Source organism: Physella acuta, unplaced genomic scaffold (genome assembly GCF_028476545.2).
Source record: "Physella acuta isolate Inbredline_101_S28 unplaced genomic scaffold, ASM2847654v3 ptg000709l, whole genome shotgun sequence".
NCBI classification, from domain to species: Eukaryota; Metazoa; Mollusca; class Gastropoda; family Physidae; genus Physella; species Physella acuta.
The window spans coordinates 199,386-271,474 of NW_026732228.1; the positions used below are offsets into that span (position 1 = coordinate 199,386).

General features: G+C 40.3%; 3 protein-coding genes and 1 long non-coding RNA gene across 4 annotated transcripts; all 4 read right to left on the reverse strand.

The window, feature by feature from the left end:
- Positions 1 to 9,647: 9,647 nt before the first annotated feature.
- On the reverse strand, positions 9,648 to 12,016 carry LOC131949652 (uncharacterized). The gene is made up of 2 exons (XR_009388186.1): positions 11,612 to 12,016; positions 9,648 to 11,559 (listed from the first exon to the last, which is right to left on the reverse strand). It is a non-coding gene; the product is annotated as an uncharacterized LOC131949652 (long non-coding RNA).
- A 93-nt stretch (positions 12,017 to 12,109) lies between these two features.
- On the reverse strand, positions 12,110 to 28,086 carry LOC131949651 (guanine nucleotide-binding protein G(o) subunit alpha). The gene is made up of 9 exons (XM_059311498.1): positions 27,738 to 28,086; positions 18,778 to 18,869; positions 17,904 to 17,996; positions 14,619 to 14,779; positions 14,188 to 14,316; positions 13,813 to 13,942; positions 13,246 to 13,317; positions 12,703 to 12,790; positions 12,110 to 12,436 (listed from the first exon to the last, which is right to left on the reverse strand). The coding sequence occupies exons 1-9, from the start codon at positions 27,859 to 27,861 to the stop codon at positions 12,246 to 12,248; spliced, it is 1,080 nt and encodes a 359-aa protein (XP_059167481.1). The 5' UTR covers positions 27,862 to 28,086; the 3' UTR covers positions 12,110 to 12,245.
- A 7,594-nt stretch (positions 28,087 to 35,680) lies between these two features.
- LOC131949661 (protein lin-54 homolog) lies at positions 35,681 to 42,663 on the reverse strand. The gene is made up of 12 exons (XM_059311512.1): positions 42,398 to 42,663; positions 39,360 to 40,259; positions 38,591 to 38,840; positions 38,305 to 38,432; positions 37,903 to 38,175; positions 37,655 to 37,803; positions 37,338 to 37,409; positions 37,101 to 37,246; positions 36,776 to 36,870; positions 36,486 to 36,685; positions 36,229 to 36,404; positions 35,681 to 36,064 (listed from the first exon to the last, which is right to left on the reverse strand). The coding sequence occupies exons 2-12, from the start codon at positions 40,227 to 40,229 to the stop codon at positions 36,045 to 36,047; spliced, it is 2,379 nt and encodes a 792-aa protein (XP_059167495.1). The 5' UTR covers positions 40,230 to 40,259; positions 42,398 to 42,663; the 3' UTR covers positions 35,681 to 36,044.
- A 3,144-nt stretch (positions 42,664 to 45,807) lies between these two features.
- On the reverse strand, positions 45,808 to 50,611 carry LOC131949692 (COP9 signalosome complex subunit 4). Its single transcript, XM_059311550.1, has 11 exons — positions 50,519 to 50,611; positions 49,836 to 49,915; positions 49,273 to 49,424; positions 49,019 to 49,122; positions 48,338 to 48,491; positions 47,869 to 48,019; positions 47,540 to 47,624; positions 47,157 to 47,242; positions 46,853 to 46,968; positions 46,656 to 46,740; positions 45,808 to 46,464 (listed from the first exon to the last, which is right to left on the reverse strand). The coding sequence occupies exons 1-11, from the start codon at positions 50,599 to 50,601 to the stop codon at positions 46,334 to 46,336; spliced, it is 1,227 nt and encodes a 408-aa protein (XP_059167533.1). The 5' UTR covers positions 50,602 to 50,611; the 3' UTR covers positions 45,808 to 46,333.
- Positions 50,612 to 72,089: the final 21,478 nt, after the last annotated feature.

A 72,089-nucleotide genomic window follows, 5' to 3' on the forward strand; every position in this document is an offset into this window, starting at 1 on the left:
TTAGCGTTCTTTTAACAAAACGTACATTTTAGTGTGTATGTTAGTTCCGTGTGTCGGTTCTCTTTTTCCGTTTGTGGGTTATCCTTTTCCATGTGTCGGTTCTCTGTTTCCATATATCAGATCCCTTTTGCGTCAACTGCAAATTACTCAGCACCAATAGGCTCGCGATTTTGTGCTGATTGATTTTAGATCGATCTCTACAACATCTTATGTGTCCCACAACGATTGCAGATAGCGTGTAGATTTATCTGACATTGAAAGAACTTTGCGTTAAAAATTGGCTGTGGTTGAATGTTGAAATGTAAAAGTAAGGTAAAACTATTGAGTTGGTGTTCTTGGTTTAGGCTAGGTTCTGTCAAAAGTTCGTGTTGTGTTTAAACGGTCTGTAGTTAACCGATCCTTCAACTTGACCACACGGAAGAATCGTTGAAAAGATTTTCATGTCCGTGTAAATATTTATTATGCGGCAAGAATTTTCTAGCCACGCGATCCGACTTTCTATACCTTTCAATTCAGTGAATGTTTAATACAGAGGATACCTGTTTTTTTTTATCTATTCAGGCAGTGTTTGGGAGTTTAATTGCAGAAGGGGGAATAGATCTTTAGAAAATATATTACATTCTAAAGCAGAAAGCCGTCACCGCTAAACATAATAAGTCCGGTGCTTCGTCAATACAAGTCTATCATGCTACTCGGTGCGGCACTGTTGTCAGTCTGACGTACGGTGTTTGTTTGGCCGACATGACGCATGGCATGCAGCATTGATATCCGTCATGGACATTTATTTATTTGTATATGCGACCTCTCTATATTCTCAGCTGATTTTAAGCATGAAAATCGCGTAATTTGGTTCAACGCGCGATTTTCTGCGCTAAATATTTCCATTTACTTTTTGCTTACTGAAGTTTTGTTCAACACAAATCTTCAGTTTTTGTTTGCGGCTAAATGGGTGTACATTCTGCATAGTATGCTATGTAACTGCGCTGTCTATTTAGCACTGTAGAAATAATTAATGTAGAGATAGTACTGTACAATATAATTCTGCCACAGCGATATGTGTCTGATGTGAAAACTTGCAGTGAGAATAGTTCTAGGTTAGACAATTTTTCGCCGCATACGAAGGCAAAGTGCCTATACCAGGGGTCGGCAACCTGCGGCTCGCGAGCCGCATGCGGCTCTTTTGATATCAAGATGCGGCTCTCCAGCTCCTTGCACACATACTAATAATCTTAATAAAAAAATAAAATATTTGAATTAAAAGTTTTAAGTGGCTCTTTAAAACCAGGGAAATTTTGAAAATTGTAACTTTTGGCTCTTCCGCTTCAAAAGGTTGCCGACCCCTGGCCTATACCGATGACCGACAGTACGACACATATATATATATATATATATATATATATATATATATATATATATATATATATATATATATATATATATATATATATATATAAATTTGTTTATTGATTAATTAAGTGATTATTTTTTGTTTTATTTGCTCATTTCTATTTATGCATTTTTTTTTATTTATTCGTAAGTGAGATCTATTTATAAATTGCGTGTACTTTATGCTAAACTAATTAACGACGCTTATTGATCCCTCTTTTATTCCATATTTATAATATTCTTAACATACATTACATATCTGCCCATCCCTATCTATCTAATTAGCAAACATTCCCCAGATATCTATCTGACATCGTTTGAAATAAAACTAAAATCTCCAGCTAATGGTGACCGCCCTTTGACAGATCACATTCTCCATTCATGTAGCGCTATCTTTAATTAATATCTAGGCGTTACCTAATAAGGACGGTGTCTAACAAATTTCTTATTGTAATATATCATTTAAAATTAAAGATTGCAACGGAGATTCGGCTCTCTATGCATTCAATGAACATATTCATAAATTCGGTTCTCTTGGTGCTTACCCCTATTCCATGTATTTAACAAAGGCGTCTTCATCAGTAAAGCATGGGTTTAACACAAGTCTTTAATCTTAACCCTACAGCATGGGTTTAACACAAGTCTTTACCAAGCCTTAACATTACAGCATGGGTTTAACCCTACATTATGGGTTTAACTCAAGTCTTTAACCTTAACCCTACATTATTGGTTTAACACAAGTCTTTAACCTTAACCCTACAGCATGACTTGAACACGTCTAGCCTTAACCCTCAACCAGCCTTATTAAAAAAAATTAAATTCTCTGTCCAACCATTGTGTAGGCGTAGAGCCCAACAAAACAAAGCTTCGGTTACCTAATACACTATTTGTCTAGCTAAGCCAACATAAGTAGAAGGGGTTCATCCTAACATGGGCGGTAACTCTAGACGGATGGGATTAGAGACCATGTACTGGGATTAAGGGAAAGAATAACGTCATTTAAGTCTTGAAAGGTAGATTGCTTTTGGAATGAGATTGGGCGTGGCTAACTAGCAACCAGCCAATCAGAAGAGGTGTGTTTTTTTCTCAGCTTGAGTAGAGTGAATATGGCGGAGTACTGAGTACAGAGGTAGATGGGGGTCGTGGGTGGAGTACTGAGTACAGAGGTAGATGGGGGTTGTGGGTGGAGTACTGAGTACAGAGGTAGATGGGGGTCGTGGGTGGAGTACTGAGTACAGAGGTAGATGGGGGTCGTGGGTGGAGTACTGAGTACAGAGGTAGATGGGGGTTGTGGGTGGAGTACTGAGTACAGAGGTAGATGGGGGTTGTGGGTGGAGTACTGAGTACAGAGGTAGATGGGGGTCGTGGGTGGAGTACTGAGTACAGAGGTAGATGGGGGTCGTGGGTGGAGTACTGAGTACAGAGGTAGATGGAGGTCGTGGGTGGAGTACTGAGTACAGAGGTAGATAGAGTTAGAGTATAACGAAAGTGTTTGTCTCGGAGACCTGGAGTGTTACAAAATCAATCAACCCCAGACCTTCAGGCTCCTTTAGAAACCAGAACCTACGACACATACTAGAGATAAACCAGAACCTACGACACACCCTCGAGATAAGAAGGTCCGAACAAATCCCCAGCCCCCCCCCCCCCCCCCCCACCTGTGACACCAGACAGCATAGATAAAGGCATCAAAAGGTGGAGCTGGTAGGACATGCCCCGGGGAAGAACAGATGAAACCATCAGCATGCTGGCACTGAACCTACAAGGAAAACCAAATTGGGTAGACCAAGATAACACTGGAGAACTATTGAAAGAGAAGCAAGGACTGCGTGACTAACATGGAGCTAACTAAAGAGATGCTCTACATTTGAAACCGGTTTTACTTTTTGTCGTCACGATCGTAGTGTCATGGGACATGTCACCCCACCTCTGTGTGAGGTGTCTTCAAATATCAGCATAGGGTATAAGTCGGTGCTATCAGCTATTCCTCGATACCTAACTTATTATTTTTTACTTGACTTATTAAAATGTGAAGAACGTAGGTACCACATTTTCTTGGATGATGTTGTTGGGGCGTGGGATTTTCCGATACATCACCAATATTTATATCACTCAAAAGTTTAAATATATAATAATTCACAACTATTAACATAACTCTTAAGAAAAGCGTGGCAGTATATAATACACGGTTTTCTCATTTTTAGTGAATATTCAAAAGAATATTATTTTAAAATGCTAATTTTTAAGAATTTTTTTTTACTGTTCTATATACGAGGTATAGGGAAACCAATATTTTGACAGATCATGACGTTTTACACCTTCATGAGTAGGAAAAACTTAGTTTTAAAATTTTGTCTGTAGGTCTGTGTTTCATTTATGTTGACGAAATTTCATAAATAAGTATTATATCAAATTTATAATTCTGTATACATTTTTGAGCGATTTTCGATAAGCGGAGGTGGTACTTTTATCTACATCCGGTTACTCAAAAGCCAATATTTTATGTACTGTTTATTTCACGTGAACAAAATTTCACGCAGAAGTATCACATTGTAATCGCATTTTAAAATCAAATTTGAATGATTTTTGGAAACCGGAAGTGGCCTTTTACTCTATTCCCTTGTGAACACTATAACTTGTTTACTCTCTCGGTTATACAGACGAAATTTAATATATAAGTATGAGATGTTGTATTTCAATAACTTTTTACTTTTGAGTAACCCCCGATAACCGGAAGTTGTTCTTTACTCTATTTCTGTGATCTAAAATACTGATATCTTGAGTACCATTTCAGGTAGGTGGACGAAATATCCAATTTTTCAACTTTTTACGTAGGCCTAGACTCGATGATAATTCAAGGTGACATACACTTTTAATCAATTAGACATTCAATTTGCTATTTTTTAATTAACCTATATTTCCATTATAAAGCAATAATTGTCAGCTCTATTATACATTTATTGTTTATGTTCATTTGGTGCGCAATTATTTATTTAATTTTAAAATGTAATATAGGAGAAAGTTCACGGGAGATCACCCCCGCTTTATTTTATGCAATATAAAATAGGCATTGTCAAGAAGGGGATATTGCCAATAAGGGGAGGGGGTGATTTAACAGTTGGGTAATGGCAGAGCGGTGTGAGGGGAGGGGGGAACGACAAGGGGTACTGTCCCAGACAATCAGAGTTTCTTTCAGGCATCTCTTCGTGGGGGATGAGTCCCCCACCCCCGAAAGTATTAAGTGCCCCCCCCCACCCCTGGAGAAAAAAGTCTGAAAGAAACGCTGCAGACAATCCTCTTCACCCCAAATCGGTGATTTACCCTCCCCCCTGTACCCTTGTTTAGTCGCCCCCACCCCCCCCCCCATACCACCCCAGCCCCTCCCCTAACTGCACCATCTGAAACAACACCAGATCTTCAAGTATCTGAACAACACGGCGGTGATACCCTGGGTTCGCTCCACTCAGACCTAACGTGTCACCAAGGGGACTAGCCCGAGTGATATCAGCGACCCGAGATCATTCATTAAATCCAAGATTTTATCGGCCAAGCTTTAGGTCGCCTTTTGCTCGCTGGGCTAACAAGTGACGCGTGACTTGCGCGACATATTCTTATCAGCAGAATGACGGCAGCTTAATTAGGTTGGGTGCCACGGTCCTTGTGAGGAATGGAAACTATCGAACCGTCAAGTCCTAGCTTCAATTTTGTGACACTATTTTAAAAGGTTTTTTTTTTTCAACCTGGACCTAAATACAGCTTTCCTAAACCTAAATACTCATACCCTTCACCTATATACTTCTATCCTGCACCTAAATACTCCTATCCTGCACCTAAATACTCCTATCCTGCACCTAAATACTTCTATCCTGCACCTAAATACTTCTATCCTGCACCTAAATACTTCTATCCTGCACCTAAATACTTCTATCCTGCACCTAAATACTTCTATCCTGCACCTAAATACTTCTATCCTGCACCTAAATACTTCTATCCTGCACCTAAATACTTCTATCCTGCACCTAAATACTCCTATCCTGCACCTAAATACTTCTATCCTGCACCTAAATACTTCTATCCTGCACCTAAATACTTCTATCCTGCACCTAAATACTTCTATCCTGCACCTAAATACTTCTATCCTGCACCTAAATACTTCTATCCTGCACCTAAATACTTCTATCCTGCACCTAAATACTTCTATCCTGCACCTAAATACTTCTATCCTGCACCTAAATACTTCTATCCTGCACCTAAATACTTCTATCCTGCACCTAAATACTTCTATCCTGCACCTAAATACTTCTATCCTGCACCTAAATGCTTCTATCCTGCACCTAAATACTTCTATCCTGCACCTATATACTCCTATCCTGCACCTAAATAAACACCTCAATACTTCTAACATAAAGCCAAAATCGACGGGCAATTTTAAGCCACACTATTGTGTAGAAGAGAAAGTTGGTCAATGACAACTCTCTCTGTCCAAAGCCCCATTGAATCCAAACGTTGTAAGGAAGACGTCATGTTGCAAGAGTACCCACTCCAAAAGTCAGGTAAAAGACAGGCAAAAGTCAGGTAATTGAACGAATACCAAGATAGGCTGGCGCGTCCCGGGCGGATCTCTGCGGATATTGGACACGTGTATTGACTGATTGGCCCGAGTGAAAGGGTTTCAGGTGACACGGAGCCGTCTGCCGGCGAAACTCTCCGATTGTCTGGAGCCGTCTGTGTCGAGTCTGTGACGTAACAGAGGAATGGGGACGGCACGTGCTGCAAGATCAGGCTCGTGCGACACATTTGAAAACACCTGGAGGGTCGGGGGGGGGGGGGTAGTGGAGGTTAGAGGGGGCTGCGTCAATGACGTATCAGATCTTTTTTTCCGACAGGTTTTTAATTAATTCTTTGGTGGCGGCGCTAGCCACGCGTGGGCAACATAGAAGTACAAAAACCGGATCGAACCAGTTCGGTCGCACTCCTAGCCTGTAGGATTTATTTTTAGTTCTTTGAAAAAATAACCGTGCCTGGTGACATAACATGGCGGTGGTCCCGAGTCACACTCCACTGGTCAGGGGCGGATTATGCTTGGGCGGGGCCTCGGGTTGAAGGTTTTGATTTCTGGCTCCTACATGGGTGGCTGTCCCCAGCTGACTAGCATCATCTGCCCGAGGGTTCGGGTATTAGTAGGAGTAGCCAGCAAAACGTACTTTGAGTAGAATAAAGGTTTCGTTGTACGAACGCCACCTCGACTGTAAAATGCTCGTAATGTTCACCGTATGAACTGAATGCCGGATACTGCAGACACCCTCCCCGCTGTGGTAACCACACAACCTCCCCGCTGTGGTAACCACACACATTCACCGCTGTAGTAACCACACACGCTCCCTGCTGTGGTAACCACACACCCTCTCCGCTGTGGTAACCACACACCCTCCCTGTTGTCGTAACCACACACCCTCCCTACTGTGGTAACCACACACCCTCCCTACTCTGGTAACCACACACCCTCCATGCTGTGGTAACCACACACCCTCCCCGCTGTAGTAACCACACACCCTCCCTGTGGTAACCACACACCCTCCCTGTGGTAATCACACACCCTCCCTACTGTGGTAACCACACACCCTCCCTACTGTGGTAACCACACTGACCCCTACTGTGGTAACCACACACCCTCCCTGCTGTGGTAACCAGACCAGACACCCTCCCTACTGTGGTAACCACACACCCTCCCTGCTGTGGTAACCAGACCAGACACCCTCCCTACTGTGGTAACCACACACCCTCCCTACTGTGGTAACCACACACCCTCACTGCTGTGGTAACCACACACCCTCCCTACTGTGGTAACCACACACCCTCCCCGCTGTGATAACCACACACCCTCCCTGCTGTGGTAACCACACACTCTCCCCGCTGTGGTAACCACACACCCTCCCTGATGTGGTAACCACACACCCTCCCCGTGGTAACCACACACCCTCCCTGTGGTAACCACAAACCCTCCCTGCTGTGGTAACCAGACACCCTCCCTACTGTGGTAACCACACACCCTCCCTACTGTGGTAACCACACACCCTCCCTACTGTGGTAACCACACACCCTCTCCGCTGTGGTAACCACACACTCTCCCCGCTGTGGTAACCACACACCCTCCCTGCTGTGGTAACCACACACCCTCCCCGTGGTAACCACACACCCTCCCTGTGGTAACCACAAACCCTCCCTGCTGTGGTAACCAGACACCCTCCCTACTGTGGTAACCACACACCCTCCCTGCTGTGGTAACCACACACCCTCCCTACTGTGGTAACCACACACCCTCCCTACTGTGGTAACCACACACCCTCCCTACTGTGGTAACCACACACCCTCTCCGCTGTGGTAACCACACACTCTCCCCGCTGTGGTAACCACACACCCTCCCTGCTGTGGTAACCACACACCCTCCCTGTGGTAACCACACACCCTCCCTACTGTGGTAACCACACACCCTCCCTACTGTGGTAACCAGACACCCTCCCTGTGGTAACCACACACCCTCCCTGCTGTGGTAACCACACACCCTCCCTGCTGTGGTAACCACACACCCTCCCTACTGTGGTAACCACACACCCTCCCTACTGTGGTAACCACACACTCTCCCCGCTGTGGTAACCACACACCCTCCCTGCTGTGGTAACCACACACCCTCCCTGTGGTAACCACACACCCTCCCTACTGTGGTAACCACACACCCTCCCTGTGGTAACCACACTCACCCTTACTGTAGTAACCACACACCCTCCCTGTGGTAACCACACACTCTCCCCGCTGTGGTAACCACACACCCTCCCTGCTGTGGTAACCACACACCCTCCCTGTGGTAACCACACACCCTCCCTGTGGTAACCACACACCCTCCCTACTGTGGTAACCACACACCCTCCCTGTGGTAACCACACACCCTCCCTGCTGTGGTAACCACACACCCTCCCCACAGGGTAGCGTTGAGAAGCGACAGTCGAACCGTGGGGCTCCTTATACCGGCACGGTAACAGGTCGTGTAAGCTCCGCTTAGAAATATTTGTGTTTATGATGTAAACAGTTGGGACTGTTCACTGGTGCTTGTATGTTAATGTATCTTATTAGTGCCGCCCCCCCCCCCCCACCCCCGAACGAAAAAGAAAAATGTGTATCACACAAAAATCTCTCACCACCACATACATTTTTACATATCTATTTTATAGACCTCCATCCGCTATAATATTTAACAAAGCTACCTATCCACCACTTAATATAAAGTAGTTTTGAGCATTTAATTACAATTCTAATTTCTAATGTAGGTACTGGTCAAAAATATATTTTACTAATTAATTAAAACAAATTCAATAATAATCAATATATTTTCTGCCAAGTCTTCGAGAAATTGATTCATTAAACAAGATAGAGTAGCGAAATTTTTCTTATATAAACTTAAAAAAAAAACATCTCGATCACCACAACTCCATTTACCATTATATAGAGCTAAATGATAGCCCATATCCCAACACCCGCGTGATATTTATCATGAGTTCGATCCGTATTTAAATAGTTTGATTTTAAATTAAGCCCCTTAGTTATATGATGGGAAAATGAGTAAAATCATTTGACTTGTATTCCTTGAAATCATTTCAACTTTATAGTATTTTTTTTTTATTTTATTCTCAACAGTTAAAAAGTGAATTATGTTTTCACTATCTTAAAAACTAAGGGTAGATAATCAAAGAAAAAGAAACAAGGACAAAAATACATCAGAGTTCCTTCCCTTAAAAGCTCCGCTTAGAAATATTGGTGTTTATGATGTAAACAGTTGGGACTGTTCACTGGTGCTTGTATGTTAATGTCTCTTATTAGTGCCGCCCCCCCCCCCCCCCGAACGAAAAGAAAAATGTGTAATTTATAAAAAAAAAATTAATATAACAAATGAATACTTTAACCAGTGGCGTAGCGAGGTCGGGTGTCACCCGGTGCGGCACTTAATGGTGTCACCCCCCCCCCCAGAGGCGTAGCTACCCTTCCCGGGGACAAACTTTCAAGTTTTCGATTTGCACCCCCCCCCCCCCCCCTGAAGTCTTTCTCTATATATTTTGCTATTTTTTGCCTTGGTGTCACCCCCCTAAATGGTGTCACCCGGTGCGGTCCGCACCCCCCCGCCCCCCCCCCCTCGCTACGCCCCTGACTTTAACCAGTGTCCACCCCCCCCCCCCCCCCACAGGGGGAAAGATCGAAAAATGAAACACTGAATATGTCTTAATTTTTATTGTCATAATTAAATATCATAAAAACAGTGCCTTGAATGCATTTCTTTAAACAAGAAATGTTAGTGGAATCTTCAGAAAAAGATAGCATACAGATAGATAGGTGGTTGATCCTACACAGCTAAACCTTTTGTCGTGTTTGAGATACAGTTAAACCATTGGCTTGTTGGAGATCTCATCAAATTCAGATCATATTTGGCTAAACTTCTGCCTTGCTTGAAATCTCATAAAACTCAGATCCTATTCGTTCTAACTTTTTCTTGAGATCTCATAAAATTCAGATCATATTCGTTCTAACTTTTTCTTGAGATCTCATAAAATTCAGATCTTCCTCGGCTAAACTTATGCCTTGTTTGAGATCTCATAAAATTCAGATCATTTTCAAATAAAACACGAGCAAGCAATACATATCAAGACATGTAATATATAATTATTATTACAGTTTGAGTTCGGGGGTTGTCTATACACGATATAGACATCTGGCGTTTAGACATTGACACAATATGCGACCTTATTACAAAATGTGTCGTAAAATATATATTATTAATTAACTGGTCCTAAACATTTTAGATTATACCTAATCTAAAGCCATTTAGAAACTTCTGTCTTATAAGTAAATGTCTCTAACTTGAGCTAACTCGTACTCAAGTTTTCTTGAAACCCACTCACTGACCTGTAATTAAGCTTGCCAGAGTAGCCATTCATTAAGTAGCCTGGTGATAATTATAGACAACCCCTCACTACACTCTTTATGTGACTTTTAATTTAGCTAGAAAAGTGTTTACATTGATGTCGTATTTACATCACATATTTAAACTTATACAAACACAGAAACACAATTATTAAAATGGTTGATGTACATGAATCACAATTCTGCTGCCGTCGGTGTGAGGTTTAAATGACACCATGGTGAAAATTTGAATGACATTTATACAATGTTTTTGCTACCAAAAGTTGTAAATAAATAATAAAAACGAAGTGACCATAAAATGCGATGTGAAAATATTTTTGTGACCAAAAATAAAATGCCGTTACCAAAAGAGAAACGTAATAAAACTATTTACAAGAACCAACACTAGATTAAAAGCTAAGTTAAGTATTTCAAGCAAACGGTTTTAGATTTTGGTTTTCTTGTGCATTAGGTACCTGAGGTTTCACTTGTGATCTTAACTTGCTTAGGTTTAGGGTTCAAGATCAGGTTTAGGGTTCAAGATCAGGTTTAGGGTTCAATTGTCAGCACGTGATCTATGCCATCTGAAGAAGTGTGAACCACGTCCATGACTAGTGACTTTTATTACAATCACAAGCCTTCAAATCACCAGCCTTTGCTCCAAAACATGAAGATGAGTTGGTTTAGAAACATGATTGTCTTTTTTTTTTTGCAGTTAGCTACACAACAGTGACGCTGGGAGTCAGCTACACAACAGTGACGCTGGGAGTCAGGTACACAACAGTGACGCTGGGAGTCAGGTACACAACAGTGACGCTGGGAGTCAGCTACACAACGGTGACGCTGGGAGTCAGGTACACAACAGTGACACTGGGAGTCAGCTATCCAACAGTGACGCTGGGAGTCAGCTATCCAACAGTGACTCTGGACTAACCAGATTCAGTGTTTCAACTGTTTGAATGAGAAGTCCAGATCAAAAGACGTTCACACCCTCACACCAAAACCCCACACACCCATGTGTCTAAACATACCACTCACAGAACTCTTCCATCCCAACATGCTAACGCAATGGTCTATTTTCTTTTGGAAATGGCGTCTTTTTAGATTAAGGCACAATCTCAACTCAGCAACCGTTTGCTGCAAGAGTGACGTGCCCTTTGAGACCACTGTCTGCTAAAAGAGTGACGTGCCCTTTGAGACCACTGACTGCTACAAGAGTGACGTGCCCTTTGAGTCCACTGACTGCTACAAGAGTGACGTGCCCTTTGAGACCACTGACTGCTACAAGAGTGACGTGCCCTTTGAGACCACTGACTGCTACAAGAGTGACGTGCCCTTTGAGACCACTGTCTGCTAAAAGAGTAACGTGCCCTTTGAGACCACTGACTGCTACAAGAGTGACGTGCCCTTTGAGACCACTGACTGCTACAAGAGTGACGTGCCCTTTGAGACCACTGACTGCTACAAGAGTGACGTGCCCTTTGAGACCACTGACTGCTACAAGAGTGACGTGCCCTTTGAGACAACTGCTACAAGAGTGACGTGCCCTTTGAGACCACTGACTGCTACAAGAGTGACGTGCCCTTTGAGACCACTGACTGCTACAAGAGTGACGTGCCCTTTGAGACCACTGACTGCTACAAGAGTGACGTGCCCTTTGAGACAACTGCTACAAGAGTGACGTGCCCTTTGAGACCACTGACTGCTACAAGAGTGACATGCCCTTTGAGACCACTGACTGCTACAAGAGTGACGTGCCCTTTGAGACAACTGCTACAAGAGTGACGTGCCCTTTGAGACCACTGACTGCTACAAGAGTGACATGCCCTTTGAGACCACTGACTGCTACAAGAGTGACGTGCCCTTTGAGACAACTGCTACAAGAGTGACGTGCCCTTTGAGACCACTGACTGCTACAAGAGTGACGTGCCCTTTAAGTTGTCCCTTAGTATGGAGTCCATGAGCACCTGGAAGACGACTTGTATGTTGGTTGTATCAGTAGCGGTGGTGAAGTGAGGGTAGACAACTTTGGAGGGACTTGAGACTTGCATCAAGAACAGATGCTGGATGTAGCGGGCTGCTGCGTCGACATCTTTATCTGGCCCTGTTGGGGGGGGGGGGGGGGAGAACAAAATTAGCATACAAAGTTGACATTTTTTTTACATTGTGTACAAGGGGAGACTAGAGAGTTGATGGGATACAACAAGAAAATACTGTTTAGAGCTACCTAACATTTAGAACAGGAAAAAAAATCTTATAAAGGAACACAAAGAACAGTACCAACACAACACAAAAACAACAGTTAAAACATAAACAAGAGTTAACAGTAAGTTTTAATTTTTTTAAATTCGAATGTGCAGTTACACAAACCTGAAAAATCAGGAAAAAAGTATCGCAGATGTCTTTTTGAGTATTTTATTTTGTCCTGAAACAGGTCTAGCTTGTTAAGAAACAAAATCTGAAAATAAACAAAAAGGAGGTTTTATCACAACAGCTAAATGGCTAAAACATTACATACAACACCTACAGTGTTTACATGAAACTAACACATCTTGCAGTTAACAAAACAGTCTCAGTCTGTCTTCTGTTTAAATTATTTTTTTAACTGTAAACAATATTTGATGAACACCGCAAGATTGAAAACTACATGGTTTAGCTTCTTGCAAGAAATCTGTCTTTGAAGAATACACACCTCCAAGAAGGGTAGGTGATGGCAGTTGGTGAAACTGACCATGGTACAGTCTGGTTAAACTGACCATGGTACAGTCTGGTGGAACTTACCATGGTACAGTCTGATGGAACTGACCATGGTACAGTCTGGTCAAACTTACCATGGTACAGTCAGGTGAAACTGACCATGGTACAGTCTGGTGGAACTGACCATGGTACAGACAAAAGTCTGGTCAAACTTACCATGGTACTGCGCACAAAGAATCTGTTGTTGCAGATTTGGCTAAAAAGTTTCAAACTTTCTTCCAGGCGGTTCTGGGGAAAAACATAATAAGTTTTATAAATTCGTGTAGGCTTATAGATGATAGAATTGAAATACAAGGTGATGCAGTCACAGACATACATGATAAATTAAATGTTGCCAGCTAATTTCGATATGGACACATGACATAATGGACTAACCTACCACCCGGGGGGGGGGGGGGGGGTCCTGACAGATGACACATGACATAATGGACCAACCTACCACTGTGGGGTGCTGACAGATGACACATGACATAATGGACCAACCTACCACTGTGCGGTCCTGACACATGACATAATGGACCAACCTACCACTGTGCGGTCCTGACACATGACATAATGGACCAACCTACCACTGTGCAGTCCTCTATAAGACACATGACATATTGGACCAGCCTACCACTGGGGGGGGGGGGGGGGCTGACAAATGACACATGACATAATGGACCAACCTACCACCCGGGGGGTGTCCTGACAAATGACACATGACATATTGGACCAACTTACCACAGCAGGGTCCTCTATAAGACACATATCATAAGCGCTGATGGCCACCACAAACAGAACACACTTCACGTGATCAAAACACTGGATCCATTTCCTTCTTTCTGACCTCTGACCCCCAACGTCATACATTCTGGCCAGAAAAAAAAATATTATGTTAGTTAAGCTAGTGAATTTTGTTTAACTATATATAAATAATAATCATTTTTAAAAAAGAATTTTTAAAAATTAAATTTAAATTAAATTTACCTCGTTTACCAATTCTCTACCTGTAATTAGATTTACCTGATCATTATTTTCAGGACTTTATTTAGATTTACTTGATCATAATACTCTTGACTTTAATTAGATTTACCTAATTAGATTAATTAGATGTACCTGATCATAATACTCTCCACCTTAAACCAGGTCTCGATGACACCTGTGGTTCGAACCCTCGCCCTCAAAACATCGGTGGGCGTCGGCACATACTTCAAAGAACAAATCCTCTCCATGTTTTCAAAGTAGCTGTATGCAAGGGAAGTAATTGATTAAATTAGTAAACAAAATAAGTTGTCGAACATGTGTAGCAAGTTCAATTCAGTTCTTTTAATGACTGACTTATATATACTACAGCCTATATTTATGATGTTCTGAGCATATAGATCATTTTTATGCGATGTATGGTGTAAAGAGAAAATAGTTTCTTAACACTGTTAGGGCACAAGATTTTTGACACGGTGCAGTTTATTTTGGGTAAACAACATTGAACACATGAACTAACATGGAACACAGTCTACGTCACATGAGACGGGCATCACGTGACTTACTAGATGGCCGAGTCGTTGAGCTCGTACTCGTAGCCTCGAGCCACGGCGGCCTTGACCCCACGGTCCCGCCACAGATTCCTCAGGGACTCGTAGATGTGGACGAGCATCAGGCTCTCCTCGTCATAGCAGCACTGACTCGACAGGATGGTGTGGACGTGGGCCTAAAGAAGGGAGACAAACACTTGTTATTTTATTTTACTTGTATTGTGTGGACGTGCGCCTAAAGAAGGGAGACAAACACTTGTTATTTTATTTTACTTGTATTGTGTGGACGTGCGCCTAAAGAAGGGAGATAAACACTTTGTTATTTTATTTTACTTGTATTGTGTGGACGTGCGCCTAAAGAAGGGAGATAAACACTTTGTTATTTTATTTTACTTGTATTGTGTGGACGTGCGCCTAAAGAAGGGAGATAAACACTTTGTTATTTTATTTTACTTGTATTGTGTGGACGTGCGCCTAAAGAAGGGACACAAACACTTTGTTCATTTATTTTACTTGTATTGTGTGCTCGTGTCATTTTGAGACATCATTTTATTGTGCTTGTATTTTGTGACGTGTGCCTACACGAGTACACAAACACTTCGTTGTTGTATTGTTTGATTTTACTTATTTAAAAAAAATTCAACTGTAAATTTTTGCGTTTGAGAAACAGAGATGTATTATCACCGGCGGCTACTTTTTCTATCAGCTGTAATGTGTACCTGCCTCATATCGGGGAAAATAGAAGGAACTGGGCCTTACACTGATCAATAACCAACTCTATGTTATAGGCGAAAATGTAAACTCTACTTCATCTGCCCTAATATAAACTTCAGCTCTGAAAGATAAGCATTGCGTACATCATCCCTTATCCCATGTTACCGTCATATAATTATCTCCCTTACACCCTGTTACCGTCATATAGGTTACCTCCCCTAAACCGCTTACATTACCTGCCGTCGGGCGGGTACCTGACAGATTTTGACTTTTTGGTCAGCCATGGCGACATGGATGACGTGATCCACGAACACAGCCGGTAACGTGATCCACGAACACAGCCGGTAACGTGGTCCGCGACTACTAGGATGTATAGATCATCTCTCCGGCTGACTGAACACAGCGGCGGGTACAACAGACCAGCAGCATTTTGCCACGTGGCACGATGTACACTAACATCTTGCCACGTGACACGATGTACACTAACATTGATATATAAGCGGGCTGGGCGGGGGTGATTCAGGGTAAGTGACGCAGAGAATTAGTTGCAGCTTTAGAGTGGAGGTAGATATCAATGTACATGATGGCTGAGATTTTAATGGACCGGAGTTTTACGCCAGATTACCTCGTATACGACTTTCTACGTATCAACCAGTTGGTGTAATGTTATCTGTTAATTTTTGAATCAACCTGCTAGTGTGTGTATCAACCGCCTAAATTGTATCAACCAATAAAATTATATCAACCTCCTACTGTACCAACTGTACCTTGTTGTTGGCCTTCTCTAAGTTGATCCTCAACAGCCCCATCTCCCTACTGTACCAACCCCCTACTGTACCAACCCCCTACTGTACCAACCTCTACTGTACCAACCCCTACTGTACCAACCCTCTACTGTACCAACCCCCTACTATATCAACTGTACCTTGTTGTTGGCCTTCTCTAAGTTGATCCTCAACAGCCCCATCTCCCTACTGTACCAACCCCCTACTGTACCAACCCCCTACTGTACCAACCCCTACTGTACCAACCCCCTACTGTACCAACCCCCTACTGTACCAACCCTCTACTGTACCAACCCTCTACTGTACCAACCCTCTACTGTACCAACCCTCTACTGTACCAACCACCAACTGTACCAACCCCCTACTGTACCAACCCCCTATTGTACCAACCAGCTACTGTACCAACCCCCTACTGTACCAACCCTTTACTGTACCAACCCCTACTGTACCAACCCCCTACTGTACCAACCACGTACTGTACCAACCCCCTACTGTACCAACCTCCTACTGTACCAACCCGCTGCTGTACCAACACTCTACTGTACCAACCCCCTACTGTACCAACCCTCTATTGTACCAACCCTCTACTGTACCAACCCCCTGCTGTACCAACCCCCTACCGTACCAACCCCCTACTGTACCAACCCCCTACTGTACCAACCCCCTACTGTACCAACCCTCTACTGTGTTAACCCTCTATTGTACCAACCCTCTACTGTACCAACCCCCTGCTGTACCAACCCCCTACCGTACCAACCCCCTACTGTACCAACCCCCTAATGTACCAACCCCCTACTGTACCAACCCTCTACTGTACCAACCCTCTATTGTACCAACCCTCTACTGTACCAACCCCCTGCTGTACCAACCATCTACTGTACCAACCCCCAACTGTACCAACCCCCTACTGTACCAACCCCCTACTGTACCAACCCTTATTGTACCAACCACCTACTGTACCAACCCTCTACTGTACCAACCCCCTACTATATCAACTGTACCTTGTTGTTGGCCTTCTCTAAGTTGATCCTCAACCCCCTGCTGTACCAACCCCCTACCACCCCCCCTACTGTACCAACCCCCTACTGTACCAACCCCCTACTGTACCAACCCTCTACTGTACCAACCCCCTACTGTACCAACCCCCTACTGTACCAACCCCCTGCTGTACCAACCCCCTACCACCCCCCCTACTGTACCAAACCCCCTACTGTACCAACCCTCTACTGTACCAACCCCCTACTGTACCAACCCCTACTGTACCAACCCTCTACTGTACCAACCCTCTACTGTACCAACCCCTACTGTACCAACCCCCTACTGTACCAACCCTCTACTGTACCAACCCTCTACTGTACCAAACCCCCTGCTGTACCAACCCCCTACTGTACCAACCCCCTACTGTACCAACCCTCTACTGTACCAACCCTCTACTGTACCAAACCCCCTGCTGTACCAACCCCCTACTGTACCAACCCCCTACTGTACCAACCCCCTACTGTACCAACCCTCCACTGTACCAACCCCCTACTGTTTCAACCCTCTACTGTACCAACCCTCTACTGTACCAACCCCCTGCTGTACCAACCCCCTACTGTACCAACCCCCTACTGTACCAACCCTCTACTGTACCAACCCTCTACTGTACCAAACCCCCTACTGTACCAACCCCCTACTGTACCAACCCCCTACTGTACCAACCCCCTACTGTACCAACCCCCTACTGTACCAACCCTCTACTGTACCAACCCTCTACTGTACCAACGCCCTACTGTACCAACCCCTACTACATCAACTGTACCTTGTTGTTGGCCTTCTCTAAGTTGATCCTCAATAGCCCCATCCCACTGAGCACAAACTTCATTGAGCTGACCAGGTTCTCCAGTACAGCAGGCTGGGGACGGTGGATACATGGTGGATTATTGGTGGATACATGGTGGATCATTGGTGGATACATGGTGGGTCATTGGTGGATCATTGGTGGATACATGGTGGATACATGGTGGATCAGTGGTGGATACATGGTGGATCATTGGTGGATCAATGGTGGATCATTGGTGGATACATGGTGGATCATTGGTGATACATGGTGGATCAGTGGTGGATACATGGTGGATCATTGGTGGATACATGGTGGATCATTGGTGGATACATGATCAATCATTGGTAGATACATGGTGGATCATTGGTGGATACATGATGGATCATTGGTGGATACATGATCAATCATTAGTGGATACATGGTGGATCATTGGTGGATACATGATTGATCATTGGTGGATACATGATCAATTATTGATGGGTAAAAGTCGCAATCATTCAAAGGGGGAAAAACTCATTTCTTTAAGGGGAAACTTCGTTCTTAATTTTAGTGTTGGGAGGGATTCCCTGACCCTCCAACCCAATTAAGTATATGTGTCAACTGGTTATGCGCCATTGAGGCCATTGACTCTGATTTCAGCCTGCTTTTTCTTTTTGGATTTGCTTCCATAGCTTTTGTCCAACCAAGAACTAACTACAAGGCAGCAGTTGTTTTAATTTTGGAGTTATCTCTGCCCGAGTAAGGGGAGACAACCTCAATAATTTCTGGGAAACATTTTGAGTCAGACACAATAATTCAGGAGATGGCAGTTAGAAGGTGTGTACCTAAAAATGTAAAACTTGATACAACTTACCCTGAATGACATGAGCTCCTCATAAGAGAAACCATCATGGTGTATGATCTTCATCTGTTTGACCAGCGTACTCTTTCCTCCCTCCGCCGCACCTGTGGGTACATACAGAGGTGGGTCATGGTTTATACAGGTACATGAGGTGGGTCATGGAATATACAGGTGGGTCATGGTTTATACAGGTTGATCAGGTGGGTCATGGAATATACAGGTGGGTCATGGTTTATACAGGTTGATCAGGTTGGTCATGTAATATACAGGTACATCAGGTGGGTCATGTAATATACAGGTACATCAGGTGGGTCATGGAATATACAGGTAGATCAGGTAAGTCATGGAATATACAGGTAGATCAGGTAGGTCATGGAATATATCAGGTGGGTCATGGAATATATCAGGTAGATCAGGTGGGTCATGGAATATATCAGGTAGGTCATGGAATATACAGGTAGATCAGGTGGGTCATGTAATATACAGGTAGATCAGGTGGGTCATGTTATATATCAAGTGGGTCATGGAATATACAGGTAGATTAGGTGGGTCATTTAATATATCAGGTGCGTCATGGAATATATAGATAGATCAGGTGGGTCATGGAATATACAGATAGATCAGGTGGGTCATGTAATATATCAGGTGGGTCATGGAATATACAGGTAGATCAGGTTTTTCAGATGTGATAGAATAGCTGAATTTAACTGTCTTTGTCACAGTCATTCAAAAATATGTCCCTAAGTCACAGAGATAGCCTCAAGCTAACAGCACTTAGACTGATAACAATCAACATTGTTGATGGGGGTAATTAAGGATGGTGTGAGCTGATAGGCTTGTATTCATTGTTGTTTTTCAAGGTGTTTTTTCCTTTATACAAAAAGGGAGACAATAACGTTAGAAAAATATAGAGGAATGTAGGGGACTAAATGATTTCTTTTCTGTTCAACTTGGGTGTAGTTTCTGTCTGACATACTGTATAGAGGAATGTATGGGACTAAATTATTTCTGTTCTACTTGGGTGTAGTTTCTGTCTGACATACTGTTGTAGACCTGAACATAATTGTTTATTTTTTAATTTGTCAATACTGTCCAATAATTTAACCACATAAAGATACTAGAGATTAAAAAAAAACACAAGCCAGCTATTATTTTATTAAGATCTTTAAAGGAAACAACCCGGAACAGGCCTAATCGTTGCCATGGCAACTCTTTAAACTTCCAGCCTAGTGTAAACAATTTGACACAGTCGAGAGCTGGGGGGGGGGGGGGGGGGGGGGCAACAATACCCTGTCACTTGGCCTGTAACAAAACCTGGAGTGGACATTTGATGCACCCCGCTGTGTTCTGGCACGGTGTGGGCTATTAATACCCAATTATGTAGGTCACTGTAGACTCGTCTCTCGAGTTGGATGGTTTTCCAGGGACAAAACCGCGCAACAGAAAGGGAAGTAACCGGAGAATAATGCGATTAGGCAAGTTATTTACATATGTAGTTAGCTGTCTCGTTGACGGAGCTGATGAATGTCTACAGGTTAATCCTGGTAGATCAACATTGGTGGTATCATTCATTGAACACCTTAAACAGTGATGGTGTCATTCATTGAACACCTTTAACATTGGTGGTGTTATACATTGAACATCTTCAACATTGGTGGTGTCATTCATTAAACACCTTTAACATTGATGGTGTCGTCCATTGAACACCTTAACACTGGTGGTGTCATCATCTAGAAATGTTATATACTCTACAATATGGTAGATAGCCATGGATTTTTTAATATAATTTTATGATGTAATAGGTGGTTCATAATTTCATACATTTCGTTATATAATACCTGCAGTAACCTAACCCATATGAGATGTTTTAGTTTAGCTGTGGGAAATAGACCGTGACATATTTCCGAGTTATTAAATAACTGCGGATCTATTTTAAAAAATGTAATGTAGGACACAAAGTACCAAGTTAAAATCAAATTATAGAGGGTGTGTTGGGAGGGGGAGGTAGCAAATTTACTGAGATGTGAAGACTTCGGGACATTTTATTGCTCAGTAATAAATAAAGGTGCAGTGTATGTGTGTTGTGTGGGGGGGGGGGGGCGGTTGGTGTAATCACTTGTGGTATTTTCTTTCACGTAGAATTGTTAAACCTATATCCATACAACCGTCTAGATATCCATACAATCTTCTAGCCCATATCCATACAACCGTCTAGCCTATATCCATACACCCGTCTAGCCTATATCCATACAACCGTCTAGCCTATGTCCATACACCCGTCTAGCCTATATCCATACAACCGTCTAGCCTATATCCATACAACCGTCTAGCCTATATCCATACACCTGTCTATCCTATATCCATACAACTGTCTATCCTATATCCATACACCCGTCTCGCCTATATCCATACAACCGTCTAGCCTATATCCATACAACTGTCTATCCTATATCCATACAACTGTCTATCCTATATCCATACACCCGTCTCGCCTATATCCATACAACCGTCTAGCCTATATCCATACAACCTTCTAGCCTATATCCATACACCTGTCTAGCCCATATCCATACAACCGTCTAGCCCATATCCATACAACCGTCTAGCCTATATCCATACACCCGTCTAGCCTATATCCATACAACCGTCTGGCCTATATCCATACAACCGTCTAGCCTATATCCATACACCCGACTGGCCTATATCCATACAACCGTCTAGCCTATATCCATACAACCGTCTAGCCTATATCCATACACCCGTCTAGCCTATATCCATACAACCGTCTAGCCTATATCCATACAACCGTCTAGCCTATATCCATACACCCGTCTAGCCTATATCCATACAACCGTCTAGCCTATATCCATACACCCGTCTAGCCTATATCCATACAACCGTCTAGCCCATATCCATACAACCGTCTAGCCTATATCCATACAACCGTCTAGCCTATATCCATACAACCGTCTAGCCCATATCCATACAACCGTCTAGCCTATATCCATACAACCATCTAGCCTATATCCATACAACCGTCTAGCCTATATCCATACAACCATCTAGCCTATATCCATACAACCGTCTAGCCTATATCCATACAACCGTCTAGCCTATACCCATACACCCGTCTAGCCTATATCCATACAACCGTCTAGCCCATATCCATACAACCGTCTAGCCTATATCCATACAACCATCTAGCCTATATCCATACAACCGTCTAGCCTATATCCATACAACCATCTAGCCTATATCCATACAACCGTCTAGCCTATATCCATACAACCATCTAGCCTATATCCATACAACCGTCTAGCCTATATCCATACAACCGTCTAGCCTATACCCATACACCCGTCTAGCAGTCTAGCCTATACATTGTCGATACGGCAACTCTGTCCACACACTTGTAGCACCTGGGGTCTAAACTCATCTTTTGAGATCACTTGTAGTAACCCTGTAGTGGGACCACAAAGACAGAACACTTGCCGTGTGTCTAGTGGGATTAACACGGACACATGCCGTGTGTCTAGTTGGATTAACACGGACACTTGCCGTGTGTCTAGTGGGATTAACACGGACACTTGCCGTGTGTCCAGTGGGATTACTCGGACACTTGCCGTGTGTCTAGTGGGATTAACACGGACACTTGCCGTGTGTCTAGTGGGATTAACACGGACACTTGCCGTCCAGTGGGATTAACACGGACACTTGCCGTGTGTCCGGTTGGATTAACACGGACACTTGCCGTGTGTCTAGTGGGATTAACACGGACACTTGCCCTGTGTCCAGTGGGATTAACACGGACACTTGCCGTGTGTCCAGTGGGATTAACACGGACACTTGCCGTGTGTCCAGTGGGATTAACACGGACACTTGCCGTGTGTCTAGTGGGATTAACACGGACACTTGCCGTGTGTCCACTTGGATTAACACTGACACTTGCCGTGTGTCCAGTGGGATTAGGACGGACACTTGCCGTGTGTCCAGTTGGATTAACACGGACACTTTCCGGGTGTCCAGTTGGATTAACACGGACACTTGCCGTGTGTCCAGTAGGATTAACACGGACACTTGCCGTCCAGTAGGATTAACACGGACACTTTCCGTGTGTCCAGTGAGATTAACATGGACACTTGCCGTCCAGTGGGATTAACACGGACACTCGCCGTGTGTCCAGTTGGATTAACACGGACACTTGCCGTCCAGTAGGATTAACACGGACACTTTCCGTGTGTCCAGTGAGATTAACATGGACACTTGCCGTCCAGTGGGATTAACACGGACACTCGCCGTGTGTCCAGTTGGATTAACACCATTATGCAATAGTGACAGTGGGAGGTCAGTGTCAACAAATCTCTTCTAGCCTCACGTGACCAGCCCCACGTGACCAGTGTGACGGAGACGTTGGCTGAGTTAGTTTTCTATTTCTTTCTTATAATGTTTCAATTCCTCCTTGTTACCAATACAAAATGACCCAACCTACTCCATTAACTGAGTCTCTAAAATTGTCCTAAAATTAATCGAAAATTTGAGTCCACTGAAAACTGTGATTCTATATCATCCGACTTCATCCACATACAGGTACAATGACCTCAGCCAAGAAGGGATACACCCCCCCCCCCAATATTTTACTTATAATTTATCCACCCCCCCTCCCCTATAATTTACTTATAATTTATCCACCCCCTCCCCTATAATTTACTAATAATTTATCCGCCCCTCCCTCCCAATCTTAGCAGGCGTGGGAATCAGTAGACTGAATGCAGTTGTATTCAAGTAGTTTCACGCTCACAATGGTGTCGTTCGTCTCTAAATACCCGTCAGTTGTTCCAATTGCGCAAATACAAAATCAGGGGGGAGGGGGGTGGGGGAAACCAAGTCAACCTGGACCTATTTGCTGGCTTACATAACTGTAGTAGTTCAAATGTTTAAAAATATGGAGCGAATCGTGTCAGATATGGGCTTATTGGGAAGGCTATAACATAGGCAATGTTTGCCTACAATTTAGGCTGTGCTAGTTTAATAATAGGCAATGTTTGCCTACAATTTAGGCTGTGCTAGTTTAATAATAGTCAATGTTTGCCTACAATTTAGGCTGTACTAGTTTAATAAAAGGCAATGTTTGCCTACAGTCAAGTCTAGCCTAAAACCATCACCATCTTGTATTCTTTACCCCCTGATCAACGAGTTAAACTAAAACCATAACACATGAACGAGTGTATCAAAAAACGATTGACGTGCTGTATGAAATGACTGGGTCCGCTCCCGTCTACAGTTGTATGACGAACGAGATCTACTTATAGAATTCAGCATAAGCCTGCTTGACCCAGTTCAATACGATCTTCAAATAACTAACAAATGACGTCAGCTAATGCTCGGGTCGTCTGCGTCAGCAGAGATAAGAAAGGTGTACTCCAGGTGTACTCTGTCGTCTGCACGGTGGAAAGAAAACCAAATACAGCAGCAAGTACCTGGCTGACGGGGACATCTAAAACATGTCATTGTTTGCTCTAGATATTTGGTTTTACCGACAATTTTCTATCATGTGTACATGAGAGCTCTAATAGATCTTTACAATTGGTCTTACAGCAAGATTAAACGATGGCGGTTCAAATGGCTGTGCAATGAATAAAATGAATAATCCGAACACATTTTGACAATAAAGAAAAAACTCTTATTGAATTAAATAGTAAAACTTCGAATACAGTATGACAATGAAGAAAATGTAAGAATCGAATACGATATGAAAAGGAAGTAAATAAATAGGACCTATTCGAATACAACATGAAAACAAATATCTTGTTCGACTCTTTGTTTTGTTCTACACCGGTTTAGTTGTCACGTTTGTTCCGCTAGGACAGCACATCATAAGTTATCATCCCCGGCTCCATCATGTGTCATCATTTCCTGCGACATCATAAGTTATCATCCCCGGCTCCATCATGTGTCATCATTTCCTGCGACATCATAAGTTATCATCCCCGGCTCCATCATGTGTCATCATTTACTTCTTCAACATAATATATCATTTACTTCTACATCATGTTTTACGTTACCCACCGCCCCGAACGCTCAAGTCGACCAGAGATGTAGCCAGTTAGGTCTGTAAGGAAGGTGTAACAACCAACATCCGTGTTTCAAGATGTTTGCCACTAGCTGAGGATGTTTAAAAATTAACTCACTCGGAAAGTTTCGTGCGAGTATTTTATCCGGACATGCGCAGACTCGACACTTCTGAAGCCAGAGACCTGACGCAACGGCGTCACGTTCAGAAATTTTTGTTTTAAATTTTTAAAACAACCTAATGTAATTTTTATAGATCTGAGCCCCTGGAGTTTCTAACACAACATTTCCTGTACGGTTTGAAGATGTAGACAAGAAGCGACATAGATTTACTGCTGCACCAAAATCTCGCCGCTCAGGCGCCTGATCCACCCGTCGGTCTGGTGCCCGATTTCCCCCCCCCCCCCACCGGTCTGGTGTCTGATCCAAACTACCGTCTTATTTTTAAAAAAACAAGTGGCTTTCATGTCCCAGAATTCAGCGATCGCGGATCAGTAAATCTTGATCGGTCCAATCGTCGCCCACTTAAATCAGACATGGGAGATCGATCGTTTATGTTCAGCGATAGGTTCGTGTGATTTACTGCCCACATACCCAGCGGTAGGCCCGTCACAAAACAATGTGGGCGTGGCATTTCCGTGTAGCAGGAAATTCCTTTTCAGAACGGACTTTCTACGTTTATTTTAAGACTGGGTATGAACAGCGATGATAAGGAAGAAAAAGTGAACTTTTCAGTTCAGCTGTTCTAATATAAATTAAATTAAATGTCAATAAAGCAAGCGGCTTTCTTTAAATCGCTAATAAAATATCTGGTCTAGACAACAGCAAGGCTAACTTAAGTTCAACAATGGCTGACATCACAAACATGGCTATAATAGACATGGAGATGGTGACATGGTAATGGTGACATGCTGATGGTGACATGCAGATGGTGACATGGTAATGGTGACATGCTGATGGTGACATGCAGATGGTGACATGGTAATGGTGACATGCTGATGGTGACATGCAGCTGGTGACATGCTGATGGTGACATGGTGGTGGTGACATGAAAATGGTGATAGCCAGCCAAAACAACGCGGGCTTGCACGTCACGCTACATAGCCGTTCGACAGGGAGGCGATCACGCGATGAATTATGCATGAGGTCAGCAGAGCAGGTGAAATAAATACCTGGAAATACCTGAATACAATACATCAATTGTCTAGCTATGTAAAGCGGCGTAGAAAGATCTTGGACGTGTAGTTAGGGAGGTTTCCAAAGATTCGAAGCCTAGTTTTACATTCACCAAGTGGAGGGAAATGAGGGGAGATTACCATCGAGACAATGGTGGGGGGAGTGGAAACCTTCACATAGATGGGCCATCATGACGGATGTGAGGGGAAATTTCACATAAATGGACCTTAGTGAAAAGGTGGGGAGGACCACAAAGATGAGCCATATATATATATATATATATATATATATATATATATATATATATATATATATATATATATATATATATATATATATATATATATATATCGAGAGTACGACCTAGGCGTCGAGGTATATAGCTACACCACTGCATCCCCCACCCTCAAGAGGTGTAGCACTAGTACACGAGCAATTGACATGTCAAGCATTAAAATGTCAGAGGGGGTGGGTGGGTGGGAAATTAGTCGTTATAGCTCGTCACGGAAACCTGAGTCAGATGACACGACACACGGGGAACTGTGGGAACCAGGGGGGTGTAGGTTCTAGGGGAGGGTAGGGACATGGTGGGGTGGTGACATGGTGGGGTGGTGACATGGTGGGGTGGTGAAATTGGAGGGTGGGGTGGTGACATAATTGGAGGGTGGGGTGGTGACATGGGAGGGTGGGGTGGTGACATGGGAGGGTGGGGTGGTGACATGGGAGGGTGGGGTGGTGACATGGGACGGTGGGGTGGTGACATGGGAAGGTGGGGTGGTGACATGGGACGGTGGGGTGGTGACATGGGAGGGTGGGGTGGTGACATGGGAGGGTGGGGTGGTGACATGGTGGGGTGGACCTTGAGTTAAAAATGAAATGCTGTTTGTTTTTTCTTCAACCTTCTTAAATTAGAACTGTGTTTAAAGTCAACAGGAGAATGGTAAATTTTAAAAAAAAAACAACCAGGAAACAGAGAAAACCCCGGATGTAAATAAAGCTATGTTAAAAAGATGAGAGGCGAGATAAAACATAAATAAACACCAATGTTCGTGTGTGTCCACAACCTTCGCAGTGTTTTATATTGACTACTACTGGTGCACATCAACGCGTTATCTAGCCTGCAGTAAGAAACATCTACTACAACAAGACAAACGGATCCTCCCAGATTTAGCCACTGTACAAGAAAGCCCCGGTTATTTGCACCTTAGCCACACAGCGCTACCGGCTACATGTTCATTTTTTTTGTTGTATTGATTTTAACATAAGGATTAGCCAGAGCAGATACTTCAGGGTTTGGCTAATTGTTCAGGATTAGCTGAACTAGAGCAAGAATTGGTCGAGTGTGGTGAAGGGCTCATCAAAGCATGGAAACGCTGAGAAAATCAACAGAATGGGAAAGATGTTTCCAATATGCAAGTTGCAAAAACTAATGACCAGAGTCCAAACTTGGCAAGTGTGTACACCTAGAGTCAAACCGATCGTGTGTAAACAAACTGCTCCAAAGATTTGACTCGTGTACACAAAAATTATGCACTACACATTTCTGAGCGTGGAGATTGGAGAGGATTTAATTTTATTGCACAAGTCTCAGAATGGTCTATTTGTCTATTTCTGAGAGACCGTCACCACTTCGACCCAAACCCATAGATACTTTTGAAGGGGCAAGGTGCCCCCCCCCCCCCCCCCGGAGGCACTGGGTATAAAAACATGAACAAGGGCGTACTCACCCAGCAGAAGTATGTTGATGACGTTTTCATCTTCCTTGGCCCACTTCCTCAACTTTTGGTCAATGGCGACGCTCCTGGCACGTGCCTTCTCTTCTTCTTGGTCAAGGCTGAAGCAGAGCCCCATGTCTGCCGGGGTCAGTTATTTATACACATGATGAAATCCTCGCTTGTGTCCCCTGAGTTCAAGCATCCGTTGTACAAAGTTTAAACAGTTGTTTGTTTACATGGTCAGCTGATCATGTTCTATAGCCTCATACTAAATAATATGTTGTATACATATGGTGGATAATTCAACCCATACTATGCGACGACTTTTCCAGTTAAAATACCTGTTAATGACAATTAGTCTATTATAGATCTGTTTTATATAATTAAACTATGGTGTGTTCTATAAGTAGATACCGTAAACCTTTTTTTAATATGTAGGTAAAATAATCTTTTACCAATTGTCAAAAAAAAGTTATTTAATCTTAAAATTTGAAAAATAAAAGTAAATTAAAACAAATTGCCGTGGAAACTATATACGATCGCCCATCGAGAAATATTTGTATAGCTCTACCCAAAAGGGGCGATAATTCAGCACAGTTTTCTTAAAGTTGACACTTTTTCCTAAGTTGTGTCTGAACAATCAAGGAAGTCGATCTCGCTGGTCGATGTTATTGATTTATGATCGATTAATGTGAGAAATCGATAAAAGTAAACTTGATACCTGAGATTAGAAAATGTGTGTTTTTCAGTTCGTAGGTGACATTTTACACCTGTGTAAGTTAGAGATGAAAGTAAAGTAAAGGTGTGATGTAATTAAAATGTTTAGTACCCCGACTGGTGAGGTGATGTAATGAAAGGGATATCTAGACAATTTATAATGAACAGGTGACAGACGCGGCGTGAAGACCATGTTCATGTGACATGCTACTGTTAGCAGCCAACGCTGAGGTACAAATTATTTTGACAAGATCAAGATTCTACTGAACGAACTGAGCCCTTGGCTGAAGGAAACCCTCTAAAACCCAACCCTAGATACACATCCAGCCAACTGTTTCTCGGTGTTTCTACATTACACGATGCTGATTACAACATGCAAGCCTTCAGTAGGCCTACAACAATTTAAAGGGATCATTCTCAAAAACGTGTTGAATAAACATCCTTAATGTTTCTTTTTAAATTAAAATGTCTTTGTCTATAGGCATATAAGAATTAAATAGTATCTACACTAATGTTAACTCCTACTCGATATAAGAAATGTCTAGAAAAGTAAACACGAATGAAGGAATTCCTAATTATTACAAGAAATATATTGATTATATCCACACTATCCACAACTGTTAGAAATATATTCACAAACTATCCAGATCATCAATATAAGTACATCCACAAGCTATCCCAAATAGCCAAAGAAATATCAGCACACGTTTCAATGTCCAACACTGTTTGAACTGCTAAACTCCACTGCACATCTTCACAGAGGGTTTACATTCCTTTTCACCTATGTGCCGCACCTGAGGAAAATCAACCTATTGAATGGCCCACGTATTGTGCGACGTATGTGTGGCCTCCCTTGCTTGACTTACTTTCAACGCTTCTTGATTTCTCTGATAACAAACGGTAAAAGTCACGTGGTCTGCTTGTAATGTGCAAGTAAAGTTTTAGGTCATGTTGTTAGTATCCCACACACTCACACAGCGCGGCCGGCCGAGAAGGCTGCAGTACGTGGTATGTAAACCAGTTACAATGGAGCGGCACTTGGAAATTCCCGAAGCTTACTGAGCGTGGCTTACCTAAAGGCTGTTGCGTGGCGAAGAGGGCGACACGTGTTAACTGATGGTCGGTCGAAGCTTTAAAAATCATTTCAAAACCGATGCAGGTAAAACTGGTCAAGAATCACCCACCTGAAATGACCCTTGGCTATGGTTTTCAACGTGACAGCTATGATGATGATAGACTAGGACGGCCGTGGCGTCTGCTGCTAGCGTTGTTTACATCAGCAACAGGAGTGGCCTCCCCCCGCTCTTGTCGCTAACAGCTTGGCGTCCTCACCGCTACGCTACTACGGTCCCTAAAATTAGGTCAACTTTGTTGTCACTGGTATTTTTAACAGCGCGGCGTGCTTACGGCTTTTTGTGTCATCGTGTCTAGACAATCCGACTTGTGTAAGTAAACACAGATATGAACACACTACCCTTGTCTTGATGAATTAGGGAGGGGGTGGGGGCTGTAGTTTTTTTTTTCTTTCAATATCAAATTTTGAACGGTAAAACAGGGATGACTTAGAATACGTATTATATAGATTTTAGAGGGTGCGTGAAAATGTGGTGATTTGTCGAACAAAATGCATTTTCTAAAACAATAAAACCTTGACACACATTTTTACTCTTTAGTATAAGCCTAGTGCCCACCACTATTGGGGGCGCTATGTGGAGCCTCAGTTATGCCCAGAACAGATGCGCAATGGGAGGGTTGCTAAGTAAATACGCTATTGAACCGAAAGTATTTGGTGTGCACCTGCTAATCTAACCACACAGAGAGCAGGGACGCCCACCGTTCGCGCATGTGTTGGGGTAATAACGCCCACTTTCCTCCAAATATCACTTTGCTGTTTTGCATGCCAGTATTAACGAAAGATACCAAATCAATGAAACTTGGAAGTGTGTGCGTATATATATATATATATATATATATATATATATATATATATATATATATATATATATATATATATATATATATATAAAGGCTACACAATCATTAAAGTTATCTACTGTCGGAACATCGGATGCCAACCAAGTAAAAAAAAAATAGTCTAGATTCTTACTTGCTTGTTTAAGTTTGGTTTCGCGAAGTTGTCCAAATGTGTGGTAGTGTGTACTAAAAACATCCAGCAGCTACATAATCGTCGTGATTTTTAGGGGTCATCCATAAATAACGTCACGCTTTTTTTGGACCATTTTTAACTCTTCCCTCCGTCACACATCGTCACAGAAAAACAGACCCCCCCCCCAACCCCTATAAAAAAAATTACGTCACGTCAGCCTACAACCCCCTCAAAATTGCAGTTGAATTTTTCTTAAAACATCGATATTTTTCCAAAATCTTATCTGAACTCTGTCAACATAGTGTTTTAATCAATTTATATTATAATGTATTAAGTTTTCTAAAACGCAACGACTTAAATTAGCTTTCTAGCATTGCTTTTTTATAATGCAAAAGTGTGACGTCACCATCTGAACCCCCCCCCCCCTTCCCCACACCGTCACAAAATTACGGACCCCCCCCCCCCCACACGATTGTGACGTCATTTATGGACGACCCCTTATAAAAAAATAACTTTAGACTATAAGTATAAAATGTATTAAACTGGTGAATGCAACTAAGTCACCAGCGTTGGGAAAGGTTTTCCGAATAAATTTTTAACTAAGCTGAACATTTATCCTAAAACCTCCAAAGATTCAGCAAGTTCCTTCCAGGCACCCCCCCCCCCCCCCACCGAAAAAGTTTCAAGTGCACCCCGGAGAAAAAAAGTCTGGGAGAAAGACTGGATGCAGCTATGGTGGTAAGATGACGATTGTACTAAAAATAAAAACAACCTGTTACATCCTTGAAAGCTACAGAAGGTGAATAGACAGCTTTAATGGGGTGAGAGTTAAGGACATCAAAAATAAAGCCGCCTGCAGTCTATTCCACTTGTGTAGCTTAACACAAAGTTATTGACATTAAATATACAGTACATTCAAACTTTGCACATTAAAATAACAAAAACACTCGAAGGAATGTAGGCATGTTTATTATATGCAAGATTTATTCAGTCACATGAAACAAAATTAAAATAAGTTGTAAGAACAACTGCTCTAGACATACAGGATATTACACATATAGGTCAATATAGTGACAGTGTCACATACAGGTCAATATAGTGACAGTGTCACATACAGGTCAATATACTGTCCACACCATGACACACTTAAATAGTGCATTTTTAATGCACACTGAGCAAGACATCACAAGTGTAAAACATTATAAGGCAGGCTACTCTAATTTAGCAGGAAATTACTTAAAACCCATGTTACCACCCACAAGAGAGTACAAGAATGTCAACCATTTGCCCTGCCTATTTTCTGTCATCCACTGTCAAACTAGTTCTTAACAAATCCTCTAGTAAAAATTTGCTAATATAAACAATGTTTATTTTTATATATGTGTAGGTAAGTTATACAGCTAAAACTGGTCTTATACAAAGTTTAACCTTAGAAATATAGCAGAAAGCAACCATTGTTTTAGTAGCTTTCCACAACCAATTGCACACACCATCCAGATAGCAGCACTAATGAAATATGTACAATAATCTACAGTTTTTAAACATCATCAATGGGCTCATTTGTCTTCTTAATTAACAATTTCAATTAAAATATTTGAAATAATTACAAGTAAGTTTGTCAAAATATGAGTCTTGTACCAAGTGCTGATTACACAATTTACAAGGAATAAAAATACATCTACACCAAACAGCTTGAAGCAACTCAACATTTGCATAGAATATTCTTAAGGGCTGACATAACCAACTTGGGTACACTCTTACATGATTGTGGTTTTGTCTAACACTGGCACTTGGATACTGTTACACTAGTGCTGAAGGTTTCTTCTGGGGCTAGTCCTAACAGTGGAACTAATTTGTCACTAGACTGTTAGATATGTGAACATCAGGCTATGGTCAAATCTCTAACACTGATGAGAAATTTCCTTCTGGGGCTAGTCCTAACATAGTGGAACTAATTTGTCACTAGACGGTTAGATATGTGAACATCAGGCTATGGTCAAATCTACTATGGTCAAATCTCTAACACTGATGTGAACTGAATGTTGATAGACATACCACATCACATGTAGGGCTACTATCAGACAACAGGATTGAAAGAATGAGTACAGCCGGGAATAACAGTGACCCTTCCATACAGTACATAGAGCATTCGTTAAACTACACCAGTAAACTTTCATCTGCACAGCATGCACACAAGTACACCAACTGAAATCATGTAGAGAATGTACTGTTTGGTACAGTCAAGTAGTGTGTGATTGGCTACAACTACCACAATAAAACATCTCATATCACAAGACTGGTAGCACAGCTGCTGGAGCAATCAAGTACAAGAATTAGGGGGAAAAAATTGATAAATAATTCACTATTTTCTATTTAAATTAAAATTTGAATAGGTCAATCAAGGTGTACTGTAAAGCAACTAGTGTTTATGTTTAGGGCATGTAAAAATTCTTGAAATAAAAACAAGCCAAAATAAAGCAGCACAAATCTGTCAATGACAAACACTTTCCCCTAGCATTTTAAGATAAGGGGACACGGAATACATGCAGATGGCACTAATGGGGAAGTAGGCAGATCAAATTTCATGTTTAGAATTATTCAATCAAGGTGGTATTTGTATTTCATCTTGTTACAAAAGGTATGATCAATTATACGTGCAGTTAACAGAAAAGGCTGTAGAGAAATCAAGCAAATGTTTCATCTTATTTTATTCTAGAAGCTTTTTAATTCAGTTTTTTTAATTAGATGACAAAGATGCAATTCTACAAAAAATATCCAAATGAATAAAGACAGATTTGATTTTGTTTTTATTTAAACATTCTGAGTAGTGATATAGAGCAAATTTATTATGACAAATATATTATTGTCTTTAAAAACTTTTGCAATGGAAAAAAAACTATGTACATGGTGATGCGGATAAAAGTAATTAAGCTATTTACAAATAAATAAACATTTTAAAAAGAAGACATTGGTTTTTACTAAAGCTCACTTTGTTTAATTAGATTTTATGGAAGTGCTTATCTAAAACAATCAAAGTAATATACTGACTGCAGTCACCTAGATCTATATGCTTTTTCTATAACAAAGCTGAACAGTTTTTTTAAAAATTGTACAGCTTGAAGAAAAGCAGATTTTCGTACATTGGTTTGGAACTAATCTCAAATATTTAGTTTTACAAAAAATTATTTTCTTGTTGATATATTTTAGTCAATTCTCATATAATAAATTTTTAATAATAGTAAAAACAATTTCAATGTTCTACTCTAAAATCTCCTACATAGAATGGACTTAGTATGAAGTGTTATATGGTGTATATATGGCTCTCTAGCAGAAGGGACACATAAACTTTATGTGAAAATCAAAAGCATATTCTAACATGGTTTCTAAAAAATGTGTGCTTTCAGATTCCAAGATTGAAAATTTTGTTCTATTTGAAAGTAAAAATAAAATTTGTGTATAAAATCTAATTTAATTCTTTTTTTTGCAATATTATTAGCATGAACATGTAAATAGAAATTTGCTATACTGCAACAAACTGTATAACAGATAAAAAAAATGCTTCAAATAAGCTCTGAAAAAACTGGCTACTGATAGGGTAAACAATCTCTGTTAGAACAACAAAAGCTGCAGCTTTAGGAGAAACAAGTGAGTTCTAGAAAAATTCTCTCTTCACTAGTTATGCCTAAAATTGACAAAAATAAATTAGCTTGATAAGGGCAAAAAGCTTATATGTAAGCAAAATGTGCTGATGAAAATCTGCAGTAAAATTAACCTTACAAAGGTTAAAAATTTAGAGCTCATCCCACAGTGGCACAAGACTCAACTAATGATCTGACCATTTAAAAGACATACATACATACAAATGTACAGGAGATGACACAATGCTGCAGTGGACACTTTAAAACAATGTCTCAGTTTTACCATCATTGCTAGTTTATACAAATAATCATTTCATTAAAACTAAGTCAATATACAATTGATACCAATATTCTAATTGAGTAAATCACATAGCAGTGATTATGTACATCCATGTGCTCACCAACGTCAACTATTTCACGTATATAGAATTATTTCTTTGCCTTAACTTGACTCAGCACAAGAATAGTGAATTATCACCTTATTTCGAATGTTGAATGACAGCCTCCATTAGTCAGCTGTATAAGACATATCAAGTATAGGTAGTACAGATGACTACCTAAATCAAAATTTTTTTTACTTTTGAAAACTGAAACCAATCATGGCACTTTTGTGCTGTGCAATACAAATTTGTGTGAAGTAAATAACATTTACTAATGCTCTTCAATGTTTTTTGCATCTAAACTATATCTAACTACAAATGTGTTTTAGTAACTCGGAAAGATAAATCTCTGAGGTAGATCAGGTTCTTTTCATTACCTCATTCAGACTAAATAAAACTAAATATACCAAATTTCTTTTTTTTTTAAATATTTTTATAGCAGTACTACCTGTATTTGTTTAAAATAATGTAAAATTATGTAAGAAAAAATGCAGATATTACTATGGACTATACTAGCTATTTTTTTTCTAATGATGATTTAACTATTACTAACAAATTAAATTTTCAAGCATTCCTGGTAAAAAAAAATAACCATATTCATCTGAGAATAAGAAAATGTGTAAGTGTTAAAAGATGAAACACACAGGAGTGTCTATTGTACAACAGAAAGTCTTATATCCACAACTTAACTGATCTATTCAGGGTGGTTTGCTTGCTGTCTAGTCTAATGCAAGTATTATCATGTGTTAATCAGTTTCTTCAAGGAGTCACCTTTCCCTTCTCCTACCCAAACTGGCAACCTCTTTATTGGGACGCTCAACTCAACTAAGCTAATTTTATTCTGAACAATTGTATTGTAAATTACCAGTTAGAGTTTTTTGTATAGAAAACATGATTTTAAAAATATTGATTTACAATTCTAAATTAAATTCCTAAATATTTCTTTATGGCTTCATGACCCATGCACACTTTCCATACAAGTTCATAATCATGTCTTGATTAGATAGAAATAATGCATTGCTCTGTTTTTAGAAAATTATGTTATCCTCAACTTTTTGATGCTACTAACTATAAAATGCAGAGCAATAAAGGAAACAGTATGAACTTGTAACCTTTATCAGAAACTTGTGTTGCTTAAAGGGAGAAGATATTTTAAACTGCTAATGTGTATCAGATAGTTACATCACTTACATCAGAGCTAACAGGCCCATAGTTAGCCACATCTCTTAAGTGGAATTGTAATGGTACCTGTCTGGTATGTGGAGACTTATGGTTCATGTTCAGTACAGGAGGTCATCATATATTCCCACATCTCCATCTAAACTGTGTTGTAGCAATGAGCAAGATCTACAGGTAGGTAAACAGGTCCATGTAGTTGAGCTACTGTTCCAGTTGAGTGGATGCAGGTACCTTCATGCTGTATACTGCCATGACCAGATCCTCATGGCTTATTTCAGTCAGTCGTTTCATTCTTTTCTCAAGCCACTGACTTTGTTGCTAAAATGTTCGGAAATTTAAAATTAGTAAAAAATAATTAAAAACAATTTCATGTTACATGCTAACCTATGAATAATGTTTACTTTGTATTGACTGGATTTAAAATTGTCACTGATATATTTATCTATATTATCTACGAGTTTATAAACAAAAAAAGTTATTACTTCTTGTTCTATTAGCAGAGTCAATGATCTGCATAAGACAGCGCCCAAACTCTTCAATGACCATTCTTTCTTGAACAACTGCTGGCATCTTCATCCTTTCAGCTTCTTCTGCTTGAGCCAGTAAACATGCACAAGTAGCCTCAGCGACATCAGAAGTTATCAAAGCAAAAGGCAGGCTGGAATAAACAAACAAATATGTAGAGGTATTCTACAATTAGTAGTGGCTTCCATTAAAAACAACAACACTAACTGCCTACCGTTCTCCACTGGCCGGGGTTGTGGGTGGTCTTGATGGGACGCAGGAAATCTGAGAGGACAATTTGGTCTTAGCTGCTGTCTGTTGCTGTACACGCACTTCAGCTGCATCTGCAAGGTGCATCAAAGTCTTTCGTTCTGGACTTTCTTCAAAGTTTTTGCACCCAATACATTTGCAAAAATTTGAGCACATAATTTTTGCCTGAAAAAAGAAAATTTGTTGCAGTGTATTCCCCAAACTTTTAAGCTGGCTAATTAAAAAGGCACTATGTAGTTACTGTACAAATCTTACCTCATAACATTCACAATAATTTTTTAAGCAGCCTGATCGTTTACAATTACAACCTTTTGTATGCCGTCTGTTACCCTCAACATCTTTTGCTTTACCTGTAAGTATTAAAAATTGGAAATAAAATACATTCGTTTTCAGCAAGCAGTATCAACTAAAGTTTGCAAATACTAATATAAAATGTAATTAGTTTAGGGTTTTGGAACAAGGTGAGGCTAGATGTAAAAAGGATGTTTACATAGTGATGTCAAAGATGAATGAGTGCTGGTGTTGGGTGCAGTAGAATTCTTGGTGCCATTACTATACATGAAGAAGAACATATACCAACCAATTTTTGGATGAAAAGCTTGAGGGTTTCTGTCTAAACAAGACTTAATGGCTTTTGACCTCTCTTCCTCATGCTCCAAATTATTAGCACAATTTGTGCAGTTACAGTTTTGACAGAATTCTCCGTTAGCAAAACAATCACAGTATCTATGGAAAAAATTCAACATAAGCATTACTAAAAAGTATAGCTTAACAAAATAAAAATTGTGGTTAGAATTATCCAATACAGGATACTTACAGTTTTAAACACTGAGATTTTGTACAATTACAGGGTTTCCTTGGCCTTGCTCCAGTGGCTTCTAATGTTGGTCTGAAAATAGAATTAAATGCTAACACTATTTTTTTAAACATACTTAGAATTTCACAATATCACATTATCTGATCATCTTGAAAAAAGCTTTCTCTAACATAATAAGGGCACCTATTTTTGTTTTGACAAAATACTGTTAGTATAATTAACTGTTAAGTACGGCACATCTCAAAGATTGTGCTTCTACTAAATGTTTTAAAAAGCTGTCATAAGACACATTTTTTTTATGCTAGTAATGTTCCTACCCATTTTGTGCTGGGGCATTCCTGGAAACTGTGTACTGAGTGACAGCTGGGTCTATGCTGGCTATAGGGACATAGTCTCTGGTCTGTCTGGGGGCTGAAGGGGCTATTGCCGCTTGTGTTGTCTGGGGCTTTATAAACTGATGTTGCATCTGTAACATTACAAGGTTTGATGGCCAAAGTATAAAGAAAGAACACTGAAAGACAACAAAAGTTACAACAAATGTCAGTAGACAGTATCAAGGTAGTACCTGTGTAACATAGGATGCAGGAACTAGTGCTGGAACTATAGCAAAGCTTTGCATTCCCTGGATATTTGTGGCATTTGTAGAAAGGATTGCTGAGCCAGGAGGCAACTGGTTAACATTCTGTATAGAAACAGTAGGTGCAGGCTGGATTGGAGCCAGTGACGTGACTGTAGAGCCTTGAAGGGTAACATTGGTTGATGTAGCCGGGAGAATGATACGGTGCATACTGGGCTGTGTGTTGACAGTGATGGGAATAGAGAGGCTGGGTTTTGGAGCCTGTAGTAAAAAAAAATTTCAATGTAAATATGCTTAATTTTTTATTAAGCAGCAATTAGTATATTTAATCTTACAATATATTGACAACATTAAAAAGTCAAACTAATAACTTCAGTGGACTATACACACCAGTGTAGCATTTTGTTGAATGGGTAAGGTAATTTTCAAATGGCTTGTAGGAAGAGGAGCTGATGTTACTGGAACTACCTTTGTAGATTGTGTCAGCTGAGATGTTGCAGTGATGGGTTTTGATACAGCTGAAAGAAATTGATACTCAAAATTCACCCTAAGTATTCTTCTAATCATCCAAAAAAAATTTTTTTGTTGAGTGTTCCTAAGCCATCAACTGTATATCAGAACATACATTAAAAAGTAAATAGTTTAAAAACTTAAACTGGATTAGCCCTAATATTACCTGTTAGTGTAGTTGTCTGGGAATTGGCACCTGAAGCTGGGGACACCAAACGAACATAATGAAATCGACTGCCGGGGACCTGAATTTGCTGAACATTGCCTGCACTACTGATTGCAACTGGGCGGATATTCTGTGTTATATTTGGACCACGAATACTTTGAACAACTTGAGCAGTTCTAATTGGTTGGGCTGTTTGTGGAGCCAAATTAGGTAAGGACTGGCTTTTTAAAGTAATGGCAGAGCCTGTGGGCTGGAATAAGATTTATTTTAAATATACAAATTGTGAAAACATGCAGTCAAAATGAAAATAAGTGATGTATGTTTCCAGTTTACAAAAAAAATGTATAAACTAAAATGTTAATAAAGTAGCTGAACTCATAAAAAAGGTTCTAATTGCATGATCATTACAAACATCTTTCAAATGACTTTTTTAAAACTGATACAGCTATAATTTTATGTTTAAAGCTATAAAAAACAAGAAAGTTAGGAATATTACACTCTTGTTAGAGCAATTAGATCAATTAATTTTGTCAAAAAATTTTTGTTTCATTTTAATATTAGAATAAACTTGTGATTGTTGATAAATGACTCTCCCCCCACTTTCCAACCTTACCATTAAGGTTTTGTTTAAGAAAAGTACAAATGTAAAGAATGAGTGAGCTTCTGTTCACTGGAGGTTAAAAGTCAAAAAAATAAATATTTTAATGAAACTTGAATTTAAGGACCTTTTATGCAAGTGATAGCTCTTAGGTATTAAAAAAAAACTCACTGCTGGGCCTTGCTTGATGATAACTTTAGATGGTGATCCTGGTTTAGCGTTTCCAGTCTGTGCCAGAGTGGTAAGTGCACGTGACAATACTGTGATGTTTGCGGGGTTCAGGACCTGTTTATTGGGCGACCTGCTTACAGGAATCATTGTAATTTTTGTCGGCGCTTTCGAAGGGGATATAGGTATTTTATAAGGGATATTTAGCTTTGATGTACCTGCACTAGGAATAGTAGCTATCACAGTTTTTACTGGTGACAGAATACCTTGGGAGGTGAGTGTGACGGTTTTTGTAGGAGTACCTGAGGGGTTTACCACAGAAGTAGCACTTAGACTATTTACAGCTACACTCCCACTGCTGGGTAAAGTTGTGATGGTAAAAGTCTGTGAAGGGGGCCCAGCTTGTAGAGCTTGGGGCTGACCCGATATGGGATTTTTTGTTATTATCACTTTTGTTATGACATTGCTGCCAGATGATGGCAGAGGTCGCTTCATCCCTGCTTTCTCAAGTGTTAAAACATCACCCACCGAGCTAGATGCTGAGAGCGACTGCTGTCCACCTCCAACAGGCTTTTGTCGCACAATAATGTGGCCTTTGGGAAGTGACGCCCCATTATTAACAAGTGTTGGCCCATTGTTGGTTGTTTTTATGGGCTGTTGGATAATCAACTGCCCATTTTGATTTTGTACTGTCAAAAAATTGATTGAGTCTGTAGTTGATGTTCCTACATTTGACAAAGTAGGTGTTGAGAGTAAAGTGCTGGAATCTGATGTCCCTGGCAGAGAGCTTGCCACAATAAACTCATTAGAAGTTGCAACCTCCATTGTATCAGTTGACTGCAGCAATTCATGGTCTTCCCTTAGAGAACTCATCAGCAGGGTTAACTCATCTCTCTAACAACACTAGAAAGGAAACATTGAATCATGAGTTTCAGTTACATTTAATGAATACCATAACTTACATAACATTAAATTTAAAATACCAATAACCAAAGTAGCCTACTCTTAATTAAATAATTACAATAAATAAGATCATGGAAATGACTGCCAGCCAAATAAATTATAGAAAATAATTAATGTCAATAACTACAACAGTTTAAGATCCTTATGATGAGGAGATATGGTAACCGGTCATTAAATACTTCTATAATAACTGCTATAAATCATGACACAATGTTGGCGACAGTTAGCATTGTTAATTAGCTATGCCAACTTTTTCAAATTCTGATTGCACATAACTTATCTACACATAAAATCATTTTGTAGGTCTACAAAGTTGTTTTGAACTAGTCTAGTAGTAGATGAGCAAAACTTGGTCAAATTTTTACATTTAGTGTAAGACTAACCATGTTTCAAATAAGGGTATAGTAGCTCCGATCCCATTTTATTCATCACTGATTAGAGAAAATTTTATCAACTGTTTATTCCTAGTAGACCTATCAGTATTTAGGCCCTAATTATTATCAGTTCAGACCAATTTTCTTCTATCATGGTTAGGTCCTAGATCTAAATATTGTAAAAATTGGAACTAGATTTTGGTCTTTTAGTAGCAAGAACATGAATTACTCCATAAAGTTGTCTGACACAAAAAAGGGTGTATTTATTACACCAGTGTCAGATACACAATAATAGAATCTTCTTAAAAAAGGGGTGTTGGGTCATTGGTAGTTAACTAAATAAACATAGGACTTGCTAATATCAATGCTAACCCTAGATTAGGCCTACTGGTAGTTAGGCCAAACTAATCATTACTAAAAAATTAATGTTAATGTCAACACATTGCCAGACCTATCACTTACTATCATTAACCCAAATCTATTTATCTACTGTAGCCCTATCTTTAAACATAAGCCTTAATTATAAAGAGCCGACCCGCTGCGTATCATATGCCGCTATTTAGTTGTTTTTTTCTACTTTTCAGTAATTCATAATTTGTGAATTCAACAGTACCAATGCTGCCACTGAAAATATTTGCTTCAAAACTTAAACACTATCAGTAGGTTGATAAGGACGATACCCCCCCCCCCCCCCGGTGAAAGCAGCCTCCTCTTAGTTACCTCCCCTAAGTTTAAAATCGTTTCAAACTAAATTATATGCCCCTAATAGCCGTCACTAAACCCGGCTCTATGATTGTAAACATTTAGCGTGAACCACAGCTCACCAGACCATGTGGGGGTGGGGTGGTAGGGATATGCCTAGAGAGGAAGAGAGGGGGCTGCTAGGCGCGCTTACAGCTTGGTGTTTTCTAGGGTATCCAAGAAGAGAATTTTATATATATAGATTCATGATCATAACATTAAACCTGAGATTACAATACAACTAACAAACTTTACCATGCCTAGTTTTGGATGTCTATTGACTATTGTCAGACATTGATAATACCAATACTCCCATTATGACATGCCTAGCAGCTAGATTACTAAGTTATACTGATAATCTCATGGTTTTTTTTTTTTTTATTAAATTGACAAAAAAAGTTAAAAATGAAAATACTAAAAGTAGATTCTAGGCCTAGAGAGATCTATCTTTTTTTTACACTAGGTTGGCCTCTAGAGATGTCAAGATCTAGATCTAGATTAGAATTAATTCCAATAGCCTACACTTCTCATATTCAACACTAGACTTTTAGACTAGTCACTAGTCTAGCTCTTACCCTAGTCAACAAGGAATGCATGTCATCATGTTAGTTTTTAACAGAAACATGCTTTTAAAATTGAAACTGAAGTTAAGGTTAAAATCTATTTTACATCTAGATCTAGATCTAGACTTCTCTAGCCTATATTAATTAATAAACCATGTTTATGAAAACTAACAACAGACCAAATTTAAAAAAAAAAAATCATTGTTTTCTTATCTGTCTTCCTGCTCATTAAAAAATATGATTTCTGATTTGGGGACGAAGGCAATCATTTCAAAACGCCATGTCGATCTAGATCTACAAACAATGGGTGGACCAGTTATGAAAATAAAATCGTATTGCTCAAAGTACGTGGCACTAACGAAAATTAGATGTGGTACTTCCTTGCATTCTCGTTTCTTACCGTAAATCGGACACCAAATAGATATAGTCAAAATATTGTCTACAATGATGGCGCATTGGCCCACTTTGAGGTCAGGATGCATCCCGAATGACATAATAATGGCATGAACAACGGAATGATCATGATTTTTAAGTTCATTTAATACTGCTATTTAAAATGACTAAATAACTTAACAATAATCATCAAGAATGTGTTGAACACCTATAATGTTTAGTAAACTTTTTGTTCAAAATCACGCGCCCACCATTGCCATCCCATAATTTTTCGGCACTGTTTCGCAGTCAATTTCCGCGAAGCTATCAACACCACCACGAAGACAGTTTTTGATTGGTTGGATAAAAGTACGACCGAAAATGTCTAGGCCTAGGCTAGAACTATTTGTTTTTGTCTTTTTTTTTTAAATTATTATTCAGCGAACGTAGATCTAGATTCTATAACTTAATAATCTAATTTGTCAAAATGCTTACTAATTTAGAGGTTGTACCTTCTCAAAACATTCATTTTTATGTTAAAAGAAAGTCTGTACTGACTAATTAAATGTGAAAATATAGATTCCAATTCCCCATCCTCTCATTATTAAAGATAACTGGTTGCATTAATGCTCAACTACAAAAAGGAATCACATGAGCTTTCTATTATAAAATTATCTTTATTTTTTCTAAATCATATTTCTAAATATAGTTTTATTCAACTTTGAAAAAATTAATTTTATACCACTTTGCTTGTACTTGAAAAAAAAAAATTGTCGGCCAAAATATCTTCGGAGATATGTATTTGGCCACTTTCTTGGAGAATTCAATGGTCAATGACTTTTTGCCAAAGTCATTTAAAGTTGCACATGCGACGTAATTCTTAATTTAAAACGATTAAAATTAGATTAGTTAGCTATACAAATGTGGCCATTATTTTTAGTTGAAATCTTTTGTTTATTAGCAAACGAAAACTGAATTAATTAACAAGGCTGTTTGTCCGTTACTGTTGAATTGGTAGTTACAGTATCGCGTTTGAGATCAATATTTCTTTCAGACTTTTTTGGGACCCCCCCCCCCCCCCAGATGCCTGGATGAAACTGAAATGCCATAGCGTTTATTCACCTAAGTGTGAAAGAGGCATACGTCAAAGGCGTAGAGGGGCGAAGCCAGTGTATCTTTCAAACATTTTCTTCAGGGAGAGGCGGGTGGACAGCTAATATTGCAGTATATATTTTCTATATAATCTTAATAAATTTCTTTTTCGACCTGGGAGAGTGGCCGAAGAGTTGCTTGAAAGAAACTCTTAGTGGGGGGGGGGGGGGGGGATTTACATCCACATTATTGGATCGGATTTCCTCCAACCTCACTGAGTATTACTTATCATGTTTTGCGCCAAGCGATCCGCTGACTCGGACTTCAATCTGCTTTTCTGTCTGGACTTTTTTTCTAAAGCCTTTGTCCACTCAGGGGTAATCATCAAGGTAGCAGTTGTTTGATTTTGGAGTTATCTCTTCTCAATGGGTTGCAGTCCCCAGCTAACGAGCGTTGAACCACCATATATATATATATATATATATATATATATATATATATATATATATATATATATATATATATATATATAGAGAGAGAGAGAGAGAGAGAGAGAGAGAGAGAGAGAGAGAGAGATAATATATATATATATATATATATATATATATATATATATATATATATATATATATATATATATATATATATATATATATATATAGATATAGATATATATATAGATATATATATATGGTCTACATAAGCCTATATATATTGTTGCAATAGGTGTCTCCCCTCCCATTTTGCCTAAAGGCGTCAATTTGTGCGCATATTATATAAATCCACCTATTGATACATGTGGAAAAAGTCTCGTTTTCATCGTAAATTATTAGATTTCGGTAATAATAAAGATGTTTATCTATAGTCAGTTATTAATATAGGTGGATTAACTCTAATTAATCATTAAATGAACTGGCAAAAAGCATATTTCTTCTGTTTTGCAACTTTCGCCATGGTGTCACCCGGTGCGGTCCGCACCCCCTACCGCGCCCGCCTCTGGTTAGCGATATTTGTGTGTGTCTAGAGTTAGGAGAGAAATTTGATACATCATACAAAGAAATGTTATTGCAATACGTAGGCCTTTTTCGTTAAACTGGAATGCTTACCTGATTTCAATAAACAATTTAAGTGAATAAAATTCATTTGAATGATATATTTTTCGTTAAATGTTCAGTTTTGGCCCAGATAGGATTATTTGGTTCTTAATTAGGTGACAATTACCAACTGAAAGGGTTATGATTGCTATGGATTGAGGGGTCGTCTAAAAATGACGTCACAAAAATCGAACAAATTTAAAAATCCAAACCTGTGTTGTCACACAGTGCATACAATGATATGCCAAAGTTCAACACCACCCCCCCCCCCCCCCTTTAACCTTACTCGTAGCCTTGTTAAACATTGTTTAAATGATTCTTTTCTCAATAGACAATGTTTGGTCATGTCTCCAAAATTTCCCGCCTTCCCCACGTGACGTCACAAAGAGAGACCTTCCGGTCAAAGCGTATGACGTCATTTATCGTTGAACCAGCATGTGACCTCAGCTAGATGACTGCCTTGGGGTCTCAGGGGCCATCCGTAATGCCATAAATGACGTCACGCTTTTAAAAACTGTACACCTCCCTATCGTCACAAAATGCCAGACCCTCCCCCCCCCCCCCTCCATAAAATAACGCCAGTCTAAAACCATAACGAACTTGTACCATAAAAGTGTATAGCCATTGTATAGATAGAACAAACTGTAGCGGGAAAGCACATAGCTACTAACCCGAACCCGGAAAGTCTCGAGTTCATACCTCTTTTAGAAGAGACTGGTTAGTTAGGGATAGCAACCCTTCTAGGAGAGAAACTCTAAAATCAAACGAGTTGAGTCCCTTAGCAAATAGGATTACCAACTCTGTTTTCCAATCGACAGCTGATGCTGAGATGTATGGGTACCGCCCTGTCTCTTGGTCCATCAGCTGTGTGGTGAGAGGGGAGCTGATACATGGGCAACATCTGGCTCTTCTCATCTCACTGCCGTCAGTCAGCTTTAGACTGTCTTGGTGCTGTCAGTCAGCTTTAGACTGTCTTGGTGCTGTCAGTCAGCTTTAGACTGTCTTGGTGCTGTCGGTCAGCTTTAGACTGTCTTGGTGCTGTCAGTCAGCTTTAGACTGTCTTGGTGCTGTCAGTCAGCTTTAGACTGTCTTGGTGCTGTCAGTCAGCTTTAGACTGTCTTGGTGTTGTCAGTCAGCTTTAGATGTCTTGGTGTTGTCAGTCAGCTTTAGACTGTCTTGGTGCTGTCAGTCAGCTTTAGACTGAGCACCTATACTGTATTAGACCTTTTATTCCATTAAAAAAATCAAGTGCTAACATCTGAAGAGATTTTTAATGAATGAACCATTTTTTGTATCCACATAAATCTCTCTGGGGTAAAAAAAAACCCCATCAACTTTAACAACTTGACATCCTGTTATCAATAAGTTAAACAATGCATCAGTTTTATGGAGTTATTATAAGTAGCCGTTCTTAAACAAATCTGTTATTTGGGGTAGTGATATTTTTCATTTAAATTATAAACACAAACTTTCTAAATAAAAGGCAGTGAAAAAACTAACAGCACAACTATTTCTGAACAAAAAGCTGATTCTGGATGACAACAAATAAGATAAAATATCAAAATACATCCTAGTTCCTCAGGGACTGCATGTGTGCTATGATTCACACTTTGGTAGGAATAGTTACAAATGTTTTCAATAAAGTAGTTTTCCAATAAGAAACACCATTAGGAACAAGGCAAGTTTCCCATTGGCAACACAGTGTATTGGAGACTTGTGCGGAACTTGCGTCCAGCAACAGTTTGTGGCACATGATCATTGGGGGTGAGTCTTTGGGTTCAGTCAGAAAATTTCTCCATAGCTTTGGCAAACCATTCAGGCTCAGTGGTTGAAATCTTCTCAATGATGTTGTTCACTTGGAAGCAGAGGCTCTGGATCTGTCGGTCCCACATTGGCAGTGTTTCGCGGGCTGCAACAAAGGGCAGGACACATAGGGTATACAAAACTTTTTCCAATGCAGTGAGAAAATACCAATGGTAAGATCAAAATTTAAAAAAAAAACTGAGTTTAGATCAGTAACCTTTTAGATTGTGCTGAGTTAAAAAAATTTCAAACACTGGCTACAGATTTTAGATTACATTTTTAAAAAAAAAACACTACCTTCAAAATGTACAGTGGAGTCTATCTGATCCACATAGCCATTCATACGCCCTTCTGTGATCATCTGGGAGGCTATCTTTTCTGCCTGAAATTTACCATTTTTACATGAATGAAACCCTCCCCAAAACACACAGGTAAAGCTATTATTAGTGGTTTACGTCCAGTATATAACAGGTAAAATAACTGCAAGCTCTGACCTTGGCTGGGGGTATCTCTAGCAGTGAGCCGAGCTCTTCAAATGAAATGTTGTTGTAGAGTTTACTAGCAGAAAGTAGATTATGTTCTGTCACTGCTCGGCTTAAAATTGTTGAACCTTTAGCAAAGGAAAAACAAAAATGGGGTGAAATGTTTACAATTTGTTTCATAAGACAAATTGCTTCATATTACAAAAGGTAATTTCTCCAAAAATGTGCCTAAAATAACATACCATCCTGTGTAATGGATTTCAATTCAGCAGGTATTATTCTAAGGCTTTATGAAATAATAATCAAGACAACTTACCATCAGGTGTAATGGCCTTCTGATGGGGTAGAAGGAGGGCAGCAAAATCATGTAGGTCACTGCTGCGGATTATTCTATCTAAGTACCTAGTGGGATATAATATAAACAATAACATTAGTGCAGATTACTTCAGGTACCTTGTGGGATTTAATATAAAAAATTAAATAATACTCTGGATTATTCTAAGTACCAAGACTACTAAAAAAAATATATCTTTTTCGATTCCAGGTAAAAAATAGCACAATACAAGCCTCATCAGCAAATGCTGTCACCAAAAAACATTTTAAACTATTTTTAATTAGTGATGCTTCCTTCTATCTTCAAATACCACTTTTTGTAATAAAATATCACATAAAGTAATAAAAATAATGCAAGAAACTGACATTTTTTCTAAAATACTGTACGCTGGAAGCTGTTGACATCTCTCATCTTTAAAAAGTGTTGCCAACATGCGAGATCTCTGTTGTCCTGAGAATGTATCAAAGATAAACAGATAATTCATTGTTGCCAAAGATAGAGAAAACATTACTCATGTATTAAAACATATTTTTAAAATACAATTAAAGTTTTGTTCAAAAGAAATACATGTAAGTAATGTGAACACAAGCTCACATAAGGTTATAACGCAGCCATTGAGGGGCCACAACTAAAGATCATTAGGAGATGATCTTTTCTTTCTTGTCACAATAACCTAATGGAAAATAAAACGTACCAGCAGAAGCCAGAACAGTACAAATGAGGGCATTTTTTAGTGCTGTTAGTCTCTCATCTTCAGACACCACTGTCTTGAATGACAACTCATTATAACGCTGGGCTGCTTCAATAAATTTGCGACGAAAATCAAGAACTCTGGCATAGCAAGCCTGAAATACAACATGCATTAAAAATCAAATGAGTTATTTATGCAATTAATAAAGGCTTTTTATAGGTTATTAGTTTTTATTTTAAAAATAGTAACATATTACAAAATATTAAACAATGCATTGGAGTGGAAACATTACCCTATAGTAACCTTCCCTTAGTTTCAGCATTGATTTATTTAAAGTAACCTACAGTTCAAGCTTTTTGAAGAAATGATGCCGAATTTGCATACTAAATGGACATCTCGTCAAACACTTTTTTTTAATAACCTGTTCTAAAGGCTTGATTGAAGAGATAAAAGGATCACCCCGTCTATTTACCTTATAAAGAATCTGTAGCTCTTCATTCTTAGATTCTGCCTGAAGTAAAGAAGCTCTGTTGATGTAAGCGTCTGCCTGGTTAGCATCTTCATCCTCTAGGAACAGCCGGGCTATTTTTAGGTAGGTCTCAAGTTTGTAATCTGGACTGTACTGTCTGGTAATAGAAAGTCACACAATATCAAAACTGCCAGAGGAAATTGTAGTTTTCAGATCAAAGCTTTCTAAATGTACCTGTGTTACCAAGTCATTTAGTCAGGAGACAATGTATTTAAAATAAAGTTTAACAGTTTTATTCTTTTTAAATCACTAAAAAAGGACAATCTAATATTAAAAAATTAGAGATTATAGAGGTACTATTTTGTAATCAGACAGAACTACACACAAACTACTATCAATGAACTTTTTACACATAAAACAAAGAACTTGCAAGAGAAACACACCAACTCTGACTTTTATTTAATGCTATCAGTTGATTGTCAATGATGTTCTGATGAAAACATGATCACAGCCCTAACCTCTGGTACACAGGTCCGTTATGATAGAAGTGCTCAGTAAACTTACAGATGGTGTTAAAATTGTGTTGTCACCTCTCAACCAAATGTCAACTACACATTATGTACATATAATATAATAGTAAATAAATCAAACTAATTAGAGATTTTGTAATCAGTTGAAAATTACTTTTGGCCTGTCTCAAGAGGAATTCCCACTAAGACACTGGCAGCCTCCCGCCAGCTTTCCTCTCGCTCGTATATATTGGCCAAATGTTGACGGATTGCTGCTACCTGAAATTGTATTATACAATGCACTTTGATAAATATGATTCGTTCACATTTGTTGAATATGTTAATGAATAACTTTCTAGAGCTATAACAAGGGCATACTAACACTATTTTGTTTCTTCACTGGTACCAATAAAGAGTGAAATGATTTACCTGCTCTTCAAATGAGATCACACGCGCTTGTATTTTTTCCAGAGTGAAATGTGACACTTCTTTGGCAACAGCATCAGGCATACGAGACAGCTGTGCAGTGAAGTCTGTCAGTATCTGCCTCGATATGACGAGACTCACTCCTTCACTCACCACTGAAAAAATACAAACAAGCTGAATTGTTGTCAATCAAATACTAATACATACCAATGGGAGATGTGAAAAAAAAATTCTGAAAGAAATATGGAAACAGATGTCAGCATGGCTGGGGAAAAGAAAAATTATTTGAATTTAATTGAAAGCTGAGAATAGGGTAGGTAGAATAATAGGGCTTGAGATAAAAAGGCATCCATAAACAGAATTTTATTTGTTGGTGGAACATTGTCACAGCACTAATTCCCTTAAAAACAATTGAGTAATAAAAAAACTATGTTATTTTAGATCCCTCACAATGGTTGCTTAATTATAGTAATTTATATGCAGCATTTAATAAAATAGGGAGCACTGTGAATATCTGAAAAAGCCGTGTAACAAATGATCTACGAAAACAGTAGATATTATCTTACATGCTTCAATAAATGCCTGTAATGAGGGGACAAGTTCATTCCCAGGACCTTTGATAATTCCTTCAAGGATTGATTTGTATCTGTGAACATAAAAATTAATGTTTACGTTTCCACAATTTTTGGCCTATTTCCGCTACAACATATTAAAGGCATTATAAGTAGCTGTAGTTTTAACTTTCATATGGTGTGGCTAGAGGAATTTGTAGTAGCTACAGTAAGCAGGCTGTAAAAATTTGCTTTATCACATTATATGTAGAATCTATGTAATTTACTCATATATGATATACTCAAAAATACTGTCATTCATTTTGTACAAAAATAACTTGATAAAAGTAGATCTAAATAAATACATTTTTAGTTTTTTTTAGAAAAGCCGGCAAAGCAACAACTGCAGAGTTGAGCTATCTCCAGTGTGTAAGAGTAAGTGTAGTAAGTAGTGTAGTCACAGTAGTGTGTAACACTGTAACAGTGTAGTTGAGTATAGTGTAACTGTATTTTAGTACATTTAGAATTTAGTGTAGTCACAGTCACACACAGACAGTCAGTGCAGTGACAGTCACAAGTCTACATTTTAAGAGTTAGATTAGTCTAGATCCATATCACAAAACAGACTTCTTAAAATGTAAATCGTAACTAGATATAGATTTAAGTTCTTTATTCTTATTGACATTGTATTGTTTTACTTTTCAGTGACATCCTTGTGGGATCCACTTGAATGAGATAGACTCATCAACTGATTGAGTTGTTGTTTCACGGTGGCAGCCATCTTTAAAATTAAACCCAGAAGTTTTATTTCGCCTTATTTCTAAATTTAAGAAAAATATTATTAATATTAGTCTTGTTTATAAAAAAAAAGTAAACTGAATTACTTTATTCCAATTTAACAATATATTATACACCTAATTGAAAATAATAACACTAAAGCCATTTACATTTACAAATAAAACTGTGTATTTATAGTTTTATTTTTTAAAAATAACACATTTTTGTAAAATGTCACTTCATTTAGTCATATGCCCCTCAATAAAAGAAACCAATAGCCTAAATTACAATTTTAAATCTCTTTTCTTGAGTATAATACTATAATTCCACAGTTTGCATCAAAATATGACGTCATACCCATAGGGGGGAGGGGGGTCCGCAATTTTGTGACGGTGTGTGTGATGGGAGGGAGGGGGGTTCAGATGGTGTGACGTCACACTTTTGCATTATAAAAAAGCAATGTTAGAATACGAATTTTAGACGTTATTTCGCGTTTTAGAAAACTGTTTTAATAAATTGTAATAGGATTTGACTAAAATGCTTTATTTTGACAGAGTTCAGACAAGATTTTGGAAAAATATCAATGTTTAAAAAAATTCAACTGCAATTTTGAGGGGGGTTGTAGGCTGAAGTGTGACGTCATTTTAGGGGGGGGGGGGGTGTCTGTCTTTATGTGACTATGTGTGACGGAGGGGAGGGGGGGGGTAAAAATCGTCAAAAAAAGTGTGACGTCATTTATGGATGACCCCGGGGGAATATTCACATGTATGTGTGTGAAGGATATTTTCAACTACAATAAGACAACTGTTTAGCTGTTTGTATGTAGGTGGGGTATATTCGTCTGTCAGTGTGGGAAATATTTAGTTTTATGTGTGTGTAAAGCTGTATGTAATCTAGAATTTTTTTTAAAAATTCTAAATTTAGACTTGTTTAAAATGTGTTGAGAATTTATATATATATATATATATATATATATATATATATATATATATATATATATAGTATTTTCCTAATTTAGCGACGTGTGATAACAAAGGCAGGTATCCTTTGGCCCGTAGTTAGTTTCACACAAGAAAAAAAAAACAACTACAAACATAAGTTAACAAATTGGTGGTATTTTGTGACTTTTACAAATTGGTGCTAGTTTATACAGGAGAATTTCGTCGGTTTGATCACGCTAAATGGTGTCTGTATGTTGAACTGGTGTCTGTGCAGTGAAACGGGTGTCAGATTTGTGTATACAATAAAAATGGTGTCAGTAAAAAGTGTCCTTTTTTGTAGCGAGTTTTCAGACTTCTAATCTCTAGTCAAAGCAAGTAGCAAGTATTAACCAGAGACTATCACTGAGTATCACTCTCTATTCCCCTAAAAGAATGAAACAGATAGTCTATTAGCACCTCCCTCCCCCTTTCTCTCTCTCTCTCTCTTTCTCTCTTCCCCCACGACAAACAGCGAGTATTAAACTGATAGACTGGCCTGTCCTAAATTATTAACGCCAGCTTTCAACTCAGTTTTAAAGTGGCGCTCTGGCTACACCTACTTCCTCACAAACCTCGTCCAAAGCGTACTCACTGTCCGCTCACCCCCCCCCCCCCTCTCCGTGCACGCACGAGCGTACAGGCTGAGGCGAGGTGGATAGGGAAGCAAAAGTTGGCGTAGAGTTGTCGGCTGGCAGTCCGCTGCGCCTTCAGTTGCATGCCGTGTGAGTTTTTTTGTGTTGTAAGTGTGAGCGGAAATGTCTTGGTATTGTGTTTAGCGATCGTGCTGAGTTGATTCTTGACTCGGTTCTTGGATTTTACAACAAGCCATTCGTCCACAAGCCATTGACGACATTCAATTCTTACTTTAACTTGGAGAAAAATTCTGGCTGTTCTTTTTAACGGTACTACAAATTCCATGACATGTGCTAGACACATTTGCCAGATTGAGTAAATATTTCTAAACCAGATTTGAACGGAACGAATAATATTAGTACTTTGGGATGTTTTAAAAACAAAAACAAACACACAAAAATGGTAAGTATACAATTTCTTGCACGGAAACATTTCTTTTATTTGAGTACGATGAAAAAATGACACCACCGTCAAACAACATAGTAAACATCTACCTCTGTGGGGGAAAAAAACTTGAGCTAGCGTAGGTAGCCATGATAAACCTAGGCGCCGTTATCTATGTAGGAGGGGGGGGGGGTAGATTCACACGAGGGTCAAACGTGAGTGCTCTTGCCTCGAGGTCACGTGTGCCCATTAGTGCGAGCACATAAAGTAGGGAAGTGAGTTGCGTTTATTATCGTTATTTTAACATCGGACTAGATAGAGCTAGAGGCCTAGAGATCACGGAAGGTTTTTTTAGCATTAGTTTCCTAGTCACATATCATCCTGGTCAAATATCATCCTGGTCAAATATCATCCTCGTCAAATATCATCCTAGTCAAATGTCATCCTCGTCAAATATCATCCTGGTCAAATATCATCCTGGTCAAATATCATCCAGGTCAAATATCATCCTAGTCAAATATCAAAACTAGTCAAATATCATCCTGGTCAAATATCATCCAAGTTAAATATCATCCTGGTCAAATATCATCCTAGTCAAATATCATCCTGGTCAAATATCATCCTAGTCAAATATCATCCTGGTCAAATATCATCCTGGTCAAACATCATCCTAGTCAAATATCATCCTGGTCAAATATCATCCTAGTCAAATATCATCCTGGTCAAATATCATCCTGGTCAAATATCATCCTGGTCAAATATCATCCTGGTCAAATATCATCCTGGTCAAATATCCTAGTCAAATATCATCCTAGTCAAATATCATCCTAGTCAAATATCATCCTAGTCAAATATCATCCTAGTCAAATATCTTGCTGATTTTTTTTTTAAAAGTGTATTTGCGAGAGATCGATTTCATTTGTAAAGCAATGCATGCTTTATATTGCCTGCCTGTTTTATGGAGCAACTTTAGGAATGTTATTTGACATGATGTCTTCAGTTCTACCAGATTTTTGTACGAGCAAAATTAATCCCTTAATTAACAGATTATCAAAATCGACATTTGATAAACAGATTTAGTTACATGAACAAAAGGAAAGTAGGAGTTGTAACGGGAATTCCCTTTCTTTGCATGCGCACCTGGTACTCGCACCGTCGTAAACTTTGCTCTGTAGACTACCACATAACACACTCGAACTTTGACCTCTTAACCCAGTATTCGGCTGCTCATGTCGTTTTTTTTGTTTGTTCGTTTGTTTGTTTGTTTGTAAAACTTTGAACTACAGACACCGTTCATGTAAAACAATGCTCGCGTAAGACATGGTACGAGTTAATTATCTTGTGAGGCAACAACAAGCTTAAGAACGTTCATGTAAGTGGTGTATGATTGAACACACTAGCTGTAAAATGTGAACGCGACAAATGGAGGCTCGTGGGATAAGTTTCCACCTCAAACTGAGCATTCATGTCTCTTCCAGTCTATTAGACATCCTCCCCCACCCCGCAAAGTGTACTAGAAACAGCATGAGTTGAGCCACGCCCCCACCCCCCGCCTCCCTCGTGCACTGGCCTGGAACTGACAGAAGACAAAGATTGCTCTATGACGAAATGCCCAGTCAAACATACATCCATTTCCGGTCACGTCAGCCACTCGATTATATGGAGCAAGGTCATAGACCATCCAGGTCAGAGGCCATTGAGGTCTTAGGCTAACGAGGTAATAGACCATCAAGGTCATAGACCATCAAGGTCATAGACCATCCAGGTCAGAGGCAGAGGCGTAGCGAGGGGGGGGGGGGCGGGGGGGGGACATATGTCCCCGGGCGCCGACCTTAGGGGGGGCGCCAAATTGAAAGTTTGAGGGGGGGGGGTGCAAATGAAAAGTTCGAGGGGGGGGGTGCAAATCGAAAGTTTGAGGGGGGGGGGGGGTGCAAATGAAAAGTTCGAGGGGGGGTGCAAATCGAAAGTTTGAGGGGGGGGGGTGCAAATAAAAAGTTCGAGGGGGGGGGGTGCAAATCGAAAATTTGCTCCCGAGGGGGGCGCCAAATTGAAAGTATGTCCCCGGGCGCCGGGAAGGGTCGCTACGCCTCTGGTCAGAGGCCATTGAGGTCTTAGGCCAACGAGGTCATAGACCATCAAGGTCATTGATCATGGAGTTCATTGACCATGGAGGTCATTGACCATGGAGGTCATTGGCCATGGAGGTCATTGGCCATGGAGGTCAGACCATCCAGGTCATAAACAAAGCCCAAGACCCCCCCCCCCCCCCCCCGTAAACACCAGACAACAATGGTCTAACTTAACGTTCCGGTTTCATTAGGCTTAGGTGCTGGCGTCTGCTAACTATCTGCTAATTATCTTTATTTATTTAGGGCATAATGTCTTTCTTTTATATTTTTTAAAATGTGCATGATTGATCTCTTTGAACACATTCGCTGTAAAGTTCAATGGTTTTTTAACTTGAGTCAAAGATTTTGTTTTAAAACAGATCTACCAGTTTGTTACTTGACAAATGGTTCGTAAAACATAAGTTGTTTCTTCGTGTACACTACGCGGCATGGTGTGCACCACTTGGTACCATGGTGCGCAACACTCTTTAGCATGATGTGCACCAGTTGGTAGCACAATGAACAACACTACCACTACTAAAGTCACGTGACAGGAGACAGTCCCACATAGTGGACATGTCATCATGTCATGTCTGTGTCATGTACACGACTAAGCCTATTGTCAGCAGCGGTCATTTCCCCCAGCCGTCAACTTATTCCCACGTTAGACCCCCCCCCCCCCTCACACCACCACCACCTCCTCCGTCCCCACCAAACCCGTCTTTAAACTGAGAAAAAGTTTGGGCTTTTAAACAATAATATTTACTTGGTACATGCTTTCAAGTATAAAATATACCGTGGACAAAATTCTACGGAAAAAAAATAACAAAGCACAGCTTGATAAGCTATGTAAAGTCTTTCCCTATTGGTAGAATGGGCCTTGGGAAAAAATCTTTTAATTGACTATCTCTATCAAATGACCTTTACAAGTGATGGTAGGTGTGAGTGTGTGTGAGTGTGTGTGGAGGGGGTGGGGAGGTGGAGGGACACATGTGTAGCTGACTGCTCCAAAAAGGTCAGTCTGTCCCGTAGTTTGAACCAACTGGCGACCTTTTTTTTACTCGTCTGCTTCTCGGTGTCACTCGCCTCGCAGTTTTATTTTATTTTTATAATCGCTGCCTAACTCGTGAAGATGAAAACTTGTAATAGCAAAATACAAGATAGAATTTTTTTTTTTTTACTTTTGAAAATACTCAAACATTTAACATAAAAAGTAAACGTAGTTTATTGTATTCATGCATGAACTGTCTTCATACAAAGCAAATCCCCTAAAGCTGTTAACTAAAGGAGTAAATAAGTTGACTGAAATAAATACACAAAACAACAAATTGACAAATTATAGTAATATCTCAACAAGATGAAGCTTCTGGCTGGCCAGGTCCAGTGTGGTGTTAGGTCGTCTGATTGTTATCGTCTGGTTAGCTAACCCGGAACTTCCGGTTGCCAGAAGGCCTTTGACTTTTACCTGGTACGCAGACGGCCAGTAATGTAAACAAACTCGGATTGAACTATGACACGTGTGAGCTAAACACCCGGATGAGTCCCAGATCTCATTACGTCATCATTTCCTTGGTTTCTTCCCGCGTCACCAGCCGATCAAATCATATGTGCTTTATCACATAAATTTTCTATATATTTATTTTATGAGTTATAATTATTGCAGTTACCAAATCATATCCTCGTTTCCTAAACAAATTGATATATGTGTACATTTGTGTTCATGTGTACGTCTACGTTTGTAAGTTGAAACACCCAGACATATTTAAATGTTTTTCAGGATATTCATGTGTCCTTTCTAGCCCTGTCCTGTCCTGTCCTGTCCTTTCTTGTCTTGTCTTGTCTTGTCTTGTCTTGTCTTGTCTTGTCTTGTCTTGTCTTGTCTTGTCTTGTCTTGTCTTGTCTTGTCTTGTCTTGTCTTGTCTTGTCCTGTCTTGTTGGCTTTCTCTTGTTGGATCCAGTGTTTCTTCCAGAAGAGATGCATGGAAGAAACTCTGGTTAGATCACTCAGAGAATTACTTAACTTACTAGATCCTCATCACTCTCTGTGGGGTATAGGGCAGCAACAAATCTCCGCCATTCCCCTCTTGGGCGAGCCACTTTAGTTCATGCCAGGTCTTGCCAGTAGCCTGTACTTCTTCTTCCATCTTTCTCGTTAAAATGTTGGAGCAGCATTTCTGTTGGATCACTTAGAGAATAAAGGGTTAAAATGTTGGAGCTACATTTCTGTTGGACCACTTAGAGAACAAACACGCGCCAACTGTTGATTAAAAAAACAAAGTAAATAACAGAGGGCGCTATCTTGACGTCTCACGCGCGAAGTCTGCACGTGCATTCTGATAGTTGTATGTGAGGAGGTGGGAGTGAGGTCGGGGGGGGGGGGGGGTGGAGGGGTAAAAACTTACGTTAACTGGCAACATGACCGTTAGTTTTATGACCAGTGGTCAGACAAGTTTTAAAATGTGTGTACTGTGAAGTCACGTATTCATCTCTACACACTAATACATCAGCCATTGTTTTAGTGCTTACACGTGCTTACACACAGACAATACATCAACCATTGTTTCACACCAATCAGAGTCGGATAGGGTGGTGGGCTGGCAAGGCAGCATCTTAGGGCCTTTGATTTGTAGCTGCTTTTGTACCTCAAATTTGGCGCGTGTCACATGTCACAATGTTCTGCTTGTCATGTGACACGCTCATAATTTTTTGACACTCATGGCGTTTTTTAGTTAGTCAAGTGTCACACTGGTCAACAATATATATATATATATATATATATATATATATATATATATATATATATATATATATATATATATATATATATATATATATATATATATATATATATATATATATATATATACTCTATTTTACTTGAAATTTAACTTAAAAAACAGCCGATGTAGACAGATTTTTCTACATTATCGTGTTTGAGTTTCTGTTCATTCCATTTGTTTGTGTGAATATAAATATTTGGCTGAGCGTCCACAAGGGGTTATCACATGGCTGGTGCCGCTCTTTTTGGATCTGATACAAACATGTAGCTCATACATATTTGATTACAACCCATTAAGGGAATTCACAGAAATACAGCGTCTGTTGGGGGGGGGGGAGGGGGGGAAGGGAGATTTAGGCTCCAAGGGGTGTAACAAAGTTGATGGATTTTTCTGTGTTTTTTTTTTTTTTTGGTTGTATCTAGTTTAAAGGCGTGTTGGCTTTTTCAAGGTTGTTGTGGCTGTCATATGACAAATGTAGTATATTGCTGGTCTGTCATGTTGCTAATCTGTCATGACGGATGTAGAAAGCTACTGATCTGTCATACCACTGTGGTGTATATTGTGTGTGGTGTTTTAAGATACAAAATTGAAAATTTCGCTCCTTTTACCTAGGTCTAAGTCGTTGGCTCACCCGAAAAAAACTGCTAAATTTCTGGCTTATTCTAGGTGCAAACATCTTCACATACACTCTCACACTTCACACACACTCATATGTTTTGCTATCCTGATATTACAATGTAATGTGTCTGGTATTACAATGTAATGTGTCTGATATTACAATGTAATGTGTCTGATATTACAATGTAATGTGTCTGATATTACAATGTAATGTGTCTGATATTACAATGTAATGTGTCTGATATTACAATGTAATGTGTTTAGCTAGCCTGGTATTACAATGTAATGTGTTTGATATTACAATGTAATGTGTTTAGCTAGCCTAATATTACAATGTAATGTGTCTGATATTACAATGTAATGTGTCTGATATTACAATGTAATGTGTCTGATATTACAATGTAATGTGTCTGGTATTACAATGTAATGTGTCTGATATTACAATGTAATGTGTCTGATATTACAATGTAATGTGTCTGATATTACAATGTAATGTGTCTGATATTACAATGTAATGTGTCTGGTATTACAATGTAATGTGTCTGATATTACAATGTAATGTGTCTGATATTACAATGCAATGTGTTTGATATTACAATGTAATGTGTCTGATATTACAAAGTAATGTGTCTGATATTACAATGTAATGTGTCTGATATTACAATGTAATGTGTCTGATATTACAATGTAATGTGTTTAGCTAGCCTAATATTACAATGTAATGTATCTGATATTACAATGTAATGTGTCTGATATTACAATGTAATGTGTCTGATATAACAATGTAATGTGTCTGATATTACAATGTAATGTGTCTGATATTACAATGTAATGTGTCTGATATTACAATGTAATGTGTCTGATATTACAATGTAATGTGTCTGATATAACAATGTAATGTGTCTGATATTACAATGTAATGTGTCTGATATTACAATGTAATGTGTCTGATATTACAATGTAATGTGTCTGATATTACAATGTAATGTGTCTGATATTACAATGTAATGTGTCTGATATTACAATGTAATGTGTTTAGCTAGTCTGGGCCGTCTAGACCTGACATAAAGAAATGAGTGTTGTGTGTGTGGCACAGGTGAGCGCGCAGACTGCTCACGCTGGTAGGTCAAATAAACAATGAGAACATGCACGTGAAGTGTCGACACATCAGCAGCAGACGATCAACAACACGGGCGAGCTTAGTCTTGGAAGTCTTTCACACCTCGCCACACGGGGTCCGACCCACACCTCGCCACACGGGGTCCTACCCACACCTCGCCACACGGAGTCTTACCCACACCTTGCCACACGGTGTCCTACCCACACCTCGCCACACGGAGTCTTACCCACACCTCGCCACACGGCGTCTTACCCACACCTCGCCACACGGGGTCCTACCCACACCTCGCCACACGGGGTCCTACCCACACCTCGCCACACGGGGTCCTACCCACACCTCGCCACACGGAGTCTTACCCACACTACACCACACGGGATCTTACCCACACTTCGCCACACGGAGTCCTACTCACACTTCGCCACACGGAGTCTTACCCACACCTCACCACAACCACTCACGCGAGCCCTACCCACACAACTATTTAGGCGAGTCCTACATTACACGCCTATTTTTCAACAACCACCACCAACATTTCTAGCAGGTAATGTCGGTCATCCTGCCATCAAATCTATCTACTCACCCCCCCCCGTTATCACACCACACCAACTTCACTCAACCCACCCACCCCGCCACCCCACCCCACATAACCTAACGATAAACGAAGAATTTTCCTTTAGAAATTAGCCTACTACAGAGTTATGCTTTGGTCGAATTTTACGTTTCTTTAAAAATAAAAGCCATAAGAAATTTTTTTATCGACATCAATTAACATAAGATAAGATATAAATGATTATGTTTTAAGTTTATTACAAACATTTATAAAATAATATAAAAAAACGAAAAGACTATTAATGTCTTGATAAATATTTGGTTAGCGTAAAAAAAGTATTTCATCAAATAAATAAAAAATGTACCTGGCAACTTTAAGTAGCTCAACTCACCACTTAGTTGAAGACTAATTAGAACTTTAGCAGAAATGTGTAAGATAGCGAGAAAACTTATTTTTAACTCACCTTGACACACTTATATACCGAACGCTTTTTCTCTGAGGTTTCTATTTTTAGCTTTGTTGATTCATTTACTTGTGCGAACTCTTTCAGTTTTGTGGGGGGGGGGGGGGGGGGAGAGTGTATCGTGTTTGTAGTTACTTGACCTCTCATGTTTGTAGTTACTTGACCTGTCATGTTTGTAGTTACTTGACCTTTCATGTTTGTAGTTACTTGACCTGTCATGTTTGTAGTTACTTGACCTGTCATGTTTGTAGTTACTTGACCTGTCATGTTTGTAGTTACTTGACCTGTCATGTTTGTAGTTACTTGACCTGTCATGTTTGTAGTTACTTGGCCTGTCATGTATGTAGTTACTTGACCTGTCATGTTTGTAGTTACTTGACCTGTCATGTTTGTAGTTACTTGACCTGTCATGTTTGTAGTTACTTGGCCTGTCATGTATGTAGTTACTTGACCTGTCATGTTTGTAGTTACTTGACCTGTCATGTTTGTAGTTACTTGATCTGTCATGTTTGTAGTTACTTGACCTGTCATGTTTGTAGTTACTTGACCTTTCATGTTTGTAGTTACTTGACCTGTCATGTTTGTAGTTACTTGACCTGTATGTTCGTAGTTACTTGACCTGTCATGTTTGTAGTTACTTGACCTGTCATGTTTGTAGTTACTTGACCTGTATGTTCGTAGTTACTTGACCTGTAGTTACTTGACCTGTCATGTTTGTAGTTACTTGGCCTGTCATGTATGTAGTTACTTGACCTTTCATGTTTGTAGTGACTTGACCTGTCATGTTTGTAGTTACTTGACCTGTCATGTTTGTAGTTACTTGACCTGTATGTTCGTAGTTACTTGACCTGTCATGTTTGTAGTTACTTGACCTGTCATGTTTGTAGTTACTTGACCTGTATGTTCGTAGTTACTTGACCTGTAGTTACTTGACCTGTCATGTTTGTAGTTACTTGACCTGTCATGTTTGTAGTTACTTGACCTGTCATGTTTGTAGTTACTTGACCTGTCATGTTTGTAATTACTTGACCTGTCATGTTTGTAGTTACTTGACCTGTCATGTTTGTAGTTACTTGACCTGTCATGTTTGTAGTTACTTGACCTGTATGTTCGTAGTTACTTGACCTGTCATGTTTGTAGTTACTTGACCTGTCATGTTTGTAGTTACTTGACCTTTCATGTTTGTAGTTACTTGACCTGTCATGTTTGTAGTTACTTGACCTGTCATGTTTGTAGTTACTTGACCTTTCATGTTTGTAGTTACTTGACCTGTCATGTTTGTAGTTACTTGACCTGTCATGTTTGTAGTTACTTGACCTGTCATGTTTGTAGTGACTTGACCTGTCATGTTTGTAGTTACTTGACCTGTCATGTTTGTAGTTACTTGATCTGTCATGTATGTAGTTACTTGATCTGTCATGTTTGTAGTTACTTGACCTGTCATGTTTGTAGTTACTTGACCTGTCATGTTTGTAGTGACTTGACCTGTCATGTTTGTAGTTACTTGACCTGTCATGTTTGTAGTTACTTGACCTGTCATGTTTGTAGTTACTTGACCTGTCATGTTCGTAGTTACTTGACCTGTATGTTCGTAGTTACTTGACCTGTCATGTTTGTAGTTACTTGACCTTTCATGTTTGTAGTTACTTGACCTGTCATGTTTGTAGTTACTTGACCTTTCATGTTTGTAGTTACTTGACCTTTCATGTTTGTAGTTACTTGACCTGTCATGTTTGTAGTTACTTGATCTGTCATGTATGTAGTTACTTGATCTGTCATGTTTGTAGTTACTTGACCTGTCATGTTTGTAGTTACTTGACCTTTCATGTTTGTAGTGACTTGACCTGTCATGTTTGTAGTTACTTGACCTGTCATGTTTGTAGTTACTTGACCTGTCATGTTTGTAGTTACTTGACCTGTCATGTTTGTAGTTACTTGATCTGTCATGTTTGTAGTTACTTGACCTGTCATGTTTGTAGTTACTTGACCTGTCATGTTTGTAATTACTTGACCTGTCATGTTTGTAGTTACTTGACCTCTCATATTTGTAGTTACTTGACCTGTCTTTCTTGTCGAATCGTGTTGGGCCCTCTATACCAGAAAGTATAAACACAACCCCCAAGTCACATGACATTTAGTCTTGAGACCTCTATGTCTGCCATTAGTAGGTTTTGTGAATATACATAGTGACCTCTAAACCTGAAATTAGTAGGTTTAGTGAATTGCGTGACGACATCTAAACCTTTCACCAGTAGATTTTGTGAATGTACGTGATGACACCTAAACCTTTCATTAGTAGGTTTAGTGAATTACGTGACGACATCTAAACCTTTCACCAGTAGGTTTTGTGAATGTACGTGATGACCTCTAGACAAAGAACCTCCTACTTACCCCCCCCCCCCCCCATTTTTTCCTCGCCTGCGTGGCACCAGAAATTGAATGCCGTCCATTATCTGTGGAGATTAGACGGTCGTGGTGCCATCATCTGGTTGTGTTGTGATGGATGTGGTGCTGATGTGGACAAGTCATATAGTCGGGGATATAAATAGACAATCTATATAGACAGGCCATATATGTGGTGATGTGGACGGTCAGTCTATATAGACAGGCCATATATGTGGTAATATAAAGATACAGTATGTATTGACAAATAGCTTCGGTTTATACTTAGAGTTAGTTTAATTTTGTGATAAACGAAGGTTTCAATTGCCCAGCTTCCGAGCATCATTGCACATTGTAAAGTTGTACTTTATGTCTCAGGGTTAGGATAAGTCTTAGAGTTAGCTACTTTGAAATTAATTTGATGGTTTATCTTAATTTTAGATTATAATGAGGATTATCGTTAGACTGACGGTTATGGCTATTGTTTGATTGGGGTGTGGTAACAGCGCTAAGATGCTACTATTTGAGGCAATTATCACACATGATTAGTGCCAGGTTCAGAAAGAAGGATGAAGATTGAAATCGAAGGCGCCGTGCCAACATGTCTGGCGTCATTACCAAGTTTTGAAGTTAACTTGATTAATGACACCTGGCAACATCGTATTTTGGTTTCATATCCTCTAAACTTTGACCTCTCTTTGGGGGGGGGGGGGGGGTCATCCCTGTAACCTTTGAACTCTCCGTGGAAGACAAGTGATGGATAGCCGATGTTGGTTGTCAAAATGCCAACAATTCCCATTAGTATCGAGTTACACACGGATATCGATACTTGGTCTGTTCTTAAGTAGCCTGTAGCATCAGCACTGGTGGTATCTAGCGTCAGCACTGGTGGTATCTAGCGTCAGCTCTGGTGGTATCTACACTGGTGGTATCTAGCGTCAGCTCTGGTGGTATCTAGCATCAGCTCTGGTGGTATGTGGTTTTCTCTGGGGTCACGTGGTGGGTTATGGTGCTTTATTTGGTAAGAGTTGCTATTGGTGCGTTATTGTGTGTTGTAGAGGAAGGTGTCACTGTGTAGTGGTATGTGTAGTGGTGTGCTGGTGTTAAGTGGTGTGCTAACTTGTCTGGTGTGTGTGTAGTGGTGTACTATGGTGTAGTAATGTGTTGATTTGTAGAGGTGTCGTGACATGTAGTGGTGTGGTAGTGTTGCAGTGGTGTACTATGGTGTAGTGCTGTGCTGACTTGTAGAGGTGTGTGTAGTGGTGTGGTAGTGTGTTAGTGTGTAGTGGTGTGGTAGTGTGTTGGTGTGTAGTGGTGTGTAGTGGTGTGATAGTGAGTTGGTGTGTAGTGGTGTGTAGTGGTGTGGTAGTGTGTTAATGTGTAGTGGTGTGGTAGTGTGTTGGTGTGTTGGTGTGTAGTGGTGTGGTAGTGTGTTGGTCAGTAATGGTGTGGTGGTGTGGTGGTGTGTAGTGGTGTGTAGTGGTGTGGTAGTGGTGTTGGTGTGTAGTGGTGTGGTAGTGTGTTGGTGTGTAGTGGTGTGGTAGTGTGTTAGTGTGTAGTGGTGTGGTAGTGTGTTGGTGTGTAGGGGTGTGGTAGTGTGTTGGTGTGTAAGGGTGTGGTAGTGAGTTGGTGTGTAGGGGTGTGGTAGTGAGTTGGTGTGTAGTGTGTGGTAGTGATTTGGTGTGTAGGGGTGTGGTAGTGAGTTGGTGTGTAGGGGTGTGGTAGTGAGTTGGTGTGTAGTGGTGTGGTAGTGAGTTGGTGTGTAGTGGTGTGTAGTGGTGTGGTAGTGTGTTGTTGTGTAGGGGTGTGGTAGTGAGTTGGTGTGTAGGGGTGTGGTAGTGAGTTGGTGTGTAGTGGTGTGGTAGTGAGTTGGTGTGTAGTGGTGTGTAGTGGTGTGGTAGTGTGTTGGTGTGTAGTGGTGTGGTAGTGTGTTGGTGTGTAGTGGTGTTGTAGTGTGTTGGTGTGTAGGGGTGTGGTAGTGTGTTGGTGTGTAGGGGTGTGGTAGTGAGTTGGTGTGTAGTGGTGTGGTAGTGAATTGGTGTGTAGTGGTGTGGTAGTGAGTTGGTGTGTAGTGGTGTGGTAGTGTGTTGGTGTGTAGGGGTGTGGTAGTGAGTTGGTGTGTAGTGGTGTGGTAGTGTGTTCGTGTGTTGGTGTGTAGTGGTGTGGTAGTGTGTTGGTGTGTAGTGGTGTTGTAGTGTGTTGGTGTGTAGTGGTGTGTAGTGTGTTGGTGTGTAGGGGTGTGGTAGTGAGTTGGTGTGTAGTGGTGTGGTAGTGTGTTGGTGTGTAGGGGTGTGGTAGTGAGTTGGTGTGTAGTGGTGTGGTAGTGTGTTGGTGTGTTGGTGTGTAGTGGTGTGGTAGTGTGTTGGTGTGTAGTGGTGTGTAGTGTGTTGCTGTGTATAGGGTGTGTTGGCGTGCGTCATGACCACCAAGAGTCAGTGTGTAAGATCGAAGCGGCTCCGATACAACCTCAGCGTATGACGTCACAAACCAGGTTTCGCTATGTTCTTCCCGGCGTGTGTCATGCAATAATATTCAGAGTATTCCCCCTTTGTCTGGAAATTCCCGGAATTTGCCCTGAGGAAATGAAAGGAGCACCAAGGGAGGCAACATGGTTTCTTAAACGTAATTTAGATAGAAGTCTACCAGATATGTTTCAGCGACTCTCAAAGTCTACCAGATATGTTTCAGGGACTCTCAGTCTACCAGATATGTTTCAGGGACTCTCAAAGTCTACCAGATATGTTTCAGGGACTCTCAAAGTCTACCAGATATGTTTCAGGGACTCTCAAAGTCTACCAGATATCTTTCAGGGACTCTCAAAGTCTACCAGATATCTTTCAGGGACTCTCAAAGTCTACCAGATATCTTTCAGGGACTCTCAAAGTCTACCAGATATCTTTCAGGGACTCTCAAAGTCTACCAGATATGTTTCAGGGACTCTCAAAGTCTACCAGATATCTTTCAGGGACTCTCAAAGTCTACCAGATATCTTTCAGGGACTCTCAAAGTCTACCAGATATGTTTCAGGGGCTCTCAAAGTCTACCAGATATCTTTCAGGGACTCTCAAAGTCTACCAGATATCTTTCAGGGACTCTCAAAGTCTACCAGATATCTTTCAGGGACTCTCAAAGTCTACCAGATATCTTTCAGGGACTCTCAAAGTCTACCAGATATCTTTCAGGGACTCTCAAAGTCTACCAGATATCTTTCAGGGACTTTCAAAGTCTACCAGATATGTTTCAGGGACTCTCAAAGTCTACCAGATATCTTTCAGGGACTCTCAAAGTCTACCAGATATGTTTCACGGGCTCTCAAAGTCTACCAGATATGTTTCAGGGGCTCTCAAAGTCTACCAGATATTTTTTAGAGGCTCTCATAGTTTACCAACCGGGCTCTCAAAGTTTACCAACCTGTTTGATGGGCTCTCAGCTGTGGTGGGAGCTGGTCCATTGTGGTTGTCAGTTCTGTCTCTTGCTTTAACTCGATCGTACAGCACTCATGTAATCCAAACTACAGTAAAAAAAATAAGATTGAATATCCAACCACGTGATACCCGTATCACTTGAAAACAATCCGTTCTGGCCAATAATTACCGGCTAGACAAAACCGATGACGCAACAGTGAACTCAACTTCTAACTTTTCACTTTCAAACAAGTTGAGTATTACTGCTCAGTCAATACATTAAACATAAGTACTTAGACGTTAACCATCAGTACTCAGACGTTAACCATCAGTACTCAGACGTTAACCATCAGTACTCAGACGTTAACCATCAGTACTCAGACGTTAACCATCAGTACTCAGTAAATACGTTAAACATCAGACAACTACTCTGTAAGGTACTCCTCAAACAATACTTTAAGCAACAGATACCACACGATGTGACGTAATGAGACCACTGCCCACACGATGTGACGTCATGAGACCACTACTGCCCATACGATGTGACGTAATGAGACCACTGCCCACACGATGTGACGTCATGAGACCACTGCCCACACGATGTGACGTAATGAGACCACTACTGCCCACACGATGTGACGTAATGAGACCACTGCCTACACGATCTGACGTAATGAGACCACTACTGCCCACACGATGTGACGTCATGAGACCACTGCCCCACGATGTGACGTCATGAGACCACTGCTGCCAATTAAGCATATTTTATGTCACGTGTTGACTTTATCTTCAGGAGCCGTCAGGTGCCAGGCGTGTGCCAGACGCCAAGTCACGTGATACGGGTGGGGAGGGTGGGGCATGTTTCAACTGGAGGGGTGGGGATGGTGGGGCATGTTTCAACTGGAGGGATGGGGAGGGTGGGGGCATGTCAACTGGAGGGTTGGGGAGGGTGGCGCATGTTTCAACTGGAGGGGTGGGGAGGGTGGCGCATGTTTCAACTGGAGGGGTGGGGAGGGTGGCGCATGTTTCAACTGGAGGGGTGGGGAGGGTGGCGCATGTTTCAACTGGAGGGGTGGGATTAGTGGGGCATATTTCTATTGTATAAATAATTTACAATTCTCTAAACCCCCCCCCCCCCCCCTCGTCCCACTCTCTGTAACCCGCAGCAAACAACTGGCAATCGTGCTATCTCTGCTCTCGTTATTTGCACCACCCACAGAAGCTGATTATCGAGTTGGTTCATTTAAAGTGGTTAACTTCGGCACGCCAGAGCAATTACTGTATCAGTCAGAGAATCTGCTAATGCCATAATGCCTTATACTTTATCACCTAGACAATATGCTAATGCCGTTATGCCTCACACCCAGATATCTGCTAATGCCCTTATGCCTCCCACTGTATCACCTAATGTCCTAATGTTTCAGATTGCTTGAGATTTTTTGTCTGTTTTACCCCCTACCAAAAATGTACCGCATTTATATTACTAGCCATGGTCAACACAACACCATATTAAATGCTCACACTGGTTAAGAGACTTGAATGATTCCGTTAAAACCACGGCTGTTCAATGGTCATTATGTTGTTTTTTAAAGTAATTTGTATTAATTTGACAAAGAAAATTTTATAAATTCAAAATTGTGCACTTCTATGTAAGTAGATTTATAAAATCTAGATCTAAACCAAATTTGAATGAAATCGTTCATTTCTTTATATTCTAAAATTGGAAGATTTCGCCATTAGTTTTGTGTTCTTGCCGTAGTTTTAACATGTGGCATGTGACCTCAGTGTTTATTGCGTTCTTGTCACAACCATAAACACTTTTCCGGTTGCATAATTAAAAATGTGTTCATATATTCGAATATTGCTTTCTTAAAATAAAATTTAGTTTATACATTTAAGACATGCAACATATTATTTTCAACAAAAGTCCATATCTTTACGTTCTCCATATATCACTCAAGATACTGATCTCTAGGCTCAAGACATGCGGGCGGAGAGAGATAAATGCGAACATGGGCTTTTATATATTAGGATACCTCGTTTGTTCCGTGGTTCGTTTTCTAGTTACTGTTCTGACTTTTGAAAGCGACAGTTTCTCTCATGCACTTACATAACATCAGCGTGTAGATCTTCAAAGAACCAGCGCCTTGATCTAAACCAAACCTCCACCCTCCAAGTTTACACTTCAACAAACACCACTGACAGCATCAACGTGTACCTCTCACGAAATAGAAGCTGCCGTTTGTCGTCAGGTTTTGAATCAACTGGGCGGCTGTTATTTAACAGGAAACACCAGGTTAGGGGGTGAGTACTGGGTGCTCTAGAACAGGGCGTGGCCGAGCTGCTCCGATGGGGGGTAATTAAACCTACCCTAGTTGCCCGCCCTTGTGCTAAGTGTGGAATTTAACAGCAGAAACAGATGTGGGGCAGACGGCTTTCCGTCACCGGCAGACGTCAGTAGTCTGAGAAGTTTAAACGGACGCGAGATCGCGGGGAATGCTGGGTCAGGGAGTCCGAGCCCGTGGGTGGGGGTTCTGGGGTGGGGCTACAGAGACACGGGTGTAGGGGAGGGATTAACGGGTGGGGGGGGGGGAGATTAGGGACGGGTCAGCTTAGGGACGGGTCAAATTATAATGGAGGCATTAAGAATGGAAGTCTATGGTGTAGGGACGTTTAGAGGTGGCGTTTACAGTGAAGATATGTATATAGTGGGGGTTCATGATGTGGGGATGTTTAGAGTGGGGGTTCATGATGTGGGGATGTTTAGAGTGGGGGTTCATGATGTGGGGATGTTTAGAGTGGGGGTTCATGATGTGCGGATGTTTAGAGTGGGGGTTCATGATGTGGGAATGTTTAGAGTGGGGGTTCATGATGTGGGAATGTTTAGAGTGGGGGTTCATGATGTGGGAATGTTTAGAGTGGGGGACTAAAATACATGTGTGGGTGATGTTTGAAAAGATCAAGTTGAAGCATGTGCCTCGTGGCGTGGTGAACACGTGACCTCATCTGTCAGCTGATGGAGGTGCTGTGGTTCAAACATGACTGTGCCACCTGTCTGTGATGACACCTGTTTCTGATGCCAGCTGTCTGTGAACCGCTCGAGAAAGCAGAAGAGAAATGTCATGTCATGACTGTCAGATGTCATGTCATGACGGTCAAATGTTATGGTTTAACGGTCAAATATCATGGTTTGACAGTTACTTTCTTTTGAGGTTTTCTTTTTCAATATTTCTATTCTCTATTGTTAGTTATTGAATCAACTGATCGTTTAGTCTCACCTGTCTATGTGGGGGTGGGGGCTCGGGGAGGGGGGGGGGGTCGAGACGAGTACACACTTTATTGTCAAGTACATGCGCACTTCAAGACACGTGCGTGACGTCATCAGCCACCAAAGTTTTGACGAGAGCCGTCTGTAGGTGACGTGTGAAGAAAATCTCCATACCGCCTCTACCGTCGGGGTTGGTGGGGTTGGTGGGGTTGGTGGGGTTGGTGGGGTTGGTGGGGTTGGTGGGGTTGGTGGTGTTGGTGGGGTTGGTGGGGTTGGTGGGGTTGGTGGTGTTGGTGGGGTTGGTTGTGTTGTGTGTAGAAAATCTCTAGACCGCCTCTACCATCGGGGTTGGTAGTGTTGTGTGTAGAAAATCTCTGGCCCGCCTCTACCGTCGGGGTTGGTGGTGTTGTGTGTAGAAAATCTCTGGCCCGCCTCTACCGTCGGGGTTGGTGGTGTTGTGTGTAGAAAATCTCTGGACCGCCTCTACCGTCGGGGTTGGTGGTGTTGTGTGTAGAAAATCTCTGGACGGCCTCTACCGTCGGGGGTTGGTAATGTTGATGTTTGTGCTGGCCGTCTGTTTAAACACAAACACACGTAACTTGTAGGGTGGACGCCATTCATTCATGGAACAGCTGTATGTTGGCGCACAAGGTTTATGTTGGGGGTGGGATCATTGCCCCCACCCCTCCCAGCATTAAGTGGATCATAGCCCCACCCCTCCCAGTACCATGACCCCCCCCCCCCCTTTTGGATCTAATTTTCAGACATCTTTGACAACCTTGTTCTAGATTTTGGACACCCTGGCTCAGATGACGTGAAAATATATATAGACAAGCACCAGTTGTAAACATTCGAAAAGCAGTTACCTTGTTTAGGGTGAACTCCCCTTCTTACGAGAGTTATCTGCCCGGCTTCCTGACAAGGGAGTTAGAAGTAAACTTGAAAGGCTGATTACCGCTGTTCTAACAAATAGTCTAAGACATTAACCTCATCTCAGCGCTGAGAAACTGTGTTCTAGCTTTAGAGATCTTCTTACAATTTAAAAACCTCACCTTTAAAACCTCACCTTTAAAAACTCTCCTTTAAAACCTCACCTTTAAAACCTCACCTTTAAAACCTCACCTTTAAAACCTCACCTTTAAAACCTCACCTTTAAAACCTCTCCTTTAAAACCTCATCTTTAAAACCTCACCTTTAAAACCTCACCTTTAAAACCTCACCTTTAAAACCTCACCTTTAAAACCTCACCTTTAAAACCTCACCTTTAAAACCTCTCCTTTAAAACCTCATCTTTAAAACCTCACCTTTAAAACCTCACCTTTAAAACCTCACCTTTAAAACCTCACCTTTAAAACCTCACCTTTAAAACCTCACCTTTAAAACCTCAGCTTTAAAACCTAACCTTTAAAACCTCACCTTTAAAACCTCTCCTTTAAAACCTCACCTTTAAAATCTCACCTTTAAAACCTCACCTTTAAAACCTCACCTTAAAAACCTCACCTTTAAAACCTCACCTTTAAAACCTCACCTTTAAAACCTCACCACTTACCTCACCTTTAAAACATCACCTTTAAAACCTCACCTTTAAAACCTCACCTTAAAAACCTCACCTTTAAAACCTCACCTTTAAAACCTCACCTTTAAAACCTCACCACTTACCTCACCTTTAAAACATCACCTTAAAAACCTCACCTTTAAAACCTCACCTTTAAAACCTCACCTTTAAAACCTCACCACTTACCTCACCTTTAAAACATCACCTTTAAAACCTCACCTTTAAAACCTCACCTTTAAAACCTCACCTTTAAAACCTCACCTTTAAAACCTCACCACTTACCTCACCATGAAAGTCGTCAGTGTAAACAGTATAAGCCACGCCCTATACACATCAAATCACACCTAATTAGCTGCTCGCCATTTATTAAACAAAGAATAATTTTTTGTGCAGGTACATGCTCACAGAGCTTTGATTCGTGCGCCTTGGCAGGTTCCATAACTCTCACAGGTTCCATAACTCTCACAGGTTCCATAACTCTAACAGGTTCCATAACTCTAACAGGTTCCATAACTCTAACAGGTTCCATAACTCTAACAGGTTCCATAACCCTCACAGGTTCCATAACTCTCACAGGTTCCATAACTCTCACAGGTTCCATAACTCTCACAGGTTCCATAACCCTCACAGGTTCCATAACTCTCACAGGTTCCATAACTCTCAAAGGTTCCATAACTCTCACAGGTTCCATAACTCTCACAGGTTCCATAACTCTCACAGGTTCCATAACTCTCACAGGTTCCATAACTCTCACAGGTTCCATAACTCTCACAGGTTCCATAACTCTCACAGGTTCCATAACTCTCACAAGTTCTATAACTCTAACAGACTTTATAACGCACAAGTTCTATAACTCTAACAGACTTTATAACGCACAAGTTCTATAACTCTAACAGACTTTATAACGCACAAGTTCTATAACTCTAACAGACTTTATAACGCACAAGTTCTATAACTCTAACAGACTTTATAACGCACAAGTTCTATAACTCTAACAGACTTTATAACGCACAAGTTCTATAACTCTATCAGACTTTATAACGCACAAGTTCTATAACTCTAACAGACTTTATAACGCACAAGTTCTATAACTCTAACAGACTTTATAACGCACAAGTTCTATAACTCTAACACACTCCATAACTCGCAAGTCCCATAACGCTAACACACTCCATAACTCCCAAGTTCTATAACTCCAATAGTTTCAATAACTAGTGGATGCCCAGCTTTATTTTTTACACCAAAAA

Bases quoted from the DNA above. Each gene is read 5' to 3' on its own strand.
- LOC131949651 (XM_059311498.1), bottom strand. From the start codon at position 27,861: ATGGGGCTCTGCTTCAGCCTTGACCAAGAAGAAGAGAAGGCACGTGCC. The intron at 18,870-27,737 runs GTGAGTACGCCC...ATGTACCCACAG, and splicing joins CATCAACATACTTCTGCTGG to GTGCGGCGGAGGGAGGAAAG. The intron at 17,997-18,777 runs GTAAGTTGTATC...CACCGTCCCCAG, and splicing joins AGGAGCTCATGTCATTCAGG to CCTGCTGTACTGGAGAACCT.
- LOC131949661 (XM_059311512.1), bottom strand. From the start codon at position 40,229: ATGAGTTCTCTAAGGGAAGACCATGAATTGCTGCAGTCAACTGATACA. The intron at 37,804-37,902 runs GTACTACCTTGA...GTAATGTTACAG, and splicing joins CTGCATCCTATGTTACACAG to ATGCAACATCAGTTTATAAA. The intron at 36,871-37,100 runs GTTGGTATATGT...TAATACTTACAG, and splicing joins AGCTTTTCATCCAAAAATTG to GTAAAGCAAAAGATGTTGAG.
- LOC131949692 (XM_059311550.1), bottom strand. From the start codon at position 50,601: ATGGCTGCCACCGTGAAACAACAACTCAATCAGTTGATGAGTCTATCT. The intron at 47,625-47,868 runs GTACGTTTTATT...ATACATTCTCAG, and splicing joins TACTGTTCTGGCTTCTGCTG to GACAACAGAGATCTCGCATG. The intron at 46,741-46,852 runs GTCAGAGCTTGC...GGTAAATTTCAG, and splicing joins TAGAGATACCCCCAGCCAAG to GCAGAAAAGATAGCCTCCCA.